Genomic DNA, 69,861 nt, shown 5'->3' on the forward strand with positions numbered 1-69,861 from the left:
GACAATAAGCATGCGTGAATCTTCCATACGTACAATTAAAAGTCAAAACAAAAAGATATCCGTAAAAGTTCAGAACTTAGTTTCAGTATTGAATCTTGCAGAGTACTGTCTAAGCAATGCAAATATGTATTATGAAAATTGTAGCTGCTCTTGTACTGTGGATTAAAGAGATCAGGAAAAGAGGCTGTTGCATAAATGGAAACGTTATAAAGGAAAAGGCGAAGCAAATGTATTTAAAAATGTATTAGAAAAGAATTACGATCTGATAAATCATCACCATCTTATTTTTTTCATCTCATGAATATTATTCCTGTACCTACTGTACAGTACTATTATAGTGCAGCTTTTAGTATTACTACATAATGTGCGTGCCGCATTGTTTTATTTTATGTCTCCTCCCTCCCATTGATCATTCATTTTGTGCATCTTTAAATATTTTATGTTGAATAAAACGGCTTTTTTTATTTTTTAAAAACAGTAAAAGTTCAGCTCTTTAAGTAAGAAATTGTAATGTTTAGTTGAGAAATGCTTTAAAGCAGTTTAAGGGCTGCTTAACAGTGTCTAAAAGAATTCGGTATGTAGCTAAAAAACGTATACGTACATTTTTCTGCAACGCGAAATTTCGACTTACGCGAGGAGTCTTGGAACGCATTCATCGCGTAAGTCGGGACTCGACTGTACAACAAAAATTTGGTCTACGTAGTTCTCCAGTACGAAGATTGAAGAAGCACTAAAAATTATAAGCAAGCCGCTTTTCGTCAATTTAAAGAAACTGGTCAGAGTAAGGCCCCTATATAGCGGCTCTAGGTCAGAGTGCAGATAGGCTCCAGTATTGTAAGAAAAGGGGTACTGTTTTAAGTGTTTATTACGGATTCAGAAAGAGAATTGGAGCAAAGACTAGCACAACAGATAAAATTGAATCCTAAGAAATATTTTGCTTACTTTAATTTTGGGAAAGTTCGAAATAATCAAATTGGACCACTGGTCAATAAGCATGGAAATTTAATTCAAAGCGATAGGGATGTTGCAAATGTTCTAAATAACTTTTTTTCCCAGTCTTTACACGAACAGCGTCTCAACAGTTGACACTAGCAAGACACAAGTTATTATACAGCTTGATTATTTTGTGTTTTCCAAGGAGGAGGTTTATTTAATTTGAAAAAAAAAAATAAAGCTACGGCACTCGATTATATTTATTCAAAAACTTTAGTTGAATGTGCAGAGGAATTAGTGAATGTTATTTTCAATATTTTCAATGCTTCTTACTCTTAATGTCTTACTACTCAGAGACAGTGCCACAGGACTGGAAGCAGGCTAACATAACACCGCTCTTCAAGAAAGGGTCCAAAGGAAATGCTGGGAATTATAGACCTGTATAAGTCTGACTTTAGTGGTTTGTAAAGTTTTTGAAACTTCGACCAAAATCAAGATTATGAGTTTCTTAGAGATTAATAGGTTGTCGACTAGTTTCAGTATGGCTTCAGGAAAGGTAAATCGTGTGCTACTAATTTATTGCATTTCTATGACAACCAGGGACTGATTTACGGCAGGGCATTCGGGGCCCGGGCCCGGTGCATCAAAAGAAAGGGGGCACCAAACTTCTGTCATCCATTTTTTTAAGGACCAGTGTTCAGGGCCTCTATAACTAAAGGAAACAAAAAAATTTTTGTCATTTGACAATTTTTTTTATTAAATGAAAGCATATTAGCCAATTGTTGCGGAGAACGATCATTTTCGCTATTGAAGAGTCCTTTTAATTAAGTGTCCTTTGCGTGCTCTCATTTCTGATGGTAAATTATCTTTATTAGCTCTGTTATCAATAGAAGTAAGTTTGACCTAAAACTTGATTATGAGGACATTATAGATGAATTTACTACAAGAAAACAAAGGAGAAAATATATAAAGAATCATTGATGCGCAGAAAGCACATTAAGATTTACCTTTACCATTTGTATCATAGTTTTTCCATCTGCGACTGTAAAAAAATTTCTAACATGAAAACCATAAAATTATTTTAGATTTATATTAAATGATTTCTTTGCAAAACATCTTAATATTAACTTTTTTCGTATGAAATCGATAGTTTAAAGTTTTCTTTCTATAAAAATAATGTCCAACACACTTACCTTCATATTTTTTGTGGGGGGAGGGAGGGGGCACCACATCTGTCAGTGCCCTGGGCACCCAGGTGAGTAATTCGGTCCCTCATGACAACTTATGGCTTTAGATAACAAAAAGTGTGGAGATGCTGTTTACATTGATTTTCAAAAAGCTTTCGATAAGGTACCGAATGTTGCTCTTCTCCACAAACTAGCTGATATAGGAATAGGAGGGAACACTTTACTTTGGGTCTGACTGGAAGGAAACAGAGAGCAGTTGTAAGGGGAAATCTTTCTAAATGGAATGAGTGCGGTTCCGCAGAGATCAGTTTTATGACCTCTTTTGAATGTATATTCATGAAAAAATTTCTGGAAACATGAATTGCTTTGCCGATGATGTCAAGGTTATGGGGATTGTAGAAAATGAAGAACAAAGAGAACAGTTTCAAGACAATTTTGATCATGTCAATAAGAGAGGAATGGTAGTTAATTTTGGGAAATGCCAAGTGCTCCATTTAGGTTGTAGAAATAAGCATTCAAGTTCAGGGGCAGAGGGGGGCCATGGCCTCTCCCGAAACCTTGTGAGTGTAGGAATTGTTTTGAGGGAAAAAAAGATAATATTGCGAGAGAATAACTAAATTTGACACATGTATTTTTCTTTAAAAAAAATTAGGTTATAATAATTGGGAGAGAAAATATATCCATTTCCACAAAAAAAGAGCTATTTTATTTTTTAAGTTTTGTTCCAACGTTTACATCATTTCTTGATGCCAGCTTCAGAACCTTTGACGATCTATAAATGCTGCTGGCCTCTGAGAAAACCTATTGCTCACAAGACCAGAAACGGGTTAAATTTTCGTTTTTACGGGATTAATTTCAAAGCTTTTCTAGAGTCGCCTTACCTTTGCACAAATGCCACGAAAGATAACTAAAAATTGCATTTTAGTACTTTTATTTGGAAATTTTTCCTGCGGAGAGTAACTCACCGAGGCTTTTTCCCTTAACTTGCATAAAAGTGGCTTAAAATGGCCTTTTGGGGCTTCAATTACTACAAACGATTTCCGGCAGAAGCCCCCTCCACGGCTGATTTTGTGATGACAGCTGTAAAAGGAGATTTTAGGAGAAAGAGCTTCACTGATCTCAATAGCCAATGATCTCCCAAATCTTCCATCTTTTTCTCTAACATGTCCAAAAGTAGCTTAAAATTGTTTTTTAGAGCCTTAATGGTAAGACATTTTCAGGAAAGGGTGGTTCCTCACCCTCTCATTCTCCTTTTAATGTCAGAAAATATTGCCTAAAGGTGAATTTTTAGACTTGACAGCATAAGAGGTAGAAGAGCACCCATCCCTACCACCATTTTCAACAAATAACACCAGAATATTTCGGTTTTAAAATTTTGTTTCCAATAAACATAGTGCAGGCAGCACTCAAACCCTTACTTTTCTTATAACGTCATCAAAAATAGTCTAAAATAGAAGGAATAAATAATAGCCTAAAATAGGACTCCAATTTTGAACAATTTCTCAGAGGTTTCAGTTTTGTAACATTTTTGAGTGAGATTCCCAAATCCATCCCGCTCCCCTAACGTCGTCAAACAAAGCATAAAATTGAGTTTTTAAAGACCTAGTTTCAAAAAATTTCTGGGGAAGGGTCCCCTCACCTTTCCGTCCCAAGACAACCTGTTTTAAGGATGTCATTTCAAAATATTTCAGAACTAGAGTTGACTGATTTCACTTTTGGTGACATTAGGGCATCCCTTAATGAAACCAAAAATAGCCAACAATCACGTTTTCTAGACTTTAATATCAAAAAATCTCTGGAAAAAATCTCTAAACTTTCTAATTTCTTTAAGATAGCTAAAATCGGTGTAAAATCTTAGGGACAGTAAAACCTTCATGCCTTCATTTTTGTAAAGCCCTGGAGGGAACACTAACACCCTTTTCCCTCAAAAATTACCAAAATTGCGATTTTTTACTTCAATTTAGAAAAAAATATTATCGATCCTCTTTTCCTTGCCATCAAAACTCTAAAACTACATTTAAGACTTGCATTTCAAAAAATTTTCGATGTAAATCTCCACCTTCATCCTTTCACTGACGTAACTAAAGACAGCTTAAACTTGAAAATTAAAGAACTTTAATTACAATTAAATTTTCTTCAAAGCAATAAATTACACATAAATAAATTTTTGATATTAACCTTATCTTCAGTTTTCTAAATTCATCCTATTTCTGTTGTTTTTAAATTCAGACTTGGTGTAAAAACTTGGCAATGGGGAGAGAGGTGGTTTTTCGGAAAAATCTATGATCCGGCACTGTTTAAGAGATGACCATTCAAAAACATTCCAAACAAATTTGTCAAAAAAAAAATCGAATGACCCCTCCCAAAATTATTGGCTAGATCCGACACTGTTCTAGTTATTATTTACAGGGTTTAGTCATTAGTGAGAAAGAAAATGTTATTGATCTGGGTGTCTCAGTAAATAAAGACTGCAAGTTTAGTCAACAGTGCAGCATTGAAAATAACAAAGTCAACAGAATGCTTGGGTTATCAATTGATCTATTTCAAACAAATCTAATAAGTGAAATACACCGCCAGCTCAGTCAATTCCAGCCGAGGACTGCAGTTTCGTGCTTATTAGCACTCATCAGCCCAGCTTAGGGAGCGACTGAGATGGAGGGGGAATCTTCTTAAGGGGTTTTCCTTAACCGAACCATTGCTTTGGTCACTCATCTGGTCTCTGCTAATTTTATATTAGCTACTACTTTGTTTGGTACTCTTGGCTTCCTTAAGAGGTTTTCCCGCTCCATCTCAGTCGCTTCCTAAGCCGGGCTGATGAGTGCTAATAAGCACGAAACTGCAGTCCTCGGCAGGAATTGACTGAGCTGGCTCTGTATTTCACGTATTTCTGCCTTAGCCCTGGCTATAGGGCGGTAACTTACTGAAATCTAATAAGGTTCTTCTACCTTTATATAGAATTTTCGTAAGATCTCATTTGGAGTATGCTGTTCAGTTTTTGTCTCATCTCAAAAAAGATATTTCTTTTTAGGAAAGGGTTCAAAGAAGGGTTCCAAGGCTAGTGAGGAGACTTTCTGATTTAGATTATGATGCTAGACTTTAAAAAGTCTTAATATGTATAGCCTGGAACAAAAGAAAGTCAGAGGGAATATGATTCAGTTGTTTAAATTTATGAAAAAGGAAGATGTTAATGGGTTAGCTTTTTGCACAGAAAGCAGGTGAGGGGTCATTGTTTTAAGCTATTTAAGTCTCAGGTTAATCTGGAAATTAGGAAAAAATACTACTTTCGAAGAGTTGTGGGCACTTGGAACAACTTACCGGAAGAGGCTGCAATGAGTAAAGGGGTAGATAGCTTTAAGAAGGCCATTGATATCTAATAAGACTACACTCTGAGACCAGAATTGCTGGACCCAGAGCCTGCTGCTGGTCATCACATTTGTATTTGTATTCATATAAAAGAAATTACGAATGTGAATTACAAAACCAAACAATGGCATCAAAAACTTAAAGCAAATTAAAAACAAATATTCACAAATTCCGCATTACTACATGAGATAAAAAAAATCAATACTAAGTGGGGGGGGGGGGTATCAGGGACTTCCGTACAAAATGCTAAATATGACAAAAATGTTTTTTATCAGAAATATCAAGACAACTACAAAGTCTGCTGTATATGCATTCTTAAAATAATCAATAATTACACAGAATTTGGATTAAGGTATTTATTGCAAGATATGGATAAACAGTTTTTTTTTTCTGTTTAATGCATCAAAACTACATAAAAATGAGCCAAAAATATCATTTCTTTTTACATAATAGAAAACAAAACATATTTTTGATCATATTACAATTTTACAAGGGTGATTGTGATTTAAGTGTTAAAAACCCTGAACATACTCAGAGTTATAATGAAAAATCCTACTAATCATCAAGGCAAAAAAAAAAAAATTTCTTTGTCTTTATGAAAATTATTGCAAAACAAATGACAATAAAGATCAGTTTAAAATACATAGAATGAACCTTAAAATTTAATAAAATTTAAGAACTAAGTTGTTAAATAATCTGCAGTTGTGTCAAAAATGGGCTAACAATGTCAAACTATGCATTGAAATTAACTTTGCTATAGATACATTATGAACTTCTCAATTAGAAATCTTACATTCGCTCTTTTCATGGTAAAACATTGTGAAAATCCACATTAGCACTGGAGTATAATCAGTTCTTTTTTTTAGATATTGTGTGTGTACGTATATAATATGGATATATGAAATCACCGTTCATGGATGAAAAGTTAAATGTTTTGCTAAACAAAAATGTATAAAAGGAGAAAAACATACTTTAGCTTGCAAAAAAAAAAAAAATTACTGCAAAAATTTTTATCATTTTAAACTTTTTTGCTGTATCTTAATTAAAACTTAAAGGTTTCTAACATTAAAAGTTTAAAAAAAAAAAAGAAATCAAAAGTCATTTTTAAGTGAAAGTTTGTTTTGTTAAGTTTACATGAAAAGAGCATGCATGTAATTCTTTTTAATTTCAATTCCTAGTTTAGATAGTTCATTGTAAAGTGGAAGGTTTTTAACCAAAAAGGGGGACCAGAAGGTAATGTGGTTTTTTTCAAAGAAATACATTTTAAAAAGATTTTTATTCTAATCAACAACACAATAATCCATTCTATCAATTACGTTTTGCAATGTAGTGCACAAAGTTTCAATCCCGGCTAGATAGAAATTAATCGATTTTTGAGCAAAATAACTAGTGAAGATATTTTGGATATGGGACAAATTTTCAAGTTTTTTGTCACATATAGATCAGAATAAAGAGAAATTAGAAGGTGCAATGTCAGGTGAGAATGGTGGGTGAAGCAGCTCACCACAGCTCATTAAAATTTTTAAGGGCTTGCCTTAAGCAGTGTGGTTTTGCATTCTCACCAGTGGCATACATAGTATCTTGCAACCACTGCAGCACAGGAAGAGGGGGGGGGCGTAAGAGGTGTGAGGGCGCACGCTCTGAAAAACTAAAGCTGTGTTAAAATTATTTTTAAAAAGATTCTCATGGGGGATGCACTTATAAACCTTGATGGGGGGAGGGGGGCACACTGAATTCTATACACGCAACTGATTATCACGTTTAAGGATCAGTCACAATAGCGGAAATATTCCCACCATAAACACACCATCTAATTTCCCTTCCTTCGACTACTAAAACACTTTGTGAGACAAAACTAAAAAACTTGACTTGTACCTATGATATTTTCAGGTATTTTGCTCCAAAAATCAATAGTCTTTCCATCTATTTGGGATTGAAAATTTGCATACTAGATGGCAAAAGACTGTTGATAGCGAGGGTAATAATTACCCTGGGCCCCCAACAAAATAATGAAATTGTTGGTTGAAAATAAAAACTTTAAAAAAATTGTTTGAAAAAACATTACTTTACGGTTCCCTTTAAAATAACGAGATGAACAGGCAGTTCTGGAATTACACAATATTTTTAAAGACAGGACTTTTTTGTAAAAGTTAATGCAGGGGCAGAAAAACAAAGTTGACAAAGAATTCATAGAAAAGATTAATAAATAACACATTATGTTCCTACATTGTAGATGTTGACCACTGCAATAGTAATTGTGAAGATTGATAATTTATGGTAAATGCAGGATATTCATTAAGCATTATGGGGGGGGGGGGTGTAATAAATTGATAACAAACTCTTCACAATGCTTAAATGAGGGCCTTCTAAAACCTCTCAGACTCAATTGGGTTCCCCTAAGGCAAATTAAAATCCTGGATCCATGCCTTTTCATACATATATATATAAATATATATATCCTGAGTGGTTATGAAATATAAGTATTTCCATTTGGAGTGTTCTGTAGCTTGATGGGTTCAGCTAAATGAAACAAAACTTGGTACCCTTACTAATTAGGAAGGGGGAAGACGAATGGAATAATAACTAACAACAATTCATGACAGATGGCGCTTTTGAACACAAAATGAGTAATACAAGAACAAAGAATTATAAAATAAAACCAGATGGCATACCTAAGTTACTGAAAAATGTTACAGTTAGATTAAACTTGCACATGGCAATGCCAATCAAGTACAGGTTTCACATGTCCATTCAGCTGGAGGACACAATCCAGGCAGTGCACAGCATGCTCAACAGTGGAATGTATGCATCAGGAGTGATGTTTCTCAACTGTACTATGTGATTTTTTTGGGTCATTGAGGTTTGGAACATTTCCATGCTACATAACAAATTTATGTACCTCCAGAGCCAAAAACCTCAGAGTGTCATATCAGGTTATTGAGGTCCCACCATATTAAAATACTGGTTTATTACATTGACAGGGGCCCGTCCCGAACTTGTTTGGGTTTAAAAAATTATCTGTTTTAAATAAATATTCTGCAGATGTTTTTGTTTTAAAATATCTTGGTTATGGTATGCTTGTACATACACTTTTTGATTCGTTTTTATGAGGTTTTGAAAGAAATTGATTCACTTCATTTCCTAATCAAGAGAGACCAACATTTACTTCTCTGTGAACAATATAATCTTTCCATATGTAACATTGTACGTATGACCTTCAGTTTTGATGATGGTGATGGCATAAGAAATTTTCATTGGAAATTGCAATTATATATATTAGAAATGGAAATGTGCAAGGACCATGGGATTTCGAGAAATATTTCTGACTGACCTGCTGTTGATCCAGTAAGAATAATACGGTAAATCATATTAGTTCATATTGATTTTACTTGGGGTCCAGTTCCATTGCATTAAAGTTTTGCAACGAAGTTATTGGAATACCACCTTTAATTTTAATAGAATGAATATGGGCTCTTAAAAATATTCTTAAAATACAGAAATCGTAGAATCCTAAAAAGGAAACGACTTTAAACAGGCTTAAAGTATATCTGCACACGTTTATCAAGAGAACCACAGGAATGGTTTAGTAAGAATCACTGGCAAATGCAAAGATGACAGATCTCTCAACGTTGTCTTAATCTTTCAGTTAGTTTAGAATCCACGGCTTCTATATACAAACAGTGGCTCAGCGAACATCCATAATACATTATGCGGCAGACCTTTTGAAGACGCTATCCAAATGGCCCATTTTTTTCTTATGAAACGTACGGAGTCTTTCTGGAAGGAGCCATTTAAAGTAGTTTAAAAATCTGGAATGGTCAGTTTTTCGACCACTAAGAAAAATTGCTGCAATTAAGTTTTAAAAAAAACTACAAACACATCTTCAGTCTGCCTGTTGATTTTGGTTAAATGTATTAAACTTTTTTCTGTTTCACTGGGTATGCCAATAAACATTAATTTGCATTCTGGTATCATAGGCGAGTTGCTGATCGATTACTAATATAATTGCCTGATTGAAAGCATACTCATTCTGTAGGTTTTAGTCATGTATTAATCTTATCCGGAACATATAAACATACAAAATAAACCCTCTTTCTTTATAATATTAATATAGATAAAAAACCTCAAAGGTTAGCCCGAAATGCATGTAAAATCACAGCTTTTAGAATTACAGATTAATACATCTCTCTGCACTACTTGAATTCAAAGATTAATTTGCTCGAAGCGAATCCCAGTTTTAATTCATTCGAATATATTTTGATGCATTAACATTCTGCGAGTCTGAATGTTTCGCGATGTCCAAGGCTAAAAGAATGCTATGTACCTTATGCTCTGCAGCCTCAAACACATGTATAGGTTATGGCGGTTCTTACGCCATCGTCATTATTTTTTTCACCTGTTTCTATTCCATAGCATTCCAGCTCATAGGGAACCTTCAACTATTTCATCAATACAAGTGTGAGACAATCAGCGTATGCGTTTACGTATATAACAATAGATCTGTACAAAACATAAACTGGCAGTGAAGACAAACTATTGGTTTAAAAAATTAGTATAAGTACATATATGCATAATTTATAGTCTATGTCACTCAGTAAGAATGCACCTTTCATATGGTGAATGAATTTTTCAAATATATAGCTGCAGTGGTTCCAGAGATTACCTCGAACATATAAACACACAAAAATCTGCCCTCCCTCTTTATAACATTAGTATAGATTATTAGTAAAATGTTGCCATAACAATTCGTACATTATTCTCTCTCCCAGTATGAGGTGGGGCTCCATCTTGCATAAAAAATCTCAGAAGGACACCGTCTTTGCTGCATATGAGGAACTATGAATGTTTGCAACGAGTGCAGAAATCATTGTGTAATAACCGAACAGGTTACAAATCCTGTTAACCCATAACTCCTCAAAATAAGAACCAAGAATGAAATTGAGAAATAAAGACCAAGAAAAAAAAGACTGTTTCTTGATTTTGCCAATGATTAAAAGTTTTTGAACTAGCAGCACAATCTGTTGTAGATTGCAGTGCCCCCTGTTGGAGATCGTAGATACAACTTTCTCATTATGATTCCATTCTTCTTTCCCCTTCTTAACCAATTTTTGTTTCATTAGGATTATTCCTTCAAGCTACAGCCAGCTCCAAATAGAGATACTTATTTTATAATCATCGATTGGACTCTTTAAATATTGTCCTTTAACAAAAGTAAGCTTGCCTTTAGCCACAACTACATTTAGTTTTGATTCAATTTTTGTCAGTTTTTTTTCATGTTAATTTCTGAACTTGATTTTCTTATGTCGGCATTCTTATAAAATATCAACAGAATTTGAATTTTGCTGGGAATAGGCCTCTTTGATTCAGATTTCAGACATTTTTTGATTAGATGAGCTTTTCACAATTAACTGCAGAACTTTTGCTTTTAAGCCATATTATCAACCATCATTAGTAGTAGTATGTATACATGGAAAAAATCGTTCCCCCTCCCCCCAAGGAAAAAAACTTGACAGGGCTAGTGATTACAGCAATCTATTAACTGAAATAATTATGAATAAATAATCTTTCTTCAGTAATATTTAAACATTAAATATAATGCAAAAGAAATTTTTTATTATGCTTTCTATAGTTGTGTTTAGTGTGCCAAATTCATACATATATTGACACTTTTTTAAACATACAATGTCATTGTTGAGCAGTTCAATTACATTAATTATTGAAATGCAGAAGCAATCTAACATAAAAACACATTTTAAAAAAAAAAAAAATACAAAAAGATGTTAGTTAACTTAAATTCAATTTGAAAACACAAATTTCATTTTAAAAAAGTATGAACTGGTTTATATAAAATGAGATTTCTAAGATGCGAAGAAAAAAAATTAAAAATTACAAAATACATAACGTTTTACTCATACATAACATTTAATTAGCATAGTTACAAAAAGGGAAAATATAGATATGGGAAGATCTCTACAGCTTTTAATTAATTAATTTCGTTAGTCAATTTCTTTCTTTTGGCACAAAAGTATATTCTTTTGAATTTTTGAACATAATAAAAATTAGAAATGCACCGAATATTTAGTTGATATTTGGTATACTGTACATTCGGCAGAAAAACCGAATATTCAGCCACCAAATAGTAAACAATGGTCAATAATTGGTAAAAAAATATATATGTTTTCAGATAATGAATAAAAGTTAATATATAATACCATAACACGAAATTAAATCAAATTGTTTCTAACTAATTTTATCATATTCGAAGTAATTTTAATATAAGAGAAAGCAATCAGAAGGAACATTTAAATATTGTTGCTTTTCAATTTTTTATAAATTTTATGACATATTACATGAACCTCATTATTACTAATTAATTTAGATGTGACACAGTAACTAGAAAGAAAAAACTCAAAATGTTAAGTAGTAATAAATATATAGTCAATGTATTACTACTCAATGTTAAATGCAAATTTTACATATAAAATATGGAGCTTTAAAAAAATGAAAACACTAGGATATTAAATTTTGCAGCATTTTAATTTCTTAAGTCACCAGGGTTTCCCAACTGGCAGCCTGCAAGCTCAATTTCTGCAGCCCGCAAAGCCTTTTGGTAAAATAATTTGTAGAGTAAAATTTCATATTTGTAAGCAAGAAAAATTGATTTTGACAAAATCCATACTGATTACAAATACTGTCCACTAATGAATGCCATTTATGGACTATTAGATGAAATTCCAAAATTCAATTGCATTTTATATGCAAAATCGTTGAGATTCTGAGTGACAGAGCTTTAGGTGGACATTGTTTTCAATGGTTGCAAGTTGACAATCTGTTTTTCTAATGAACTTTTTTTTTTTTAATTGTATTCTTCTCCCCATTCATTTGGTAATATATATCATTATGATGTCTCGTATCCCCTCCCTCCTCGAAAAGCATTTTGGTTATGGCTATAGTTATGTTGCGGCCCACCACGGAGTTTTTGTTTTTAACAGTGGTTCTCAAATGCTTACAAGTTGGAAACCCCTGTTTTACACCATATGAAATTTTGTTTGAATAATTACAATTAGTTTTAATTGTAACATTTAAAAAGTTTAATAATAATAATCCTTCTCACATAAAGACAAAAATTAAAATATCTGACTATGTTTGAATTTTATTCTTCAATTTTAATGAAATAACTATTTATCAGTTACTGAAGAGACTAAAATAGCAAAAAGTCCTTTGAAAAATTATAACTTGTAATGATATTTTAAGCAATTTGTGTTTTTTTCTGTCAGGTTGCATGAAATATTCTTTATTTATGACATTTTTTTCTTTTGGAATGATTTATTTTATTTTTTATTTATTTTAAATAAATAGCCATGCTTGATGTAGATAAATTTAAAATGTTAAATGAAAATTTATTTATGTTTCACAAAAGAGAAAAACATTTTGTGTTTTAAATTGGTATAAAACTCAAATATTACAATTTAAAAAATTTTAACTAAATATTCGGTATTTGGTAAAATATGGTATTTAGTGCATCTCTAGAAAATAAATTACAAGGATAATAAAAATTAGAGGAAGCAGATCAAGGTTGTAAAATCATACTCAATATGAGGAAGAAAATAATTATAAGTTGATATATGTAATACCAAATTTAATGTTGTACATTTTGAAGGAATTCCTAATAATCATTCTGAAATTCATAATAAATACATAGTTTCATAGATTTGCCATTATTTTATAAAGTTCATGGCTCCATTTAATTTTCAGTATCAATTTCAAAGAAATCTACCTTGTTTCAAATGCTTTAAGGCTCATTACCAAAAGGTAGATTGGTAGGTTGCCTTCATTATCTGAGCAATAATATTAATAGTTCTTTTTTATAACTATCAGGTTCAACAGAGAGATTGAACTCATCTGTGACTTCTTTGCAGATACGAATGCATAGAATATAAAAACTAAAGTTTATTTTACAATTTAGAAGACTTTCTTGGAACTAGCTGTCAAGGACACTTCCTATATATTCTGCTAAATTTACTGTTTCTCTTTCTGAGCGAAGAACAAACGGATGCTCCTAAAACAAAAAGAAAATTATTAAGTCTCGTAAAGCAAACAGTAAGTTATCAATGGCTTGTAGACTAAAATATAACCAAAAGGAGAAAAAATAAACAATTGAAGCAGTAAATTTGTTGCAATTGACACCTGTCCAGAAATGAAATAAATTTAAACTTCAGGTAATTATAATTTTTAGCAGTACAATTGTGATTAGCTCCTGAAAATTGCTCTTTATAATACAAATATTTCATATTTCTTATTAGGTTATAATTTCTTTGATTACATTTTGTTTGCAGCACTAGTAAGTACCATCTTTGTTTAATTTTAAAGAAACATAATCCGTTTGGAAAATTCACAAAGCTGACAAAAATAATAACCAGTTTTTGTTTCTGGGAACAAAAAAGGTCTTTGTCTGAAAGAATGTAAAGAACTATCGATTTATATATTAAAACCATAAATGTTTATGAACTGAGGGTTCATAAAGTATGTATATTTTGTAGACTAATTAATGACATGGAGACTATACTGCCCTCCTAAGCCTAATGGGTGTATCTCAAGAGAGAGTAATTTTCAGCAAATCGACAACTAATAAAATTGAATTTCGCACACACTTTTAAGGTATAACTTTAACTAAGGAACTATATGCTAAGGAAATTGACTGCTTTTTAGCTTAGGAAATAATAATATTTTTGAGATACGTCAAATTGTGTTAGTGATTTTTTACAGTTTATAATTGAGATACAGCCTTGAGGTGAAGGAAAAATATGGGTTACCTCTCGAACATTCCTTAGCAATGAAAAAATGCAATTGCAAAAAAAGTTGAGATATGCCATTAGGCTTTAGGAGGGCAGTACAGTGCATTTTGCAGTCTGCTTTATCATAGTTTTTATCTATTTTATTTGTTGTCATTTCATAAATCAATGCTGACATTTTGAGAGTTCTTGTACATTTAAAATGCTCTTCCCACTACTGAAACTTTCCGAAAAACAGATCTGCAGTTATGTCAAGATTTTTCGCACGGTTGAAAAATTTATTCAACTGCATTTAGGCATTGCTGCTTTTTTGCTTTGGCACGTGTTTATGTTTCACTGAATTTACATGAATGAATAAACAATAAAACAAAAAAAGGTTATATTTTTCTATGAAACAAAAAAACCTCTACGTGTGTGCCCCCCCCCTCCCAATTCATGTGTAAAAATAAATCATATACCTTCCCTTTTCTTCAAAGTAAACCATACCAGTACATTAGAAATAGATACTTGCACCCTGTGACTGTAGCTTACCAATTATTTTTGGTATTCCTGAAATGCTGCAAGGATCAGCATACAGGGAACTTTTTATGTTCCTTTTTTCTGTAAATGACTTTCAAAAGCTACATTTTTATCCGCAAAAAACTTTCAAAAAATGTTATATGTGTAAACATATACAATGTGAAAATTTGCTTCTTCCCCCTTTCCCCCGTAAAAGCTTGTATGTTTGGCCTTCAAGTACCCAGAGAACTCAGGTTACCATAATTTAATCCGTTAATCTTATTTTACTACTCCTTGAATTGAAAACCATTTTATAAAGGTGAAAGTGATCAGGAAAAATTTCCCATTGTACTAAGTACAAAGTATTGATTTTTCCCTCCAGTACTTTTTCATGACAAATTTTGAACCAGACAACTTCACTTATAGTAACAAGATTAAACATTCTTTATGAGCTGTCATTTTAGAAAATGCATTGTTTTGAAAGTGCAAAAATTATTTTTTTTTAATAATAAAGTGCAATGAACTAATTTAAGACGAAAGCAATAATTGTAATACTCATATATGAGAGACTTCTTTTTTTTTTCAAATGCAATGTTTGACTAGTATTGTTTAAGTGATTGCAACTCTGGTGAAGTTTGCTTTCCTGATTGCTACTTTTGCTAATCAATGCTTTTATTTTGGAATAATAACACTAAAGTTGCTACCTGCTTATCTGTATTAAATTAACTGTTTTTGAATAAGTTTAAAGTTTAACATGCTTGACTATCCAAAAAAATTAGGCATCAAGAGAATGTTGTTTCCCACTTTCTGGTTCGTCAAGCTTTAAAGGTAACTACTAATGCTGTATGCTGTAACTAAATACAGTCGGACCTTGATATAAGGTCACATCTTAGGACTTCACGAAACTGACCTTATAAGCCGGATTACCTTATAACTGATTCATGTATATTTATTGATAAATAAACATGTACATTCATTAATTCTTTTTTTAATTTAATACGTTCAAAAATATCAGAAATTAGGTTATAATAGTTTAGAAGATTTGAACCAATTAAAACTTTTGGAATCGATAAGAAATTTCGAAAAAATATTTTTTTAGAACTTTTATTTAGAGTAAAGCTGCAGAGAATTGATGTGCAACTTATCTCACTTAAAACTATCATTAACACTGGACAAATTGGTTTTTTCTTTAATTTAAGCCCAATGGTTTCTAATTGTTTGCTGAAATTTTTCCTCCGCTTCTCATGACTGGTAAAAAGTGTGATATGTACACTCTGAGTGCCCTCGTTATTTCTTCATATTTTAGTGTCACTGTTGTAATAGTCACTTTCTACTGCATTCAGTGCACTGCATACTATGTTAATAAAAATACAACTTTTCACTTTTTTTAGGAATGTATATCGCAAAAAATTCTTGGAAGTAATCAATTAAGCACTGAAATCATTTAAAGAAATCAGACAGAAGTGACCTTATAAGCGATTAATGTATTTTGACCTGACAATATATCCGATAAGACATAACATAGAATTTCTATTCAGTGAGCCAGGACTTCAGAAAAGTGACATTATATGCAGGGTGACCTTATAAACGAGTGACCTTATATCAAGGTCTGACTGACTATCCTTCATTCAAATAGCAATCAAGTTCTCTTTCTATGTACCACAAGAATGTTTGAACAGATTAGGGTACATTTTCAAAAACATAAATAAAAATACTCACCAAAAGTTTTTTATATTTTGGCCGGTGCTGTTCTTCTTTGATTAAACTAAAATAGAGAGAAAAAAAAGTTTTTTAGAGAGGTTTTTTTTTTTGTGATTTTATTTAGCATCATATTTTTCTCACTAGGAGCACTAACTGTAGAAGTGCTAAGGTGTTTAATTTCCTTTGAAATCGTTTCTGGGGGTGCTGTGCATATCCACATTTTCTGCTTCCACTCATTCATTTTCGCAGAAAAAAGTAACTTATAACATAAATCAGTATTTGAAAAATGTCATAGTATTTCTCATTTAAAAAAAAAATAACTAAAGCAACTATGCATTAAATTCTGAAGTTTTTACTCTTTTTCTGACACTTTCTTTGCATTTGTACTTGAGAATTAACTGGTTTTCAGAAGTCATCCCAACTGTCTCCCACCATTGCAGTTATGTAATGTAAAAACACACAAGTTAATACTTTTATTACACAAGCAGTTAAAACTCTTAAGAGCATAAACAACTTGTTTTTTAACTTTTTGTATCTTCAACAGCTAAAACAATGAAGAAAAGAAAAACTTTATGTAATTTAATTGTTTCTGAAAAAAAAAGTAGTAATTACATATTCTTAAAAAGGAAGACATTAAGAGCATAAACTCTGTGGTTGAAGAATGAAATACAATACAGACAAGGCAGAACAAATTTGGAGAAAAAGATTGTTTTTTAATGTTCCCTTCTCATGGGTAATTTTAACATATTCATGCAGGAAAAGTTTTTTAGCAAAAAAGAAAAAGAATGAACAACAAAAATATTACTTTGCACCCCCCCCCCCCCACACACACACACAATTTTAATATGACAGGGTTGATAACCATTTTAAAAAGGGCAAAAGGATCAGAAAATTTTTCCCATTGCACTAAGTACAATGCATTGATTTTTCCCTCCTGTACTTTTTCGTGACAATGATCGTTATGCTGATATGGTGCTTCAAAAATCTTGTACATTTTCAGTATGAATTTTTTTTTTTAAGCACTTTTACTATATTTGGCCTGATTGTCACGGAGTAATCTGAGGCCGGCTTTTGCTTATATTTCAGCAACTGGATCACTTAGAGACTTCTGAATTTCACTAAATAATTTGCTTAATCTTAAAGTACAACTTAACGCTGAAAAATTAAAATTCTGAAATAAAATTATTATTTTGGTTAGGATGGAAAATAGCAAATTTCATGTAATTTCCCCATTAAATGTTTAAATCTAAACGCCACTGTTACAAATTTTGTTGCCTTGCAAATGTAATGCTAATAATAATCATAATGAAAATTTTGAATCAAGGCTTCTCTGGAGCAAAAATGAAATTTATTCACTGACATTTCTTTCTTTTGGTTTTTAGCCTCATCTATGCTAATAATCGATAACGGAGCAAAGTAAAGAGACATACTAGGATCTTCATCACAAATAACTTATATGCTGTGAACCATTCTTTTGCGTACATCTCAGTAACTAGACCACTAAGAGACTTTGGAATTTCTCTAAATGATTTGTTTACTCTTAAGGTACAACTTAACGTTAAAAGCAATGCAAATCTAAAATAAAATTTTGTTTGAAAATGAAAAACTTTAAAATAATGGAATTTTAAAAAATATATATTAAGCACTTATCATAATGCACTCAAAAGGATAAAATAACTTTGTTGGATCAGAAAGGACAATTTAAGTATTCCTGTAGTTTTCAATTATTCCAAGAAAAAGACTTGACGAATGAAGAAAAGTGTGCTCAAGTCATTTCAAACTGAACTTTCCCGTTAAGATGAATATGCATGCTTCAACACTCAAATTTATAATTGGAAGCTAGATAATGATAAAACATTCTCTACATGACTTGTGCAGCACTTTTCTTCGTTTGTGAAGTCTTTTTCTTAGAATAATTGAAAACTACAGGAATACTTAAATTGTTCTTTCTGATCCAGAAAAGTTGTTTTATCCTTTTGAGTGCCTTATGATAAGTGCTTAGTATTTTTTAAAAAGTTCTGTCATTTTAAATTTCAGGAGAAAATGAAAAACAAAATAACATAAATGTCATTAAATAAAACATAAAACTGATACATTTTCTTCATATACATACTACAATAGAATACTTTCAAACTGCCAGTTCAAATAATGCCATTCTCTATAAACTGCTCAACTTTTCAGAAGTAAACAATAAGCTGTGTAGTAAAAAAGCTCTATTTCTGCATTTTAAACACATCAGCAAATTAAATTTTCAAATTGTTTTCCATCTTGCATTCCCATTGCATTTAAAAGCACACCAGTTTTGTGCCCCCTCGCCACATCGTGCTTAAACTTTCACGGCTTCACTCGATCGCGTTTTTTTTTTTTTTTTCCCCTTCAAATTATATTGGTGGAGAGCTTTTTCTTTTAATTATATTAAAGTGTTAAATGTCTTAAAAACTAAAATTTAAAAAATGTAAATCTTACCATGTATTGACAAAATTTACAAATTCCAATGTAAATCTATTTCCATTTTCATTAGGACTTATTTGAGGTGGATCACCTTGAACAACCTGTGTTAGCTGCTCAAAAACACTGTTCCATTTAGGATAAGGAAACCTACCAGTGGACACTTCAAACTAAAATTTAAAAAAAAAAAAAATTGTGTTATTCCAATATAACTGTGACAAAGGATAAAAAAGACAAAATCTCAATTGAAAGATACATGCAATAAATGGCTTTTTCCTGGAAAAAGATTAAACTTCCTAAAACTAACATAAAAATATAACATGTGACTTTTTAAAATATGTATTGGCACCATGCTAAACTAATAAAGGTGAAAAATCTCGTTTTTCAAATTCAATAGTTTGCCAACGTACTCAAAAAAGGCTAGCTGTTGGTTATAACTACTTTGAAAACTAGTTTTACACATAAAAATATCTATAAAAATTATAAAACATTGAAAATAACTAATCCTGTCTCAATTTAAACATTTAAAAGTTTCTTTAAAGCTTAAAATGAAAAATTTTCAGGTTACTTTAAAGTTATGATGATATATCCTATTTTATCCATGCAATTTCCCAACTCTGGAAAACTAAATTAGCATGTAATATTGGAAAAAATAATAATGTTTCTAGTTTGTTTTTAAGAACTTGCCAGTGTTATTCCCAAGCTCCACACATCAGATCGCACATCATATCCTCTAGCTCTACCTGGATCAATTCTTTCAGGCTGTAAGAAAATTAAAAATCATTAATTTTTTTCTATATTATAAAAGTAATCAAACAATTTTATTGGGAAACTTTTGTTTCAATACACAAAAAATAAAAACCTAGAGAGAAGAAAAAATATATATTTCATTGGTAACGTTATCTACCTAGGAAACACTTCTCACTATTCTTGAAACTTTAACAATACCAAGTAACTTTTTGGTTTGAATATGTATGTTACAGCAAACAATATTACGGAAGCAAGCATTAATTTTGACAGTAACTGATATATAAAGCATTATAAATAAAATAAATAAAACCTAAAAGTTTTTGCTATGAACGAAGAATTTAAAAATATTTTTTTTGTATTAAAGAGAAAACTTACAACAGTACTTTTAAGTCACAGTTTAAAGTAATACCCTGGTTGGAAAATAATTTTATAATATTACATAAATCAAAAGTAGAAAATATTTTTTGCTTTTTTTTTTTTTCAATACAAATTCAAGTTTTTAATATTCAAACATCAAATTTCAAAGCAAACCTACTTGACAGAAAGTTTAGACAAATTGAAATTATAGTACAGTAAAAATAGGGGTCGGACCCAAACATCCAAAAAAAAAAAAAGCTAAACCTGGTGCAAATTGTTTATTACCCTCCCAATAAGAACAGGTAAAAAGTCCGACCCCATTGTGCGTCGGGTTTTTGAATGGGGGGCATCTAAAAATTGCTGTTTTGGGTATTTTTCCAGAATTTTTAGAGTAAATTTAAAGTGAGAATATTATGTCACACTAAATTTAAAAGCATGAAATTAAAGGTGTTTGACCCCCAAGAGGGATGACATAACCCACCAATGCTACAGAGCCCCCCTATCCCCGTAAAACGAAGCAGTACCCCCGAACCCCCCTCCATACATTTCATATGGAAACATTATTTTATGCTAAGTTAAAGTTAGAAATCGAGTGTGTCCATCTTCCAAGATCGATGGTGCACCTCTTCTCAAAGATACAGCACCCCCCTCCGCCAAATAAAATAAATCCTCACCCCCCCCCCTCTTTTATTTCAAGTAGAAGTATTATTTCATGCAAATCAAAAATGCATTAAATCAGGACTGTCCACCTCATAAGAACAGTAGCTCAACTCCCAAAACGAAATTACATACTAAAATATTATCCTTCCCCCCCTCTAATGGTGCACATTTGATTAAATGGCCAGAAAAATTACGCTGAACTGTTTTTTGCTTTCAAATGATTTCTCCTATGTAACAAAAAGTATTCGTTATCAAGATGTTTTTTGGAATCTAGATCCTCAGCAAAATCGTTATTGCTGCAGCTATGTCTAACACAGTTTGTGCATATAATTGAGCACTTCAGTCCATTTTCAGACTTTTCAAACATTCACTATATCCAATGAACTCCTCAGAGCAAGCACAAGATTTGAGACACAGAAAGTCTTCTAGAGCAGAAGGCTTGGCTGTTGTAATAGGACGCAGATTATATTTCTGTGGTGCTTTCTTTACACCCATCAAAAATGACACTAGCTTTCCCATGCTTACAAATTACCTGTACACTGCATTGCTGGCATATTTCCTTGAAGCTTACAGATCATTACCAAAAATATGATCAAGCAGGTATCTTCCATCTATTACATACGAGGCAGTTAGAAGCAAAGGAATGCAAGTGGCAAAATTAAAAATTTGGAGATAACCAGTACAAATGGTTGGTGAACCTCTCCTCTATCTTGAGGCAAGAGATGGTACTAGTAGATCTGGTAGTTTCTTCTATACAGCATAATTTAGAAAAGAAAATCAATGAAAGCCTATCTAGGATCTTACCTTTAAACGCGTTTTATTCAAAACCTGAAAATGTCCACTTACATCCCTTTGTTTCTCACTGCCTCATATATGACACCAACTGTTCGTTCTGTGATGGTGGATGAACCTTTTGCTTCAGATAATAGCACTTTAACAATACAAGATTTATTTCCTTCTGAAACCAGATTCATCGAATACTGATGGAGGATCAGCGCATAACTGGTACCAGAAGTTTTTAACAATTTGTTATTCCATCTTTACTGTTCATACCATTCGGTGTAAAAGATGTTCTGGGCTTACACATCTTTACAGATAGTAACTACTCTCGTAACAGAAGCTAAAAACATAACTGTTTACCTCCTTTACAAAGAAATGCCACAAAATTGTTTGCCTCCAATATCCTTTGATGTTACTACCTGAACGTTATAAAGGTCTCATCCAACTCACCGTATCATCAGCGAGCATCTGGGGGCTTTAGAAACGGATTGTGATTTTCAAACTGGGAGAAAAAAAGGTATAAATATTTAGCATTCTATTGTTGTATTGCTCATTGCTCTCATTAAGACTTGTTCTATCGTTGAATCACTACAGGTTCTAGACCACCTGAATTTGTCACTGCGTTAAATCGTTGGATAGCTGATGTTTTAGCTGATGTTTGATGTGATCAAATTTTTTTTATCGCATAATGTACTCAAAAGTTTGAGATAGTGTTGCAAGTATATGTTCGCATATTTAGCATAATTCGCATAACCAGCTGCGTAAAAGAGAGGTAGCTCGTTGTTTGCAAATGAGAACCCCCACCGACTTAAAGGGTGCAGAATTGCAGCATTGCCCGTCTCACTATTGGCAATTTCGGTTTGTCCTCCCTTACGGTGATGGCAAAAGATTGTAGAATAGTTGAAGTTTGTTAATCAAGAAGAAGTAGGGAAACTTCGGTCAATTCGGACTTTTTTTATGCTGCACAGGAATTTTGTTTTATAGCGCTCTAAACAGTTTAATAACTCCAGTCACAAATAATTTGGTTACTGAGCTCGCTTAGATCTTTTAGAATAATTATTCTGACATTACCATATCATTGTGTAGCATTTTGTACTTCGGAAAAGTTTAAATCAGGGGAAATTTTTCGTGAACTTCACTGCAATAGTTGATTTTAGAATGTAAATTCACGGTCCCCCCCCCCCAAAAAAAAGCAATGGCGCACCCCTTAAGTGTGACGGAGTATCCATCCAGAATAAAAGCCCTCAAAAAAGAAAGAAAAACCCTTGAAAAAACTGCCTTAAAAATTCCAATGACGCAAAGCTGCTCCATGAACCTCCTCCCCCCATTCCCCCCCCCCGCCTGTGCACCTCTGTTAATTAGAATTTTTTTATGTGAGAGTTTATTATTTTACTACTATAGAGTGGTTTCTGCGAGGTTTGAGAATTTTTTTTAAGTAATAGAAATTATTTTTATTTAAATAGAGGATTATTTTGTCCCCCCCCCCTTCCCCCCAAAACCCGACGCACAAAGTGCTGGGACTTTTTACCCCTTCTTGCTGGAAGGGTAAGAAGTAATTTGCAACAGGTTTCACCTTCTTTTTTTTTTTTTGGATGTTTGGGTTTGGCCATTTTTTGGCCTAATTTTACTGTACTATTAGAGAAACAATAAAAACCACACCCAAATTTATATGACAAACATTAAAAATCTCAAGGCTAGGAGGGGGATTGGGGGGCAACTACTCTCTTGACCTCTTAAATGATATGCCTGTTCATATACCAAATATATTTTAATCAATTTAAAATACATTTTTTATCCTCATTTTTACCTATATACTTTTGGAATATTATTAAATGCAAAGATACAGTATCTAAGAATGATTAATGTATATTTCAACAAAATTTCACATCAAAAAAAATTGATATGAAATCACTCAGAATATATTTTCATTCTTCCTGTACATATTTAGAATATTTTTTGACACTTAGTACACTTAAATATGGTAACTACAAATATTCTTCAAATCAATTACTTCAAATCATTACAAACTTAAGAATTTCTAAAATTTTTAAATAAACTTATTTGGTATGTTTTTAATTTTTAGTCGACTTCAAATTAAATAAGGGCTTTTTTCTTTCTTTTTTTTATATTTCAACTTTTAACAGTATTTTTTATTTAATATTACAAAAGTTGCATGATTAATTCATTTTGTGATGATTGTTTCAGGTATTATGTTATAACTTTGTAAGATACAGTAAAACCCCTTTAATGCAGATACTAACGGGACAATTTTTTTGTCTGCAATAGAGCGGTATCCACAGGACAGGGGTTTAATAATGTTATTTGCCTTAGAATCAGGGTTGGCAAAAACCCGGGTTTTAAAACAGTTAGGGCAAAGTTACTTCTTGAGCGATAAAATCCATTGTTCATTTTTAATTACTGCATTTTTTTTTTTTTTTTTTTTTGCATTTAACTTTATTGTATTTCATTTTGTCATGCAAAACTGCTGTAAAACCTCAAGTAGTTTAAATCCCTTTTTACTGAATTCCAGTTTAATCAAGACATTTCTTTGAATTTTATGTTGCCTGTTTTTCTATTTCTGTGTACAGAGTAAGAAATATTAAACTTTTTCGTAAGATAATGAAAACACTGTACATCCTATTCTGTTTTCTGTCCGACCGTTTGTAAAACCTGTTAATTTCTAAAAAATATACCTTGTTTATTCGAGATTTGTGACGTGTTGGTTTGCAGAAAATAATTCACATGAAAGCGTTATAGCTAGAGTAGTTTCCTCTGTACAATCTACAAATATTGAGAAAACCAGACGTGACATAACTTAGTCATGATAATTTGAGTTATTTATTGACCAGTTGAAGAAAAAAAGTTAAATACATGTTTATTTAAAATCTTTGAAATATTTTTTAATGCCGATAAGATTAAAGTTCAAAATTCATTTTTTATGTCCATTGTCTGTGGTAAGAACAAATAAAAAAGTTTAAATTGTAAAAGTATTTAAATTAATTAATTTTTAAAAAACTTCTATGAAAATTTTAAAAACCCAAAAGTGGGCTAAATAATGGGTTTTTTTAAATGGGTTTTTTTCAAAAAAACCCATTGGGTCCAACCCAATTGGGTCCAATCCGGCCAACCCTGCTTAGAATCGAGGAATTAAAAATTGTCAGCACAAGAGGGGTGTCCATTAGGAGGGATTTTACTGTATTATAATTTATAGGAGTTCTTTTCATACGACATTTAATTTATTATGATTAAAAAATCTGAAAAGATAGTCTGAAATTTGTGTAAACCTATAATATCAAGAAACAAGTAGTAATCAATTATAAACAAAGCATAGAACTTCAAAGGGGGGGGGGAAGCTTTTTAAATCCCGACGGCAAATCTTGATACAAAAATTTGAATTTGTCAGAAACAAATTGATTTTTTTTTCTTGTTTTTTCTTGTATAAATCTTTTCTTTCCTCAATCAGAAAACATCAATTCCATACATGCTTTAATCGCACTTCAATTTGAGTATGAAAATAAGGCATAAGTGCTTATTACATATTGCAAGCATACAATTATTTCACAGATGGGAAAAAAGGAGGTCTCCGGTTAAAAAATAAACTTACAGCCATGTACGGTCGACATCCAGCATCTCTCGTTTTAGCAATTGAATCTACCAGCTGACCACTGATACCAAAATCACATAACTTTATATTTCCTCTTCTATCCAAGAGAATGTTGCTAGGTTTGACATCTGAAAATTGACAACAAATTTAGGTTTTAAATTGTGAAAACAAGAAATTCAAAGGTGCAAAATAAATCAAATTTTTCTTGAAACTTAATGATAATATTTAATATGTAGAGATATGTAACATATTTTCTGAAGATAAGCTGCAGCTTACACCTGTTTAAAAGTAGAGTTCCATCTCCTGTGGCTAATTTGATGCAAAAGTAATATTTTGACCTTTTTTATATTCATACCATATATTACCTAAAATAAATCAAGTCTGGACAATTATTTATTTATTCATGTCCAGATTTGTGCAAACATTCTGACTGAACAACTCAACTTCTACGATGTCACATACGATACAAGTGGCAAAAATTCAGTTCACTTCACATGCATGCTTCAGGCTGGCTTTTCAACGCCTGTTCATACAGATATGCACACTGCTTTTGTACATTTGATAAAATGTTTTTCAAATAAAACATTACTTGCTCGTTATAGAAATATTTATTTAAAAAAATGTGAGAAAAAATATGGAGTATGGGTTGCTAATAAATTCGGAGGGAAATTCCCTATGTTTCCCCAATCTTATTATACCATTCCATCACAGTAAGATAAATGCATATCTATATACAGTAGACCATCGTTTTACAAGGGGTGTTACGTTTTACAAGGGGTGTTACACTCCACGGAAATGCTGCGTAAATTAAAACTTAATAGTAGTCTGAAAATACGGGTAAGGTTCCATAGATAAAAAAATTACTTAATTATAGAGATGACTAAAGTTTAATGTGTACTTATATCGATACATATGCACAGCATGCATAGAGAAAACATTAATTTACTTAGCGTTTATAAAAAGGAGCTGATTGTGATAGTCTTTTGGCAGTTATTAAAAAATTTTCTCTGAAGTTATTTGCAGAGCATTGACGCATTCGTGGTCACTCGCCCCACTTCTTATTGCGAGATCTTCTTTCACTAACAAATCAGAAAAATCATTTACCAATGTCAAGGAATGGCTGAAAATTTTCAATGAGAATGGTTTTGTCTTCCTTTGTTACTTCTAAAAGCTCTTTCTCCAGTTAGTTCTGAATTGGGTGAGTTCAACAACTTTACTTCAGGAGAGAGCTCTGGAACCATTCGCATAAAATGTCTCTAGTAGCCCAAGCTTGATTAGTAGAACGCCAAAATGCAGTTTATTACGTGTAATCTGCAATCTCAGGAATTGGATTTTGAAAGTGGGGAAAATTTTATCTGTTTGTATTGCCGCATCCACGCAAAATCAAAACTCATCCACGTAAAATAAAATTAAGGTGCAAATTTTAAACTGCGTAAGATAAACCCGCGTAAAATGAGTCTGCTGTAAATAATAATTTTAAATACTATGGAAATTAGCAAGTACAGTCAAGGGGAAAAAAGAAACTCATGTGAGAAGAGAACTTAGACACTTAAAGACTAAGGTGTCAAAGCTCATCATTTCTTACAAAAATTCATCACTTGCAACATAAAATAAAAATTGAATGAAAAATGCATCATACATCAACATCATACACAGAAACTGCAATAATTTCAACTGCCACAAAAATGTTTTCAGTGTGTCACTTATTCCATCCAGAATCATTTTGGAATCTATGGCCACCAGTAATCTTGTTTCGAAAGATTTTACTCCCATTCAGCTGTTTAACTTGCAAACACTATCTGCTACAGGCATTGTGAAGATGACAAGTAAAATAATAAGAGCCTTTGAATGGAATGATAACTCACTGATACATATGCTAACTCAGTAAATGTAGAGACAATACACACAGAAATTGGAAGAAAATTGTAGTAACAAATTAAAATTTAAAATGTCTTACCTCTATGGATTATATTTAGCTTTTCCTTTAAGTAATTTAATGCTTTCAATGTCTAAAAATAGTAAATGAATAAAAATTAACACATTTTAAGCATAAAAAGAAAATTAAAGTAGCAATGCTAGTAATTGGTGAGTAACATAATCAAGAAAATCAAAATAATTAAAATTTGCTTTGTGACATTATTATTCAAAAAATATAATGAAAAATGGTATTTAAAACTGGTAAGTATAGCAACTTATAAAGGTAAGAAATTTTAGTTTTTGAGTGCAATCAAAAATTTCTAATTTTAAAAATTCATTCAGTAAGAAAATTAAAATAGCAATGCTAGTAATTGCTGCATCTTGCAGAGTAACATAATCAAGAATATCAAAATAATTAAAATTTGCTTTGTGACATTATTATTCAAAAAATATTTTAAGTTAAAAATTATCCTGTTCAAAAAAATTAGCTAAAAGTACCAGATTTAATTTTAAACTTATCATGAAATTTCACAGAAAAATTGTGAATAAATTATATTAATATTCAAACAAATTTAAAAAACATTTCTTCCTCTCTCTCTCTCTCTCTCTCTGGTGGTGCTTGGAAATATTTTTACAGTTGTCAGAATTTATTTTATGGGCACACCAAGCAAAAATATAGGTTTAAAAAGAGAAAATATTAAATAAGAGGTTTACGTGAAATTCAAAATTTTGTAATTTGAGATACTAAATCTTGCCGTTTGAAGAAACTGGAGGGAGCGGGGGGCTACTTTATCAGTTAAAATAGAAAAAAGCTTCTTTCAAATGCAGTTTTCATCAAGGACAACTATTTATCATTGTTTCAAAAATGGAAAACACTATATTACAAGACAGACATATGCAACAGCTATGCAACCTTTAAATTACTATCCTAGTTTTGAATTAATAAAAAAAAACTAAAACGGGACAAAAGCAAAATTCTAGTATTTAATGGAACACAATCACCCATGTATAAGTCTGCAACAACTTAATTTTTAAAATCTTATATAATTAAAAACTGAGCGTATGTACGTATGTATCAATGTATGTCCAAGCTTCTTTTCCCGAACGACAGTGAACTGACCATCGAACAAGGTATCGATGATTTTGTAAACTTCCCATCTTCATGTTTGGCTATTTAACATAATCCTCCGATAATAATTAGTGGAGATATCAATTAAAAACTATCAATTAGGACACTTAAATTTCGACAAAATCCCTATTTTTAGATTGCTTTCCTCCATTTAAATTATTTTTCAGTGCTTCATCTCAACTTTCCGCAACAGTGCTTTTATTAAAATTTATAGCGTGAAGAAAATCATTCAGACGAAAAGATATGTTGCCATTTTCTTTCTCGAATATGAAGAAGTAAAATTCTTGATTTTGTTTTGAAGGCTTTTCCTGAAATCGGGGGATTTAAAATGTTTACTTTTTGGTTATTTTTCCGCAAACTGCCGCAAAGCTTTACTGATTTTTTCTTTTCTTTTTGTTCAAGCCTGAGTTTTGAACAGGCATCACTTGACATAACTTTTATTTTCCAGGTATACCTTGGGCGACGCAGCTAATTGTAAAATAAATGATGAAAACTTTTTGTATGTGACATAAAACATAAAAAGATGTTAGAGAAATACTCACAGCCATAGTTACTTTACCAAGGAAGGATTCGGGTATGCTCTGATTGAGCTTTTCATGAACTATCTTGTAGAATTTATCTAAAGACGTATCCATCAATTCCATACAAATCCAACAATCACCCTGCCAAATTCAATTTGAAAATCAAATATTGCAGTTAAAAAAGGATAAAACAAACAGTATTGAGAAAAACAACAAAAAAAATCAAATTTCACTCAGAGTTTGTCAATTTAAATCAGCTTAATTTGGATGAAGCTTAGAACATGCAAGGCATATGTGGAGCACTAAGTATTGCATAAAGCTTTGATAGATATATTTTGTATTTTATTCCGATTAAATTTAAATCTGTGAAAAATATTTAAAAAAAGAAAATTATCTGCAAAGAAATGGCAAAATCTGACAGAACCATAAAACAGAACATAAAAATTTCACATGTCAACCTACTACTCTATTTTGTGCACCCAGAGAAAGCATAGATAGTTATTATCACATTTAATTAACTAGAACTAAATGCTAACTACGGTTTATCACTCAGTATAGTTGCAAATGTTAGTTTAAGTACATAATTAATAACAGCGCAGATTCAAATATTTTAATATCCAAAAATAAATAAACAATAGATATTGAACTAAAAACTGACATTAAATGAAAATTGATTGGCAAGCCTTCGAATAGACCTGAAAATAATCACTCGCCACTAGGCACTCAATGGCATAATTTTGCGTCGAGTACTAAAGTACTCAATAGCCACTGTTCTAAACCCAACCGGCCAATTGCCAAAGAATAAGAAAAGTCATTATTTGTTTCACTCTCCAACTCTACTTCCTCAAAAAGTAGCATTAGCAAGCTCTCAAGCAGGTCAAGTGTCATGGGATTTGAACGTACCTTGGGGAGAGGGGGGGGGGGGAGAAATGCAAATAAATGAAATTACACTTAGTAAAAGTAAAAAACCTCGATAAATTGATTGGATAAAAAAGTCCTACTAAACAAAAAGTGACTACCACCACTGGTGATCAACTAAAAATTTGAAACTTTCAGGTTATCTCGGACACTTTTATATTATGCCCAACTGTCCATGACATCATCAAAACCTAAAAAAAATTATACTCAGCTCTACTGCAAATGATTTAGGATAAAATAGCATATTTAAAGTGTACTTTGATTATATGTTATGGATTTCGACATACTTTTTGGCATTATTTGTGTTGCGTTTATGTGTTCTTTGGATGATTATATATTAATTTTTTTATTATTATCTTACGTTATAAACAGGCTTTAAATATAGTTTCTTTCTGAATGGTGGGAGCTAGTCAGGCTATTGCTATAGACTTTGCTCTCATCTATTCAGTCATGGAGTTTCAAATAGACCGGGCAAAATATACTGATGTTTGTACTTTCTTTTTTTTTTTTGTGTGAAATGAAATTTTGTAAAAAATAATCCCTTGACTGAAATGAATTAAATTGAAAACATCATGCTTACATAATTTTAATTGATATTTACTCACTTCTTTAAATATTGCACCGAAAAATTGAACTATGTATATACAGTCATTACTCTTCATTACTACTTCTAAATCCATCAATAGTTGTTTCTGCTCTTTTTCATCAACAGTTGACCTAATCCTCTGAAAATAATGCTATTGGTTAATAAATTTTAATAGGACAAAATATATGTAACATATAACATAGAAAATAAAATCCATGCACCTTAACAGCCATTATTGTTCCACTCATCTTATGTATCATTTTGTTAACTGTTCCAAAAGCTCCTCGGCCTATTTCACCAAGATCTTTTAAGTCATCAGCTGTGAAATCATACGTCTGAAAAAGAAAGTTGAAATAAACAAATACATGAAAATTAAAGTAAAGATAAATTGCAAAATGTAACCAAAGAAACAAAGTAATGAAAAAAATTTCTATACTTATTGTAAAATATAGTTTAAAAAATAACAAAATTAAAAATAGTCTTATTTAATAAGTTTCAAAAAGTATGTAATTATGTGGGGGAAGGAGGCAATCATCAGAATGAATTATTTTCTTCTCTCTCTCTCTCTTTTTTTTTTTTTTTTTTTTTTTTTTTTTTTTTTTTTGCTGTTTACTACTTAATACTTGGGGGAAAGGAAAGTAAAGTCATTTTTTTCAAAACAAATAAAATTTTAACAAGTTTTTTTTAAATTCAATATGCAATTACTCTCACTATCAACAACCTTTTGCCATTAAGTACAATTTTTCAATTTCAAGATAGATAAAAATTAATTGATTCTTGAGAAAAATGTGCAATTAGAACAAAAGAAAATCAGATGGAGCAATGTCAGTGACTATATTCCAGCAATTGTCAGCACAAAAGGCATGGTTCTAAAACATCAACTTTTTCTTTCAAAAATTGTAATTAACTACAGGAATGTTGGATTTAAAACTGAATTTAAAACAAAAACTATTCTGCACACCCAGTATAATCAATTTCATATGTTAACCACCGCAGGGGTGCCCATCACCCCCAAGCTCAATGGCGCAAATTCCCCCTCCTCCCCAAAATTTTCTCGCCTTCGAATCAGGTTAAACATAAGTTTTTAAAGTGCTTAATTTCCTGTCGAATTCACGGGAGGAGGGGGGGGAGAGAGCTAACAAATACCATTTGAACTTAAATATTGTTGGATTGTTCCGCCTCGCCTTCCCAAAATTTACAACGTGGACCTTGAGTAACAAGTTTTTTTAGATCCCTGAGTTTTGCTGTATCTTTTTTTTTTTTCAAAAGTATGAATAATTACAGGGAGAGTGGATTCAACTGTCTGTTTAGGGATGGAGTCATTACTAGAAATATGCAATATGAACCTTGAAACGGAAATATAATAGCCACCTAGGTAGGGGGTCCGGAGGTGTCTCCCCCGGAAAATTTTCGAAATTGTAGTTTTAAAACCAGTTTTAGACAATCTCTGGTGATGTTGGGGGGGGGGGGGATAAAAGGTTCGATGGCCTCTTAAAAGTAATTTTTCAATATTGAAACTTCAAAAACGCAATTGTAGATAGATTACCGTTTATTAGGGAAAGGTGCGGGTTCGGGGGCTCTCCTTCGATAAGTTTTCAAAATTGTAGTTCTAAAATGCAGTTTTTGACTATCTTTGGTAATGTTAGGGAAAAAAGAGATTCAGGGGCTCACCCCCAGAAAAATTTCGCGATAAAAGTCTTAAAAACCCTATTTTAGGCTATCTATGGTTAGGGGACAGGCAGTTTTCTGAAATTGATCCTCTAAAATTACAATTGTAGCCGACCTTTGTGATGTTAAGAAAAAGAGTTTCTCTCCCGGAATTTTCTCGAAATTGAAGCCCTGAAAATGAAATTTGAGACGATCTTCAATGATGTTTACGAGAGTGGGGGAAGGGAGAGTGGCGCTCCAATTAAATTTTCGAACTTGTAGCTTTATGTAAAAACGCAGTTTTGATAGATCGTGATCAGGGCCATTGCTAGGTCAAAAAACTGGGGGAGGGGGATGTACGCATTTGGCGGCCCCTTAATTGTTTCAAACGCATGTTCTAATGTGCAGAGAGAGATTTAGCTTCTGGTTTAGCAGGGATACTCATTTTACTGAAGCTTAGTACTAGCAATATAAATGTAATTGTAAGGAGAATATTCAATCAGAAATAGGGGGTGTCGGAGGGCTCTCTCCTGACATTTTTTCGAAATTGAAGACATAAAAACGCAGTTTTGGACTATATTTTAAGTTGGAGAGGAAGTATATCCCTCCAATATATCCTCTCCCGATAATTTTTACCCAAATTTAGGTTCCCAAAACACAATCGTACGTTATATTTGATTATGAAAGGGGGGGGGGGGTCCGAGGGCTCTCCCCTCGCAAATTTTCAAGATTGTTAGTTGAAAAACTTGGATTTAGACGATCTATGGTGATGTTACAGGAGGAAGAGATTTGGAGTCATCCCCTGATAAATTTTCAAACTTCTTCAAACTCCAAGTATGCAATTGTGAATTATTTCTGATTGTGTCAGAGGTAAAGAGGGATCCCGGGGCTCTCCCCTGAGAAAATTTGAAAATTGTAGTTTGAAAAATGCAGTTTTATATGATTTATAGTGATATTAAGGAGAATAGAGATGCGAACGTCATCCCTCCAAAAGTTTTTGAAAATGAAAGCTTTAAAATGTGATTGTTGACTTTTCCAAAATTTAAGTTACATGATGAAAAAAGATGGGTAGCACACAGATACACTGTGACAGATATTCTTCGGAAATCCTTAGAAATGGATTCAGCTATTCAGCACACATGGAAAATCAGAACTGGAGAATTTTAACGAATCAAATATCCTTCTATGCATATCAGATACCTTCTATGCTTCCATCAGCAAAAACCAACATCACTGAAAGTTTTAATAAAAATCATCTAATGAGAAATTGAACCAATCAGTTTAAAAATGGTAGAGAAGATGATAGTAAAGTGAAATGATAAATTTTACATAAACTTCAGCTAGTTTATGAAAAAACTATGGTAATTGTCGATTAGAAGGATTAAAAATATGTTATTCGTTAACTTCAAAACTAGTTCTTAACGACTGTCAAGGTGCAAATGAATCATTGAACAACTAGTGCATAGTGGTCAGAATTATTACAAACAATAAATTAAGGAGAGGGGAATACTTTTTATTTTAGTCATTTTTGATCTCTTTCCCTCTCATCACTGTCACACGTATTCATCACATCATGCAGAATTGTGTTACTTCCGGAAGATTTATAATAAAGTAAATAGAAATCAAATCGTCTGATCAAGTTTTGAAACAGGCACCAACTCCATCCCGTCTCTGATGTTCCCTTTATTGAAAAGAGACACGGGTATTAAATTTTGGAAAGAGTACGTGAAAAAAGTATTACTTATGCATCTATTTCTTGTTGAATAAGTTTAAATATTTTTTCCGTTCAAAAATCAAAAATTTCATGTTCTAAATTAAATCAAAACTTCTGAAAAAAAAATCCCCCCCAAAAGTTTTGATGGCGCAACTTGCGCCATAATCCCCCCCCCCCCCCTGTGGGCACCCCTGAACCACCGCAATATGTTGAACAGTTGATTACAGTTCCTTAGGTGGAAAACTTACCGAGGTTCTACTGTAGTTAAAACAGTTAAAGGAAAATTACGCCAATTTTAAATTGAAGTCAAACATAATAAAATACTATTTTGTGAAAACGGCTGAAGTGAGAGAGTTTTAACATATGAGACTTTTAGCTATGAAGGTTTTTGGCAACATTCTGAATCTTGACAGGCTTCTGACGCAGTGTGATGAAATCTTTATGTAATGTGTAACAAAATATGTGTTTTTTATTCTGAAGGGAAATTCACTAGAGCATTGATATACTGAATTACCGTATTTTCGGGATTAAGCGCCGCGGCGCATACAAGAAAAAAAGTTTCAAAAATGTGGATGCGGCGCATATAATGGGAGCGGCGGGTATAGTGTTTTTTTTTTTTTTCCCCGATCAAGTTTTAAAAAAAATCCGAGTTTGCAAAAAAGTTGAACATTTTACCAATAGATGGCGCCACACTTTTCCCTTTCGTTTTGCGAAATGAGCGACAAGCAAAGCAAAGAGGGGTAGCCATGAGGGGAGGTGAGTCAGCGATTGCTGGTGTTGCACCATAGAGAGAAACGCTAAACCACGTGAGCGCTGAATGACGTGAGCGGCGAGGAAGCCTCATCGAAGCGAAGGGGGACGGAGGGTCAAGGAAAGGAGCTTGTTAGCAAGACTAGCAGGGGAGGGGGGTGGAACTTCCAGTTTTCTAAAGGGGAATCACCCCTTTCAACAAAGTGGGTTGCTCGGGGTGGTCAAGTGACCTACTAATTGAAAACTTGTTTCTCCGTCTCCCATCCCCAATTTTATTCACTCACATCGTCGCTTTTGCTGTCGTTCGTGCGTTCTTTTCTTTCTTAAAGTTTTTACATCGAGTTTCATCTGAAATGGCTCCTACTAAACGACTTAAGAGTTACACTGCAGCTTTCAAGTTGGAAGTTATCGCTAAGGCTGAAGCGATCGGAAATCGTCCTGCTGCCCGGGAATTCGGAATTGATGAAAGATGTGTTCGGCGTTGGAGGTCCGAAAAATCAACGATCGAAGCGATGCCGAAGACAAAACGTGCCCGACGAGGAAGATCAGCTCACTGGCCGGATTTAGAACGGGACCTGAAGAAGTGGGTAGTGGAGCAGAGAGCTAAAGGAATTTCCGTTTCGACTGTCCGGATTCGAATAGAAGCCAGGTGCATCGCTGCTAATTTGAATATTTCCAACTTCAAAGGCAACGCGAATTGGTGCTTCAGATTCATGAAGCGGAATCATTTGTCCGTCAGGCAGCGAACAACTGTGGGGCAGAGTCTTCCAGCTGATTGGATGGAGCAGAAAAAAAAGTTTTTAGACTACGTCGAGAAGCTGAAGAAAGAAAACAACTTTCAGCCTCATCAGCTTATCAACATGGACGAAGTCCCTTTGACTTTCGACTGCCCTCCCAACAGGACTGTCACATCTACCGGTGAGAAGAGCGTCGCCATTACAACCACGGGGCATGAAAAAACATCATTCACGTGTGTTTTGGCTTGCACGGCTAGCGGAGAGAAGCTGAAGCCTATGCTGATTTTTAAGCGGAAAACGGTCCCGAAGGAGTCTTTCCCGTCCACCGTTGTCATCCGCTGCAACGAGAAGGGGTGGATGAATGAGGCCCTGATGTCAGACTGGTTTAACGAAGTTTGGAGAAAAAGGAAAGGCGCTTTTTTCCAACCAAGTGGAATGTTGATTATGGACTCCATGGCGGCGCACAAGACCGACCCTGTGAAGGAAGCGGCGCGGCAATGTTTGGCGTCCCTGGCCATCATACCAGGTGGGCTTACAAAAAAGTTGCAGCCCTTGGATTTGGCCCCCAATCACAGTTTTAAGAGCCACATGCGTCAACAATGGGAGTCCTGGATGGTGAACGGACTGCACGAATACACGAAAGGCGGCAACCTGAAGAAAGCGTCGTTCGCGGAAGTGGCGAAGTGGGTAGCTGCAGCTTGGAATGCGGTAAAGCCGAGCACCATAATTTCCGGCTTCACCGAGGCGGAGATCATTCCCCGAGTCCCGGATGTTGCTGCGGAGGACGATGGCTCCGATGACGAGGAAAACAGCCCGGAGCTCGATGCAGACTTTCTAGGACTATTTGCGTCCGACAGCGAGGACAGCGATTTCGAAGGATTTTGAATCGCCGATCCATAGTGGATGCGACCCACTGAAAAAAGCGTGCTTATAGTGGCGCCGACCACTTAAAAAAACGTGGAGCGCCATGAGGAGAAGGGTCCGCGTCCCGCGCTCTGGATAACCAACCAATGTCTCCTCCCAAAGTACGAAAATTTTAATTATAGTAATAATAATATAGTTATGTTAATTATATTCTTTTAAATTTTATTTTCATTTTATTGCAAGTTTCTGAACGTCTAAATTGCGCTTTTAAGTTGCGTTAAGTTGGATGCGGCGCTTATAGCGGGCGCGGCGCTTATAATGGGTGCGGCGCGTACATTAATTTTTTTTTTCCGGCGACGATAATTTTCGATGCGGCGCTTATACTGGGTGCGGCGCTTAATCCCGAAAATACGGTAGCTCAACTAGCAAAAATAATTTCAACGAGGCTTTCAACTTTTCATGATACCTAAATAAATACATGAGCACGAAATAATATTCACAAAATGTGTATTGAAACTGTGTAAAAATAATCACAACAACCGCCGGAAAAACTTACAACTTCCGGAGATATCTTCAGTTTTCCAGAACTCTGAATGCTATGAGTAACCCAACCTCTTTCTCTGAAAAAAAAAAAAAAAAAAAGAATAAAAATTTTATAGAGAAGTTGAGTAGCAAATTAAATAAAAATTTCAGTTACATAGGGTGCTAATTAAAACTATAAACAAATAAGATTCTACGTTTTGCTTCCAATTTATTACAAAACTAGTGGTACATGGACGGCTTTGCCCATAGTAGAAAATTAAAAGGTCATTTGGTTCGGCTGTATATTTACAAATAATGGATGGTAAATTTCTCGTCAATTTGCTATATTCATTTGCTTGCCCATGTTATGGTTCCACATTATGATAATTTCGTAATTTACTCACCCACGTTGTGATAATTTGCTCGGTAAAATTTTCTTAAAATTGGAATAGAAAAAGAACAAAATCGAATTTTCGAAAAATCGCTTCGAGGTGCACAACTTCATGCTATAAATTAATTCTATGCCAAATTTCTTGAAAATTGGCCTAACGGTCTAGACGCTATGCACGTCACAGAGATCCTGACAGAGAGACTTTCAGCTTTATTATTAGTAACTAAAAATATCTATAATTACTTTATTTTATGAAAAATGCTCACACTTCTGTAATTGAGTCAGTGAGAAGCAAAGGAATGTAGGGGACTTTTCAATGCCTTGAAAAGTCGATAGGCTTCCATTGATATTTTTTTTACATCATGCTATATAGCAGCACCAACTCATACCATTTATACTAGCAAAAAGCATAATGCATAAAAACACAAGATGTTATTCATTTTGTCTTTCCTGATTAATTATGTTAAGTCTAAAAAATCAAAAATTAGTAAAAAGATTTCAAATGTTTGACGTTTTTTCACACACAATATATATACACCCTTATGCAAAGTAATTGAAACTAATTTGAAAAATTGAGAAAACTAAGAAGAAATGGTATTTTATTTAAATTTATATAAAATGAAAAGTTTTTAGTGCATAATATGATGTTCAGAACTTGACACAGTAAAACCTGTAAAGTTGACCGCTTTTTTCAGGCACAGAATTAGCCCTTATCATATAAATCAACCTCTGTAAGTTGACCACCTGTTTAAGTTGACCACTAAAGTAGTGCACCGCTGGTGGTCAACTTACACAGGTTTTACTGTATTAGCATTTGAACACGAATTGGAATGGAATCCACCAATTTTTTTACAATCATTTATAAAATTTGGGTCCTTGTACCAGACATGAATTAGAGCAGTTATTGGCTTCTCTATAGTTGAACAGTTTGTATGCAATATACGATTCTTGCATATAGCCCAAAGATTCTCAATTGGTTTGATATCAGAAAAGTTTTCAGGCCATTCAAATGTCTCAATTTGGTTTTTAGATATGAATTTCTTCACCATTGAAGCGAAACTTGTGGTTTCTTTTTATTGAATGATTTGATTTGCTTTCCTTTTATTTTTTGTATTACGTCATTTTAAGCCACTCCCCTTTGAAGTCAGTTGTATATTTGCTTTGGAAGTGAAAACATCGTCTGTGTTCGTTGAGGCGTATGCCTAACCCTTTTTGCTTTGATATGTTTCGATATTAATTAGCTTTAGACTTCATTAATAAACTCTTTTTTATATAATGGCTTGACTTCATCACCCATTTGAACCACATTCGTTATTATGGTGCATCGGCCAAAAATTGAAAGTTCCTTCGTTAATTTGAACACGAAAGTCGAATATTATTGTTAAAGGCTTCTTAGAAAAAATAAACATTGTTGCGATTTTCATCAAGTTTGTGAAATAGAATATAAGTTCTTCAAGAAAACAGAACTATGAACATTCTAAATGCTTTGGAATGCCGTGGATTATTTTGTGGATTTCGAACAAAGTGAGACATAATGGCGCCTAAGACTCTCCATGCATATTCATCCATTCTTCTTGGTAACGGATATCGTTTTTTCCCCTTTTCTTTTTTTTTTTTTTGTTGTTATTGAAGATTTTAGGTAAGTGAAGAATTTTATTTCTCTTTGATATGAAAATGTCTGATAATGAACAGTGTGATAAACTTGAAAAGTATAAGAAAAACAGAACTGTTTTGAGGGGATCCTGTACTAGATTAAGTAATCAAATTGATAGCTGTTTGAAGAGTGAAAATATAGATTTCGATACTTTAAAAGAAAACATTGATCAGCTGAACATTAAATATGAATCTTTAATGAAGATTGACGATAAAATTCAACCGTTGGTAAAAGCTGAAGAGTATGATTCCGAAGTGTCTTCTGTTTATGAATATCGTGATAAAATTACTTTGATGCTTTTTCGCGGTTGTAAAAAGTTAAAAGATAACGAAAAGAAAAGTACATCGTTTAGCAATGATAGTAGTAGTAATATTTCAGAACGATCTTCGCTTTCTTATTCCAAATCAGAACCTGTTCCTGAAAATAAATTTGTCAAACTACGTAAACCTTACTATTCCGAAATATTTTGGTCAAATTACTCAGTATTTAAATTTTTGGAATACTTTTAAAGCGTTGATTCATGATAATCCTGGTCTTTCAAAAATTCAAAAATTTAATTATCTTCAAAGTTATTTAAGGGGACCAGCCACTATGGCAATAGAAGGATTTGAGATTACCGATGACAATTATGACGCAGCATTGAAAATTCTCGAGGAGCGTTTTGGATCGAAAGATCTTATAATTCAAGAACATTTTCACAAACTGTTAAATTTGACTCCTGTGTACAAATTGAATGATATTTCCAAATTAAAAAAACTGCACAATGTAATAGAAACAAATGTTAGATGTCTATCATCTTTGGGAATTAAAGCGGAAACATATAGTCCAATGCTTACTGCAGTTATACTTTAAAATATTCCTAGTGTTCTGACTTTGGAATTTAATCGAAAAAATGTGAATAATTCGAATACTGATATTTTTGAATTGCTAGATTTCATTCAAACTGAAATCAAAGTTCGAGAGCGTAGTTTTTTTTTTTCATAATAGCTGATTTAAAGAACCAGATTTTTCTGAAAATAAACCCTTTTGGAAAAACCCGAAGTCAGTTCCCTCCACACATGAATTTATCGCAGTTGCAGAAGAAATATCGAAACCGAATAGAGAGTGCATTTTTTGTAATTCGTTTCATGATTCGTCCGTCCTTTTGTCATGCTTTAAGTGTTGAGGATAAAAGGGATATTTTGAAGGATCAAAATAGATGTTATCTTTGTTTAGGGCTAAAACATTAAATCAAAGACTGTAGATTTGCAAAGTCAGTTTGTACAATTTGCAAAGGGAAACACAATGAAAATATTTGCTTTGGGTCTAAATCGTCTCACTCTCGCACTGAACCACCAAATCACGATGCAGCCGAATTAAATTCGAATATAAATGAGACTGATCAAGACATAATAACAGCGGTTTCCCACAATCGAAGTAATCGAATTCTTTTACAAACAGGTTGTGCAAAAATTAAGTCGGAAAATCATGAGATGCTAACTCGAATTTTGTTTGATACTGGCTCTATGTTGACCCTTTTTGAGTAAAAAGACTGCTGATTTATTGAAATTAAAAACGATCAGAAAGGAAAAACTTTCGGTTTATACATTTGGAAATAAAACTCCCTTAGAAAGGAATTTGATGTTGTTTCGTTAGATAATAGAAAGTAGACACGCCCCATTTTTGAAAATAAAAATTGAAGCTCTGATAACGAGCGACATAACCGGTTCGCACATTCCATCCCGGAATCTCAAGAAATATCTAGAATTAAAACTTTAGAAAGTCTTACACTTGCTGATTATCCTGATTGTAAAGAGCCTGTATCATTGTTGGTAGGTGCTGATTATTACTATAACATGATAACAGGGCAAATCAAACATTTAAGTAAAACTCTTGTAGCTGTTGAGAGTGTCTTTGGATGGTGTCTTCAGAGTTGTAACGCTGGCAACAAAACGACTTTGACACTTCACACTATTGTTGAGAAAATTTCAATTTCTGATTGTATTAAAAAAATGTATGATTTAGAAACTTTTGGATTGATAGATGAGAAAAAGGATACCGATTTTTCCGAAAATGAGGTATTAAAGCAATGTGAATCGGATGTTAGTCGTGAAAATAAACAGTATGAAGTCAAATTACCTTGGAAATCTAAAGCGCAAGAATTAAACAACAACAGGAAAATTGCTGAAACCAGATTCGATAGACTTAAAAAAATTTTGGTAAAAAGCACCGTTCAAAACTTCGTTTCCAGAGAAAGAATCACTTGGAAGAACATTATTGAGAGATCCCCATGGTGGGGAGGCTTTTACGAGGGTTTTGTTCGATCTGTTAAGGAGTGCTTGCATAAAATACTTTCTAAAAAATTCTCTCTTTTGAAAAGAAAGAGATATCAACAGTTATTCTTGAAACAGCAGTGGAATAGATGGAAAAAGCAGTACTTATTGGATCTACAAACTGCTCATTTTGTAAAGGACCCGAACACACACATTGGATTCAAAGCAGAGGATGTTGTGTTAAACGAAGAAAACGCCATAAATGAGCTTCTATGGACGCTAGGTATAGATGAAAGAGTGCTTCCTGATCGTGACAAAAAAAAATCGTTGTTTTTAACTTTAAACCAGCAGTGGACCATTGAAGCGTACCGTTCAGCATTTATGTCCATTTGAACTATATTCAAGAACTGTACTTTTGAACTTTGATCATTGAAACAGAACTTTAAAATTTGAACTTTTAATTATTTTATGATTGCTTTTTTAACTGAAAACTTCAAAAACTTTTGCATTTTATTTTTCATGATTGCTTTAATTTTTTTTTCGATCACATGACTTCATTGAATTTTTGAAATGTTATACTTTAATTGGTGTATCAATTTAGTAATGTCTTGTATAACAATGAAATAAATAGTAACATTTGTTAGTGAACTCGTTAAAGAGTTCAGGTGGGGAGTGTGAAGCGAAACTTGTGGTTTCTTTTTATTGAATGATTTGATTTGCTTTCCTTTTATTTTTTGTATTACGTCATTTTAAGCCACTCCCCTTTGAAGTCAGTTGTATATTTGCTTTGGAAGTGAAAACATTGTCTGTGTTCGTTGAGACGTATGCCTAACCCTTTTTGCTTTGATATGTTTCGATATTAATTAGCTTTAGACTTCATTAATAAACTCTTTTTATATAATGGCTTGACTTCATTGCCCATTTGAACCACATTCGTTATCACCATTTTGGATGTATGGAAACGGTCAAAATCCTGCTGGAAAATCCCCGTTCCATCTGGATGTTGATTTTTAATTCTGGTAAAACCTTTTTTTTCCCAGAGTAGTAATATATTGCTTAGAACGCACCATGCCCTCAGCAGGCTGCAAAGAACCGACCCCATTGTAACTGAAACAACCCCAAAACATATTCTTTTGAGGGTGTTTAAACAAAGTGGTTCATGTTCTGTCGCCTGGAGACCTCCGCAAGAGTTAGAGTTCTTTGGTCCAGGACAATGAAATTACTTTTGTCACTATAAAAATAGTATTTTCCTCCAATGTTCAACAGTTCATTTATTATATTTTAACGCTCAAAAGTAGCATTTTCCCTTCATTTGTTGGGTCAGAAGCAGTTTCTCCATAGGCCTATAGGTTGGCAATAAGGTGCCCCTGAAGAGTAGATGAGTTAATATTTAATCCATTTTCTTTTTAGTCTCTATTAAATGTTACACAAGTCTTTCAATGGTATTTTTTTCCTTTGCATAAGTAGAAAAGAGTCATATCTTGTTGTTGTACTCAATTTTTGGCGACATTCCCCTCCGCTTTGGAGATATGAATCCTGTTTCTATTTTGTTTTTTTAATATGGCTCACAGTTGCAATACTAACCTCAACTACCTTTTCGTGGTGTCACAGCCATCGCTGACGACTGTGAAATCTCAACTGACATGATCATAGCTTCAGCTTTCATTCCTGCACAAACGCTCTCAGAACCCCTCTGATTGGTGTAAAATGATGATAGGGAAAGGATTTGTTCATCCCATCCATATTTTTACAAATTTTAGTTTGATTGGTGAAGAATACTTGGAATGATTTTAAAATTACTGGAAAAAATATTTTGTTTCAATGAATTTGCACAAGAGTGTTATACATTATTGCAATGTCATTACACACAAATGCAGGTATTTTGGGCGAATAGCATTGACTGGAAAATAAATGCTCATTTTGGGTATTTTCCCGGACATATTCCCTTCTATTGTTCTCCCCTAAAAAATAAATACCAGGTATTTTACATCACTGTTTATATAAAACTTTTATGCAAAATGACCAGAATTTTCAAACTAAAATTCAGGCAGTATCACTAATGGTGGGAGGGGGAAAAAAAATTTCAGATGCTCAATATGTCACTAAATTGAAGATTTTCAAACCTCACATGAAAAAGAATTTTTAATCAAGCCTCCCCCCCCCCCTTTCTCCTTTGTATACAGATTTTATGAAATTGTGATAATTGTTCTTAAATTTTAAAATAAGAGCATAACTAATAAATGAGAAGTAATTCAATACATTTATAAAACACTTTTGTTTGAACTCAATATGGTGTCGATAACAGAAGCTTACAGCACATTTATACCTATAAAGTTGCAGTCATATTTATTGTAGGAAGCACAATTTTCATTTGCAAATTTGCAACATCTCACAAAAATTTAAAAAACTCCTTGAGTTAATACAAAAAGGGTATTTTGTTCAAAAGAAGTTTTAAAAATGAATGTGCACTAAGTGTTGAAACATCTAGTTTATTTATATTTCCTCCCATTTGGTGGATCTTGGTCAGAAAAGAGGGACTTTAAGGAAAAAGTGGGGTATTTTAGCAGGATATTCAGCCAGCGGGACTGAGAGACAAAAGCGGGATTGTTCCACCAAAATCGTGGTGTCTGGTCACTTGATATAAATCATGTCAATTTACCAATAGAGTGAAACATTTTAATACTTGATAATAAAAAAATTATGTCAATAAATTTTTTATTATCAAGGATTTTTTTGTGTATACATCTAATAACAAAATCAAAATGAAAAGCAGTTTGATTTTATTATTAGATTAAAAAAAAAACATCAATTTGTACAGTAAATAAAGGTTTAAAGCAATGTTTCATGATTTAAGCATTTAAGGCATCTATACTTACATTGGAGGTGGATGGCAACTAGAAAAATTTGACAGAGATGAACTTTTTCTGCTGCAAGAGCTGGCAAAACTCAATTTTAAACGTTCTCTTTTTTCTAGAAAACATTTATAAGAATACACATTAATATTCAATACAAGACATATTTTAATAAAATGTTACAAATTGTTTTATATATATATATATATACAGTACAACCTCGATATCTCCAATCTCTCGGGAAGGAAAAAAATTTTGAGATATAGAGGTTTTGAGTTATTAAGGTTTTGAAAAAAATAACAAATAATTCTCACAATGACATGTAGATGTATCACACTGCATAAACGACAAAGATTAATAATTCCTTTTACCACTTTACTAAGTTTTAAATACATTTACAGACCTGTTTTAATATGATGACAATAGCTGGGAAATCTAATTTACAGGGAAAGAAAAGAAAAACAAATTATTAAAAGAAAAAGTCCTTAATCGAAGTCTGCCTTCTAACAGAGTCCTTTTGAATCTGCACAGTTTTTTCTAATGCAACAATTGCACCAAATGATTCTGCTCCAATATTGTCTGTTGTTTCAAGAAATCGCCGCAGCAATTGCACTGCGTTCTCTGCTTCTCTTATGGAGACTTTCTCAAACTCTTGTGGTTGCTCCATTTCTTCGCTTTCTTCGTCAGAAACTTCTGCAGTTAAACTTGAAACAATTTCTGCATCTGTTAGTATGCCACACGTTTGAAGTTCATTGTCTACATTTAAAAAATCCTTGAATGAAAGGTCAGTCTCGTATTCTTTTTGTACTGACGCCCATTCATCTGGATTTAAATTTTCCACTTCAATTGTTTGATTGGCGGAATCCATACTCTTCTTTTCACTAGCAGGAAAACCTGCTTTGATAAAACAGTTTCTTATGGTGGTCTCCGTAACATTTCTCCATGCAAAATCAGCCATTCTCATAGCTTGCAAAATGTTAATTGAAAAATTGTATGTTTTATCTTCAGCAACGCTATCCAGAAGACTCCTCACGAGTTGCGCTCTATAACCGACTTGAAGCTACGGATAATTCCCTGGTCGAGTGGCTGCAATTTTGAAGTCGTATTTGGAGACAAAAACTTCACAGTAATGTTTTTCAGAGTTGGAAGATTAACGTGAGCATTGCAATTATCGATGAAAAGGAGAATGTGTCTTTTTTCTTTTAACATTTTTTTATCAATCTCCTTCAGCCAGTCGGAGAATACTTCGCTGGTCATCCAAGCTTTTGCATTAGCTTTATAGGCCATTGGAAAAGACTTCGCTTTCGCAAAGCACCTGGGCTTCTACGAACGTCCTATCATAAGAGGGAGCTTTTCTTTTCCACTTGGATTTGCAGCCAGGAGCACAGTAACACGAAGCTTACTTTGCTTGCCCCCTCTGCTTTCTTCTCCTTTGAATACAGCGGTTTTGTTAGGCAAGCACTGAAAGAACAATCTAGTTTTGTCAGCATTATACGCATCATCTGATTTGTAGTCTTTTAGAAGAGAAGGCAGTTCTGCGAGCCACTTTTCACAGGTTTGGGAATCGACGGAAGCACTTTCACCGCAAAGTTTCCGAAAAATGATGTTGGGTCTCTTTTTAAAGTTTTCCAACTAACCGTTGCTGGCTTTAAATTCATTTTCTGCACCCAGTTCTTTTGCAAAATCTGCTTTCTGCTGCAACATGTGTCCACTCACAGGAATGTTCTGATCGCGGCATTGAATGAACCATTTTTGCACACATTCCTCTACTTCAGGATAAGCTGATTTTCTAATTTTCATTTTTTTACAATTTCCTTGATCATAGTTTTTTTTGATAGCTAGACGGTTTTTTATTATTGATGACAGTGTACTGGTAGGGATTTTAAATTTAGTAGCAATTTCAATTTTCTTTATCAGCATGTTTTCATCAACAAACTTCAAGACTTTAATTTTATCCTCACTTGATAACACATTCAATTTACGCTTTACACTAGCCATTTTGCAGGAGTTAAAAATAAGACTGCAAAAGTCAAGAAGAACGCGTTTTCGCTGGAAAACTAGTCAACTACAAAAATTCGACCCCCTGTTGTCAAAGTGAGCACGTGTTCCAAACCGGAAGAGAAGAGAAAGAATCTAACCTTCAGAGAAAACAAACAAAAGACCTCAGCACCCCCCTCATACCAACGCTTCCCTCTTCTCTTACCCCAGTCCTTTATTCTCATACTTTCCAGGAAAAAGGGGTGGAGAGCTACATACAGATGTCTCCATAACTGGTTCTGCTACAAAATTTTCCAAGGGGAAAGCATCAATAAAACCTTGCTTCTGCGGCAAAAATTTCGACATAGCGAGGGTTTCGAAAAATTATTTTCGAGATAAGTATAGAAAATACTTAAGAGTTTTATGCAAAGTGCAGGGGAATTTTTTTTTTTTCGAGATATCAAGGGTTTCGAGATAAGGAGTTTCGAGATATATCAAGGTTTGACTGTATATATATATATATATATATTACGTCCGCCATAATCTTTTCAGACATGAGGCATCTTGCAGTCCAGTACAGAATTGAAATGGTTCCAGAGGGAGTGAGGGCTCAAAAGTCATTACTGGAATGAATGTCAAAAAAAGGACAACTAAAGAGATGCTCTCCAGTCAAGGACGGATACAAGGGAGAGGCAATGGATGCGATCACCCCCTCCTTGAGCCGAAATATAAGAACCCTCCCTCGCCATATTTTTCATACTGAAGTTCCCAAAACAAAACTTTAGACGATCTTCAATAATGCTAAGGAAAAGAGGGCTCGGCTCTCCTTCGGATTTTTTTTTTCATTTAACTCATTGGAACTTTGTACAGGAAGTTTTTTGAAGTTCTAAAAATTCAATTTTAACGATCTTAGATGATATTAGTTTCGATTTGAGGGCTCTCCCCTAAATATTTTTTTTCATTGAAGTCTAAAAAAAAAGAAAGAAATAATAAGACACCTTTGATGACTTTAAAGTAAAAAATGGGGTTCTGTACACTCCTCAGGAAGTTTTTGGCAATGAGAGTTCCAAAAAAAAACCCCTTACTTGAGATGAACTTTCATGATGCTTGGAGGCGGAGGTTTGGGAATTTATAAAAGAGTAAGTACCTGAAATTGATCGCCCCCTCCTTGATACTTTCTGGACCCGCCCTTGTCTCCAGTCATAGGAGAGGTGTTACAAAGCACACACAAAGAGGTGAATCGGCCATATTGATTTTATGTAAATGGGCCTGCAGATAGTCATGTCCATTAATTGTTCTAAAACAAGCGACTCCCTCAGCTCTGGGAAGGATAGAAAGACAAGAGCACTGCTGTCCATCAAAAAGGAAAGCCCAGGATTTTCCACGAGCCATGTTCCATGGCTTTTTATTGTACCATGCATGATTTTGCTTGTAAGAAGTTTCCTGGCATCTCAAAGAGGAACTGAATGGAAAGATGGTTGCAAAGCCTTTTGGCTAAATTGTCCGCTCGTTCATTCCCACAGATTCCACAATGGATGTTACAGATTGTAGACCTTTCTTGTCATCACAGCTTACATGAATTTAAAAGGCAATGTTGAGCTATTTAAAGGCAGTACCAATTAAATCAGCTACCAAGAGTTTAGTTGCATCAAGCTATTAAACTTCCGACACTGCTCTTGCTGTCCTGTATTCTGAAGGCTAAATGAAGATTCGCTTCTGATAATTTGCCCCTACTTTATACTGTTGGATGCTGATTGCAAAAATGCTCAACTTTCTTTTTTTTTACCATGTCTGGATTTTTCAGATATACAAAACTCAAAACTTGGAAAAAATCAAAAAAGTACAACTTTAAAAGGCCTAAATATATATATATATATTTTTTTTAATTTATATGATTTACAGTGGATGTTCAAAAATCCACAGATATAGTTGTGGAGATTTTAGGATTTTGCACATATTAGGCAGTAAGGAAACTTACTGTAAGCTGTATCTTAATATTGGAGAGAAAAAAACAACATAAAACTTTAAAATATTCATTCATTATCTCATAAGACGATTACATATTTAAAAAAATTTACAATAAAACAAATTCTTTCAGTTGTTACTAAAAAAGCATTTGAATCTAAAAGTAATAATAATTGTTATTGGAGTATATGTTTCGGACAAAACATTGATAGAGGGCGCTGAAGTCAACTAGCGCGTAAGAGAGACTATAAACTTTCAGTCATGTGTTCTCTGATTTCTGTGTGAGCACGCTGAGACCGCTTGGTCTTGATATAAATCGAATCATGTAGTCTTAAGTCTCCAATTAAACTCGAAAGAAATTAAATTCGTGTAATCATTCTCGAAGTCCATTCGATGTGCCAAATACTTCCTTTCCAGGCCGGTACAGGATGTCTCAAACAGGAATAAATTCAGGTAAGCGCAAATCTTGGTTCAATCTCATATCAATCAGTTGCTTTGATCTGAATAATTCTTTAATTCGAATCTTACAGTATGAACCATGAGGACCTATAAACATATCATTTTGAAGGGCATCATTTTGAAAAATAAAGGCATCATTTTGAAAAAAACTTTGTTTTTACATTCAATAGTTAAGGCATTTGTTTCCTAATTCAAATGTCTGAAATCATTCACATTTGGCATTTTCGTACTTATGGCTTACATTTGTGTTCCATTGATGCCCCGTGTCACTCTTAATTAGTGTTTTCTGTAACTCTGCAGCAATCTTTTAGCATCTATTTTCGGTTTACGATATTTCTTATTATTTCTTCTCTAGTACGCAATAAAAAGCATAGTGAGCAAAAATACAAAAACATTTTTTGGATTAAACATGTTTTTATTTGGTTGCATTGCTCAGCATCCAAAGAGCTGCTTTCCCAAAAATTGTCCCTTTGCTGAACTTCCATTCTTTATTAATTCTAACTTGTGGACAACATTCACTCAGACAGAAGTGTTTGCTTCAATTACAGTTCAATTCATGTCCTATTCACTGCACAATCAAATAAATGAAAATCAGTTTGATTTGACTTAGCTCAATTTAAAAATGTCGACTACTTAGCCCCCCACAAATACGACTACTGTTGCGTTCTATACAAAATGGTGAAAATTTTCTAATTTCATGTAATCCTCTGCCCTGGAAAGAAACACTTTAGTTTGAATGTTATATATCATTTTAATTATTTAGCTCTACAGCAATCAGATTTTTTTTTTTTTTTTTTTCACTTTTCATAGTAATACTTAAAAACCAAAAAAATTACTGAAATAATTCAAGTATGTCATATTATAGGATTTTCAGTTAATATTTTTTAACTATAATGTTAATTTGTAAAGAAATAAAATGGCTGAATCTTATATTTCATTTAGAAAGTTTTAAAAAACATTTTAAATGTTGTCACACTCATCACAATGATCTTGTCACACCAGTCAAAAACTTTTGTCACACCAAAATTTTTCTAGAGAATAAACATTTTATCAAACTTAAACATTGTAATTTTATTCAGACTTGCAAACGTTAGACTTGATCCAAGTTTCATGTTTTTCCATGGAAGAATGCATTTGTTATGGTAATTTAAGCATCTTTTTTGTGACGGGTGTGACAACGAGAGCTTATAACTTTATAGTGGACAAATGTCACAAATAGTAATATACACGAATACAATTTAAAATGCTCCTAGGTGAATAAACATACTATGTTTTTTCTAAATACAAGTTTGTTTATATTATGTTAACTTTAGGCTAGAAAAACTAATAAAAAGGAAACTTTTATGAAACTTTTCTTCACAATTTCAAACATCATGTTATTAGCTTTAATTTGATACATTATGAGAAGCAATAAAACAATTTTTAAATTTCAACCCTCATGTCCACTTTTTCATGGAATTGCCTCTAAAATTGTGCTTTAGAAATTCAATTTTGTTATGATTCCAGGGAAACATTTCGAAATCTTCTCCCCCTAATGTCATCAAAGGTCATCTAAAATTGCGCTTTTTGGAACTTCAGTTTTAAAAAATTACCGGACGAAAGTCATTGAACTCATTTCACTCTTCTTCTAACATTACCTGAGATGCCTACAATCTCGTCTTTCAAATAAATTTTTCAAAATCCCCGAGGGAAGGTTTCATACTCCTCCTCTTAACATCACCAAAGATTGTCAAAAAAAGCATTATTGAAACTTCAATCTCAAAAAGTTTCGGGGAGGGGAATTCAAACCTCATTTCCTTTCTTTAACGTCATGACAAATGGCCTTAAGCTTTCGTATTGAACTTGCTGAAACGGGATCTCTCAAGGAGGGGGGGGGGGGCGATCGCCCCAATCCGTCTTTGGCTTGTATTGTCTTTGGCTTTTTGTAAAACAAGAAAATGTCCACATGAGTTCTCCTCTCCGCAGAATGTAAAACAAAAATTTAGTTTCAACTAATCAGTTTTCTGTGACTTTGGAAGGTGTGATGTTACTGGAAAAGATATGTGAAGAAAGAAACAGGAATGTCTAAAAAATAATTTTGCATTTATTAAGTAAAAATGGGAGCATTTTTTTAGTAAATGTTCAGGAGGAAGGGGAATGCATGAAAGTGTTAAAGACTGGATAAACTGCAAAAGATGAGAATTTTTCCTGCAGATAATCGGGAGTTGACCATATGGTTTCCTATATATGAGAAATGAGCATGCTTTATTCCAGTTAACAAACAGAATTTTCAAACTCTGAAAAAACAAAATGTCATTCACATGTTACCTAACAAAACTTAATACACTGTACTCCCAATTATCTGTGTGTGGATCATCTGATTTGCAGATTATCGCAGCAGCCAAAATTTTAAATTTAAAAATAGGGCGATTCCATGGTGTCGGACGTAAAAAACGAAGAAAAATTTCTCAGTTTTAATTCTATTTACCAAATATAAACTGTTCCAAAATGATCAAATTTATTTACAAGATACTAACTACATCCCACCGAATAAAAAATCATGTTAGTTTTTCAAAATAGATCCCTAAAGTATAATTTAAAAAAATTTAAAGAGTTGGTGTCGGACGTAAACACACAAATAGTAAAAGTGATGGTTCACTTAAAGATTATTAAAAGTCTGTGAATTGACTTACATTTTAATTTTAAAAACAGCATAATTCTAAAGTATACTTATGATTGAAGCATATTTCACAGTTTTCAAATGATATTATAAAGAATAAAATAATTTTAAAAATATTTTTAGTTTGGTGTCGGGCGTAAATTTTTGGTGTCGGACGTAAATTGTTCACATTGGACATAAACTATTGCTCTTAAATGTAAATACATAACAATGATTACAGTTATAAATATGTAAATTATTGGTTACATATACTGAAACAAAATTTACCACGTAAATTCAAAAGTAGGGTTGATTGGGGGAAGTGGGATACTGGGGTAAGTGGGTCACCCCCCAAAACTGAAATAGCCATATGGTTTTTATACTATTTTTACATTGATCATGGCACGGTTCATCAGTGATTAGTTTTGCATATATTTGGGTTACGTGGAATTTTTTTTCTAGGTCAGAGAACTTAGCCAAAAAAAAATCTGAAAAATATTTTTTGGCGAGTTTAAGCAGCATTTTTCAAAGAAGTGTTTCCCGGTTAGCATTAATTTTTTTATGATCATTAAAAATTCATGTACAGTCAGGCTGAGGACTGCTGATGGCCATTGAAAAAAGTGAGAAAGGTGACAAATTTGAAAACAAAGGTGACTAAAAGGTGACAAAAAAGTAACTAAAAGGTGACCAAAAGCAATTTGTTAAGGACTCGAAAAACAGAAAAGAATTATCCCTTTTTATTAACTTTTACCCAAATAGCCTATTTACTTTTTTGGTAAGTACTTTAATTGTAAAGATTTCTTTACAATTTCGGAAATGAATATTATAGGGGCTAGAAGTAGTAAAATAAAAATTTTAAGACATTTTCAAAAAACTTTCAGTGTAAACTCTATGTAACCTTAATATATATATATTTATTTATTTAATCAACATAATAAAACTTGAAATTGTGAAGTAAAGAGCAAGATGATGCATTTATTGAACATATAATTTATATTATTCAATCACATTTTTAGTGTTTTTTTTTTTTTTCTCTTTTTTTAGCTTGTTGAAAAATTATCAGTATTCTTTCTTTTTTCTTAGTAAATACACAGCATAAATATTAAATCGAAAGTCAATAACTTTTCAATAGAGAATAACTGAGAAAACCAATATAAAAAATCAGACTTTAACAAAATAATAATTGTACTTATAATGTAAAAATAAATTGTTGAAGTATGAAACTGAAAATATCATTTCATATGCCTGAAAATGTTCATAATTTTTTCTTTCTGGTTTTTATTTATTTTTTTTTTTTTTTTTTTAGCAAGCTCTGAAAATATTCCATGACATGTCCAATGGAGGTAAAAAATGTAGTGTTAAATCAAGTTATTAAAAATGCTTCAATGCTTTTTGCAAAAATTATGAAAATAATTTTTTTCTACTTTTAAAATATTACTTAGAATTTTTTTATATTTTTTCTGAAATCCTCATACTTTCATAATTATTACTGTAAATTTTCATAAAAATTGGCTGAAAAATAAATGAAATGCAAATTATTTTCAATCAACGAACAGAATCGTCATAGTTTGGAAAATACTAAGCATTCAAAATTTCGACTGGCTCTAAAATGAAAACTAAACCAGATTAAGAAGAAAAAATTGATGTGGATACTTTTCTACATTAAAGGACTAAACTCACGAAGTTTTATCAAAATCCGTGTCGGTGGGTGTCAGAATGCCATTTTATTGGTTGAATTGACCCTGCTTTAATCAAATCAATACAAATACAAATGTGACGACCAGCAACAGGCTCTGGGCCCAGCTAGGCTGGTCCTAGTCAATTAATTAGTCCCCAATGAAGATCAATGGCCCTCTTAAAGCTATCCACTCCCTTGCTCATTACCGCCTCTTCCGGTAAGCTATTCCAAGTGCCCACGACCCTGCTAAAGTAGTAGTTTTTCCTGATTTCCAAGTTAGCCTGAGATTTAAATAGCTTAAAACAATGACCCCTTGTCCTGCTTTTCCCGCAAAAATTTAATCCATTTACATCGTTCATTTTGATAAATTTAAATAACTGAATCATGTCCCCTCTGACTCTCCTTTGCTCCAGGCTATACATGTTAAGCCTATTAAGTCTGGTATCATAATCTAAATCTGAGAGTCCCCTTACTAATTTAGTTACCCTTCTTTGAACCCTTTCCAATACAAAAATATCTTTCTTCAGATAAGGTGACCAAAACTGAACAGCATACTCCAAATGAGGTCTTACTAAACTCCTATATAAAGGCAGAAGAACTTTCTTAGATTTGTTTGAAATAGATCTATTGATGAACCCAAGCATTTTGTTGGCTTTGTTACTAGCAATACTGCACTGTTGACTAAACTTGAAGTCCTGATTTATAAAGACACCCAGATCCATAACATTTTCTGCCTGATTTATGACTGAACCCTGTAAACGATATCTCATTCGCTTATTTCCATGACCTAAGTGTAGCACTTGACATTTCCCTACATTAACTGCCATACCCCATTTATCTGCCCACTGAGTAATATGATCTAAATCCTCTTGCAGCTGTTTTACTTGTTCTTCATTTTTGACAATCCCCATAACTTTTACATCGTCAGCAAAACAATTCATACTTCCAGAAATATTTTCATTGATGTCATTCATAAATATAATAAACAAAAGAGGCCCTAAAACTGATCCCTGAGGAACCCCACTTAAAACATCGCTCCAATTAGAATGATTTCCTCTCACAACTACTCTTTGCTTCCTACCAGTAAGCCAATTTCTAACCCAAAGTAAAGTTTTTCCTCCTATTCCAATGTCAGCTAACTTGCTGAGAAGAGCTACATGCGGTACCTTGTCAAAAGCTTTTTGAAAATCAATATAAACAACATCCACACTTTTTTTGTTATCTAAAGCTGAGGTAACCTTGTCGTAGAAATGCAATAAATTAGTAGTACAGGATTTACCTTTCCTGAAACCATACTGCAAACTAGTCAACAGACTATTAGTCTCTAAGAACATCATGATCTTAATTTTGATCAAAGTTTCGAAAATCTTACAAATCACTGAAGTCAAACTTACAGGTCTATAATTCCCAGCAATACCTTTAGACCCCTTCTTGAAGAGTGGCGTTATGTTAGCCAGCTTCCAGTCCTCTGGCACCGTCCCCGAGTTATAAGAAGCATTGAAAATATTCAAAATAACATCCACTAATTCCTCTGCACATTCAACTAAAATTTTTGGATAATTATTATCTGGTCCCGGAGCTTTAGTTGCTTTAATCTTTTTCAAATGAAATAAAACCTCCTCCCTGGAAAATACAAAATCCTCAAGCTGTATAATAGCTTGTGTCTTGTTAGTGTCAACTGTTGAGATACAGTTATCGTTAAACACACTGGAAAAAAAGTTATTTAGAACATTTGCAATATCCCTATCGTTTTGGATTAAATTTCCATACTCATCAACCAAAGGCCCAATTTGACTGTTTCGAGCTTTCCCAGAATTAGCGTAAGCAAAAAACCTCTTAGGGTTCCCATCAATGTCATCTGCCAGCCTTTGCTCCAATTCCCTTTTCTGAATCCGTACCAAATACTTAAAATTTCGCCTTGCCTTACCATACTGGAGCCTCTCCGCACTCTGACCAGTTTCCTTAAACTTACGAAAAGTGGCTTGCTTATAATTAAGAGCTTCTTTAGTCTCCCTGGAGAACCACATGGGCCAAATTTTGGTACTAACACCTTTTCTCCTAAATGGAACATAGTCCCCAACGGTTTTAGCAAGTTTATCCTTAAATTCCGTCCACTGCTGATCTACGTCGCTATTTTCCAACCCTGACGAAAAAACCTCTTTCAAGCTCTGCCTAAGTGCAACAAAATCAGTGTTTCTGAAATTGGGCACAAACCTAAAATTATCATCTTTGCACACTTCAAATTTAACCTGGAACCTAATGCTGTTATGATCACTATCTCCAATATGCTCCCCTACACTCAATCCCTGGACAAAACTACCTATGTCACAAAAAACTAGATCCAAAATCGCCTCCTCTCGAGTTCCCTGAGTTACAACTTGATCTAAGAAACAGTCACCAATTACTTTTAAAAATTCCTCTTCTTTGCCATTACCAGGGTAAAAATTATTCCAATCAATACCCGGAAAATTGAAATCCCCCATTATGATAACGGATCCCTTACTGGATATGTCACTAATAATACGGTACATCTGTTCATCTTGTCCCTGGTTTGAATTAGGTGGCCTATAAATGTTTCCAAAGCGTAGCTTTTTGCCCTTACTGCTTATCAACTCCAGCCAAACCATATCAATATCAGTAGGCTTATCATTTATGACCAATTCATTGCAAATAAAATTGTCTCTAACATAAAATAAAACCCCACCACCTCTTTTACCTACTCTATCCTGTCTGAACAAATTATACCCAGCAATATGTAATAACTCTGCATCAGATTCGGTAGCCCATGTCTCTGTAATTCCAATAACATCCAACTTCTCATCCATAACTATGCTTTTCAATTCATCCATCTTGTTCCTAATACTGCGAGCATTGGTATAGAAAACTTTAAGCATGCCTAAGTTGCTTTTATTTAACACCCTGAAATTTCCTAAATTACAATTGTTAACATTACTACTCTTGTTCGTCACTTTATTTCCATTTCTAGCAATACCCAAAAAAATTTCATTCTCTCGATACCTGATGCTTGAACCATGCCCCCCATTCCAACTTAGTTTTTTGACTCCGAAGCCCTTAAAATTAATCCACTAACCATTTTGACCCCTGTAGAGCTCAGATGCAGGCCATCCCTAGCAATCCAATCCCGTTTACAATGACTCCATACATCAATGAACCTGATACTGCGCTTTTCGCAAATTGACTTCAGTAGCAAGTTCATACACCTCGCACGTTGATTTAGCCAGCTCCTATGCACTCCATACCTGGGAAGCAAACCAACCACTTGGACATTCGTCGAAAAGCTGGTTGCTTTATCCAACTGGGATTCCCATTCCCTAGAAAACTCCTCATTTTTACTGTGGCCTACATCATTTGTTCCCACCCACAAAGTAACCATGTCCTCCTTATTCAATACTCCCTTCTTTTCAGCAACCATATTAACGTCTTTTACCCGAGCCCCTGGTAAACAACACCTAGCCACCTTACGCTTTACTCTCCCAACTGTGTTACCCACCTCCCTTACCATAGAGTCCCCCAAAATTACACCCTTAGTTTCCCAATCTAACTCCTCATTTGAAACTTCCCCCTGAATCTCTGGAACATTTATACCCTCTACAATCTCGCCATTACATAAAATAAAGTTTTTGGAAAGCATCTGCATCTAAAAGCTTTATTTTTTCTGAAACTAGCCATAATAAGGGTTGAAACCTAATAAAAAAGACTTTCGGAGATTCTCTGAAACGCACCAAAAAAGGAAATGTTTAGAAATGTTTACACAGACCAAGTTCACTTCGCCTTTGCACAGCAAAAATAGAACCCAAACTAACCATTTCTGTACAAACACAAAGTGAAACTATAAATGCAAATCAAAACTTTTCACTATTCCGCACTCAAAGAAGACATTGAGGCACGCCTCCTTAACCCATCACCCCTTTTTCAAATCGAACCGCCTGTGGCTGCGTAGTCGCGGCTTTCGAGGTCAGTAAAAGTAAAACAAGCAAGTAACGCACCTGGCTAGAGATGAGCGTGAGATTCAAAGACTCCAGATGATGTTACTTGATAAACACAGAAGACAACTTGCATTTGATGACCGCTCACTCAACAAAGTGTGCAGAAAGGAATTGTGCAGCTGAACTTTAGTCGAACAACGCTCTATGGCCAGAAATATGATAGGAAACAAAATGGCGTTTAGACGAGACTTGCAGAAAATGCATCTGATGGTCGAAGGGGGATAGAAAGACTGGTTCTGCTCATAGGGTGCAATTGCAGGCAATAAAAAAAATTCCTTGATTTCCCGGTAGCATAGCTATTTTTCTTAAACAACAACAAGGTGGGCGGGGGGGGGGGGATATTTAATGCGACTTTTTTAATTAATTTCACTGTTAAAGCTATCATTCAGATATTTTTCAAGGATTTAATTATTTTAAAAAAATCCTACGACACATTTCAAGAAAGGTGAGAAAGGTGACAAAAGGTGACTAAAAGTAACCAAATTTTCAAAAGGTGACTAAAGGTGAGAAAGGTGACTGACTCCTCGGCCTGTACAGTTTAACTTACTGCAATCAGAATTTTTGAGTAAAATATTATTACAAACTGTTTTAGAGGAGGGGTCCCACTTATCCCGTTAAATTTCGCTATAAGAGGTCCCTACACTATGGGGTAAGTGGTTCCCCCCATAACAGTGAGGATTTGAAAATCAAAAGCAACTCTGATGAAATATTTGTATTAGTGAAATACAGGACAACTATGATGACTTAGTAGGAATTGACAGTTCAGCTACAAAAGCTGGTGATTAATTATTTGTGAAACTTACCTGATGATAACCAACAAGATTTATATGGGTTGAATGTTGATAATGATTCTTCCTTAGCCAACTTTAAATAGACGCAGTCATTTAGTGTTTCCAATTTCTTTTTCCACAAAAAGTTTTGGCAAATTTGCTAAAATTAATCTTAATCAACTGTATCACATTCATTCAACACAACTTTTCTCAAAAGGGGTCCTACTTACCCATATCAACCCTAAATGTATATACAATAAATTCACTAAGTTGTTTTTTATGCATGTTTCACTTTAACATTGAAATTAAAGGCAAAAAAAAAACAGTTGAAAACATATGCTGTTTAAAGGAATGTAACAGTGTCGGACGTAAATGGTGTCGAACGCAAAAAAATTTTAGGTTACATCAATGAGATTGAAAATCTTACTTTGTACCCAAAAATACATGTATGTAGCTTTAAAATTATTGGCTCAGCATAATTAACTGCACATTTTGCTGTCGGACATAAAACAATTAATGTACATCAGAAGAATTCTTTTACAAATCAAAATGAATTATATTTTGACACATTTTTGCAACATCACCAGCAACACATTGTTTCTTTAAATGGTTATTCATCTCAATTCATAATATTAGTATGTATTCTTTGGAAAAAACAGAATTTCTTTGAGAGTCACCAAATATGGTTTGAAAATACTCAAGATATTAACCGTAGTTTAACCTCCTGTAACTTATTTATAACTGAAGTGATCAAATTTTAGACAGGCATTTCAAAATATACAACTCTTTACCTTTAAAATGACACCTCATTTGTTTAGAAATTTTAATTTTGAAAATTTGATCATCTGGTTGACCTTATCATGAAATTGCCCAATAGCTGAAAATCATGCCAAATTTTATTACATATTTCATCACTAGTACTAATGTATTACTTTTTGTATTAGCAGAGTCTCGTAATTAAACCCGAAGTATTTTAAGTACCACCGTGTACTTTACTTATTGCCTCCAAATACACACTTTTCTACGTGCTTCGTCATTTTCAGATTATCCGTGTAGCATTATTTAGCATGGATAATCAGGAGTAGAGTATATGTGAATAACTGTTACGTTAAAAACAAATATTTTATCAAGAGCAGTCAAAAATAACTCTACACAATTATAAATCCTTCACACTAACTAAGCAATTATATCTACACAACTCAGAAACATTAATTAGAAATATCAGATAACTTAAAACGGTGCACCAGCCAAAATACAAAGACTAACTTTGCAATTTATAACAAAACTATAAAACAAGAAACTTAGCACATTGTAAAAAAATAAATGAATAAAACATTCTTACTTATAACCTATTCTTAACATAACTCGTATAGATTAAAAGGTCCAAAACAGTGTAATAGAAGCACTGAAAATTGTTTAGTAAATTTCATTGCGTCCGCAGCGTTGTTGATTTGTAAGTCAAAACAAGAAATTAAAAATTTGGTACCAAACAACCATTACAACTTTATTTTGCTTAATCAAAGATGTTCTACGACATTTTTACTAATTGATTGCTCAATTTTCAATGGAGAATGGAATGAATTTGATTTTCTCGAGAAAATCAACAGCCAAAGGTTACGTGAAAAAGCAACAAAATGAGTTTTATTTACCTTGGCTCCGAGAATTACTGTGTCTGTGGCTATGATTGTGATCCGCCATTATAAAATATTAGAGTTCAAAAAGCAATATTAAACAAATTCCGGCGGAAAAAAACACTTAAAGAAACTCGATAATAACAGGAGAAAACGTAAAACTTCACAGGCCTTTGGAATTTCACTATTAGTTACCTATACATCACGCACAACGATACCAAACACTTATTATGAATCCCATTTTGTTTGTGTCGAAGTGTTGTTGATCATGGCCAGATTCCCAAGCGAACTTTCATGAGGCTCAAATAGAAATTTAAAAAAGAGGGAGGTATTGCAATGATATCCCATTCTGCAAACAAAATTTAATACTATTTACTATTAGCTTTGATTTAGCATTATTTTCAATATAAGTTACAACGCAAAGCTTGGTATATCTGACAGATGACAGGCATCCAAACGCATAAATATAGGCCGACGTTCTAACTATATCGAATTCAGCATTGCACAATATAGAATAATGCTGTTTCTTATATTCATATGTCACAATATTGAAAAAAAAAAAAAAAGAAAAACCGCTGCGGTTCGTGTGTTTTTTTTTTTTTTTTTTTTTTTTTTTTTTTTTTTTTTTTTTTTTTTTTTTTTGAAGCAATCACGATTGCTTATTGCTTTCATTTGACTGTTTTTGGCGTGCTATGATTTTTCCCACCGGCGCGGCGCCACCCTCTGCCAGCACCACCCGTCGCGTCGGCTGGCCTCACGATGCTGCTCCTCTAGCGAAAAACGTCTCCAGGTTGCGTCCATATCCTACACACACACGCATGCATACAGACACTTACACATACACACAACTGCCCACACATTCATGCCTGCACACAGACACAAACACATTTGCTTACACACACACACATACACATGCCCCGCCCCCACGCACACAAACACTCATACACACAACTACCCACACACTTGCACACTGACACAAACACACATGCCTACACACATACACATACCCCCCCCCCACACACACACATACAAACACACACTCGTGATTGCGAAAACATAATTTGAATTCAAGATGACAAAATTCAAATTATTATTTTTTTTTTTTTTTTTTTTTTGAGCAATTACGATTGCTTATTGCTTTCATTTCACCGTTCTTGATGTTGTGGTTTCTTTTTCAGCTCGGACCAGGGACACCAGCACCACCGCCCACTGGCGGCGGCGCGGTTATCCTCTGGACCTGAGCACTGTACCCCGGAATCCACTTCTGCTGGGTGGTGGCGTTCATGTCCCACACACGCATGCTCATACACACTCGCCTACCGTGCGCGCCTTTACACACATACACATGCCTACGTGCACACACGTAAGCCTACACACACACAACTATACACACGTAACCACCCAGGAGGAGGGACATGCTTGGGGGGGAGCCTTTTCTAGAAACAATAACTCTAATCAGTAGGGTCTTGTCGCAACCCGTGATTGCGAAAAACATGATTTGAATTCAAAGTTTCGGAATTCAAATTAGAGTTAATTGAAGAAAATGGGTAACAGTTTTTTTTTTTTTTTTTTTAGCAATCACATTGTTTATTGTTCTCACTTGACGGTTTTGATTTTCCTATGATTTTATTTTCCATCCGCATCCCTCTGCAGCACCACCGTCGACCGGCCCCTCTCAGTATGCTGCTCCTCCAGCGAAAACAGTATTTAGGTTGCGTCCATATCCTACACGCGCATACATACACACCTCAGGCACGTAGCTAGAACTTTGATAAGGGGGGATCCAAGGTTGCACGAACTTCAAAAGAGGAGGCATACTGAAGCAGAATTAGTAGCTGATAATTACACAAGACTAAGATAAATCCAATTAAAACTGATCATTAAAATATGATAATTAACTAAAATTAATTAAATAATTGAAATTAATAGAGTCATTAGTTAAAATTAGTTAACAAAAAGTTTATGTTAAGTGGTAAATTAATTATTGTCAGCTTGTAAATTAACATTAAACTCAAAGTTATCACATACAAAGTTTCCAAATATGGGTGAACCTCTCTCCTCCTGAAAATAAGTGATATATTTTCTATTAATAAAAAGGGCACAATAAAAGAAAAACGGAAAACGAAAACTGCCCTAGAAATTACTTGGAAAATGCATGCGATAATTTAATAAAACATTAAAGCTTTGTAATATATTTCAACAAAATATGTACATTTGTACTTATGCCATTTTATTTGAAAACTAGAAAGTCACCCGTCAAGGCATGACGGGTGAAAATTTCTTCAACTCTTCTTCATTTGAACGAAGCAATTGCCTGTTTGGTGATATTTTGATAGTTGAAATTTTAACTCTAACACCAGTGGATTAACCCTAAACTCAAGTAGATAGCGTTCATTATTTTCGTTTCCTCATTCCTCTGAGATGACACAGTCTTACCAGTAAAACTGTTAAGTTACCGGATCGAGTTCAGCATTGTCACAATCAGTGGCGGATCATGCGATTTTGAGGCCCCAGGCGCAACTTGATCCGGAGGCCCTCTAATTGACACGACAAAAATGATAGTTTTTTACTATTAACAATGCAGAAAATCAGAAAATCATAACTTTCTTTTATTTTTGAATCAAGCAGCAATGGGGGGGGGGGCTAACATCCTTATTTAATAGGAGAAAAACGACATTTCCGACAAAAAAAAACTTTACAGCGAAAAAATTTTGTTTTCTCTATTTTTTTGTAATTTAGTTAATGCAGGGGTGTATATCCGACCCCGATTTGTGGCATCTTCTGGCAAAATCCCAGAATTACCCAGTTTTTCCAACGGGGGACGGGGGAGGGGGTAGTTGGCAAAAAGAGAGGGGGATAACCTCTAATCGGATAAGGAAGGGGGGTCCCGGGGGTTACCCCCGGGAAAAATTTGAAACTTGTAGTTTTAAAAAGCGATTTTAGACTTCGCTGATGTTAGGGGGCAAAAGGTGCAAGGGCGTCAGCGGAAAGCTGTTGAAATAGATGCCTTAAAAATGCGATTATAGGCCAATTTATTGACGTTAGGGTAAAGAATGGAGCTCAGGGAACTGCCTCCAATCGATTGTTTTTTTTTTTTTTTTAATAGCTCGAAATCAATTACTCCTAGCTCCTTCCCGATTTTAGAAACTGAAGTTTCAAAAACGCAATTGTAGACAACATTACGGGATAAACAATTTTACAGAAAAGAGGTTCTGGAGCCTCTCCCCCTGAACATTTGTTTCAAAATTATGATCCTAAAAACTTAAGCATTTATATTCAGGGGCTATTCCACTTAAACTGTTTCTAAGTGTAATTTTAAAAACTTATTTTTTTATGATATTAGAGGAAGGTGGTTCAGCGACCATTGCTCGAATATTTTCCGAAATCCAAGTCTTAAAAACGCGATTGTTAAGACCATATTTTGCAACATTAGGGCCAGTAATTTTTTGAAATTAAAGTTCCAAAAACGCAGTTTTAAGCGATTTTCGATCTTGTTTGGGGGCTTACCCCTGGAACTTTTGTGAAATTGAAGATCTTCAAAAATGGTATTTCAGAGTCTCGCTCTTCTCTCCATAATGCTTTCGGTGTGTGTGTGTGTGTGTGAAGGGGGGACTTTAGAGAAGTGTCCATTTTAAAACTTAAGAGGGAGAGATAAGAACGAAATAGGAATGGGGTGACAATAAGAACAGTAAGCCATACTGTTGAATTTTTTATTTCAGATATTTCTTTTAAAGAGAAATTTAGATTTTTCCCATCATTATTATTTTTTTCTTTTACCAATCACTGTGTTTTCCCAAGACCTGTTCTTTTCTTCGCTTCAATAATAAAGAATAGTTTAAAAAAATTCAACTCAGCATTATGAGGGGGAGGCCGTGATCCCCCCTCCCCCCTCTGATTGCGCCACTAGTGTAATTATGTATAAATATCAAAAATTGGTATTTTAAAATTGACATACGCACTCCTTAATATTTTACGTCGTCGAAAAGAGCTTTTCTTCTGTAGAAGATGAAGTTTGTTACAATTTGCTCAGTTAATATTAGACAGATACAAGTGTTTCTAATTTTGCGCACATCATAGTCTAAATTAAAGCTCAGCTGGAGATCGAAATGTAACTGGAGACTACAAATTTGATAAATAATTTCTGAAACGTTACGTAACGGTCATTTTGATATGCTTAGGTGCCCCCTTAGCAATTACAGTCCTGATTTTTTTTTTCAACGGGAGGGGGAATCTTAATTTATTTACACCTTTAGGACATCAAATATAAGATTTTAATGCGATCCTTAGTGATGATTATCAGTCATTATTCCAAGAATTTCCAAACTATATTAAATATTTCATACTACTTTAAAAAATGCACTGCTACTGCTGGTTATCTTCTCGGCTGTTTTGAAGGCTTTTTTTTTATTTTATAATTTTTTTCCCACTCTCCAAATAATTTATTATTATTATAATATCACTTAATCAAAATTCAATAATGTACAAGTTTTGTTGGTACAAAAAATGATGTGTGGCGTCTTAAATGTCGCAATCGTGAAAGAGATACCAATGACATGAAGCCCTTTAATTGGCTCACAAATTAGAACATGAAATAGTAATATGAACCACCAATCACTTTTCCTGAGCTTTGAAGGTCAGGAGCACCTAAATTATTGTTTATAAGAGAGGAGCAGATCCAGAAGTATTTTTAATATTTTGAAAAACTGACATTGGGTTTGATATCTCATTTTAGACGCAATTTCAAAAGACATTTTTTTAACGCAATTTCAGGCTATATTTGGTAAAAACACAAGGAAAAGGGTTTGTTTTGTGAAGGCTCCCCTGGAAATTTTTGAACCCTAAAAACGCATTTGGGGCTGACCCCGGGAAATTTTGTTATTGTAGTTTAAAAAACGCAATTTTGGGATGCATGTGGACATGTTAGGGGGAGAGGTGGTTGCTTTAACTCGGAAAGTTTTTGAAATTATAAGGTCTGCGATTGATGATGCTGGTGGAGAAGAGAAGAGGTTTGAGAGGATTTCAAGTTATATACAATAAAACTTTAAAAACGCCATTACAAATCTTCTTTGGGAGAGTTTACGGGAAGGAGATTTAAATTAAGGAGTTTTCCCTTCTTAAAACACATTCTAAAGTTCTCTTTGGTAACCGCATAAGAGGTGGGTAAGTAGCTGCTGTCCTCTCGCAAATTTTCGAAATCAAAATTCTGAAAATGGACTTTTAAGTGACTTTTGGGAGGATAACAGGGATTGGGGACTCTGAGTCGAAAATTTTCCAAAATTACGATCGTAAAAACCTAATTTTCGACTGTCTTTGATCTTGTCAAAAGGGTTAAAACCCTCTTTTGGATCAGTGGTAAGTGTCAGAAGTTGCTGTCGCGGCATGATCCGACTTTCAGGGCGATTCCGAAGTCAAATAAAAAGTAATAGGAGGTGTATGAAAATGCAGGTCTCTTCTTTTATGTCATAAGTGTTTTTAATGCAGCGGCTTCTGCCCCAGTAAGTTTAAGGATTTGTAGTCTTGAAAATTCTTTTTTGACGATCTTTTGTAATGTTAGAAGCAGAAGAGGTATGAAGATAATTGTAAAACCGCAGTATTGTTACATCTCTAAATTATGTTAATGAAAGGGCTTTTCGGGAGCTCGCCAACTAATTTTTTTTTCAATTATAGCTCTAAAAACGCAGTTTTAGAAGACATATTTGGTGATGTTATGGGGAAGAGAGATTCCAGGGCCCGACCTCGCAAATTTTCATTATTTGTAGTTTTAAAAATGCATTTTAGACAACTTTTGATAATGTAAATAGAGGTTCAGAGGCGCTCCCCCGGTCCTTTTTGAAATTGTATCCTTTAAAACTGTCGATTATCACCTATTATGCTACGAGAAAGGGGGTTCGGCGGCTCTCCCCCGAAAATTTCCGAAATTATAGTTGCAAAAACGGAGTTTTAAACGATATTTGGTAATGTTAGGGAGGAGAGAGATTTGGTGTCAATCTCCGGGATTTTTTTTTTTTTTTTTTGAAACTGAAATCTTTAGAATACGATTGAAAGATCATCTTCGGTAACGTAAAGTGGATTGGCCATCTTTCCCAATTGAAGCTCCGAAAATGTAATTTTGGTTGACTTTCAATGCTGTTAGGGGAAAAAGGAGTTTTCGGATGCTCTCCTCTGAAAATTTTTTGAAATTTAAGCCATGAAAAATAAATTAAAGATAATCTTTAATGATTTCAATGGGGGAGGGAGCAGAGAGATATTAATGCAAAAAATTTTGAAGTCAGCTTTAAAACGCATGTTTTAGAACATCTTCGGTAACGATAGTGGGAGGAGAGGTTTGTGGGCCCTTTTTCGCTGATTTTCGGGGGCGCTTCAACGGAGATTTTTTTGGAATTGAAGCCTTTAAAACGGAAGTTTAGACGATCTTCGGTGATATTGCGGGGGGGGGGGGGGGAGAGATCTTTAATTTTTTCGAGTTGAAGTGCGAAACATTTTTGACAGCGTTTTTATAGCATGCAAGATTTTGAAAATTTCGAGATTGGCCTGACACCCTGACCTCCCCCCTCTGGCTACGGCCTTGGGGAGGAGCTGCTTAAAACAATGTATTACGTAGAACATGTCCACGAGAATCAGTAATGTACAATAATTATATCAATTTCTCTAGAATAGTGGTCAAAGAATAGCAGTAATTAGTGTGGTACCGGGTACTCGGTACGCACTTGGTACTCTGTCCACTTATCCCGTTATTTAAGACTGATAAGAAATTAAAATACATAACGTTATTCACTGTAAATAATCTTTATGATAAGTATACTTACTGGTGGATATCGGCTATAAATTCTTCATTTGTATTACCGCAATCTAATCACTATTTCTTTTTTGTGGAAATACCTCGTGTTACCAATTCTAGAAAACCACCAGTCATAATATGACGGGTGCAAATTTCTTGATCATTCCATTTTATTTGTAAAAACAAGAAACCCAACGAGTAGGGTCTTATTGCAGTTCCTGATTTCTAAAAAATAATTTGAATTCAAGACGTCGAAATTCAAATGTGACTGATAGATGCTTTTTTTTTGGGGGGGGGGGCATTTCTAAGCATTTCTGGTAAAAGGAAATAAACCTTAAAATTTATAAGTCTTAAGTATTACACGGTATCAACTTGGTCTGCGCACGTGCCTTATATTCAAGGAACAGAAATCTTGGTTTAATATGATATAATTACTTAACCACCCTAGGCGAGACCCGACAGTTGAATGCAAATTATAAAAATTTACTTTTGTGAGCGAAAAAAAAAAAAGAAAAGGAAAAGAAAAAGAAAGAAAAAAAATTGATACTCATATTGTAATATTTTGCTGTAAGTCAAAAATTATTTTTGTTATTATTAGATGATAAAGTTCTTAGAATTAATGTTTTAAATATTAATTGAGATCTACTAATATTCGGCAAAGTATTTGTTTAATATTAAGCTTCTTATTTGTTGTTTTAAATAATTTGTACAATTATTCAAGTGCATGTGGGGCAAAGTGAAACAGCTCCATTTAGTTTACTTCTTCAATACTTTATAAAATCACTTGCGTATTTATTTATTAATTATTTCATTTACATTCTTTTATTTAATAGTTACCTTATTTATTCATTCATTCATTTTCTTATTCATTCACTATTGAGCAATCACGATTGCTTATTGTTCTCATTTGACTGTCCTTGACGTTACTGTGATTTTATTTTCCTCCCGATTTCCTCTGCAGCACTACCGCCCACCGTCCTCTGCTGGTCCTGAGCATTGTCCCCCGGAATCTGCTTCTTCTGGTAGGTGGCGTCGATGTCCTGCACACACGCACGCTCATACACATACACACACGCCTACGTGCATACACATTGGTTTACACACACAACTAAGCACACGTAACTTCCCAGGAGCAGGGGTGCCCACAGGGGGGGATTATGGCGCAAGTTGCGCCATCAAAATTTTTGGGGGGGATTTTTTTTCCAGAAGATTTTTTTCTTTAGAACATGAAATTTTTGAATTTTGGAAGCAAAAAATATTTAAACTCATTCAACAAGAAATAGATGCATTAATAATACTTTTTTTACGTACTCTTCAGGGCCGTCGCCGTAGCACCCCCTCCCCCAGTTTTTCAGAAGTGGGGCCGCCAATTTAATTTTATCGGTGCGACTAACGATGAAAAAGGGAAACGCTTCGTTGTTTTTCAAAATTAAAGTAGTTATTATAAATGAACAATTGAAATAATAGTGACAAAAAGTATTTTTTCTGTAAAATTTGAAAAGAAAATGTAATCTTAAACTGCAATTTAGGAACATCCATGATTCTCTTTTATTAAGGGTATGTAAGTAAGGGCCGCAGAAATTTACGCTTCAAGCATTTTCATGAACGCAAAAAAAAAAAAAAGGATTCAGTACTGTACACTTTTCACTAGGTTGCAGAGTGGGTATGTCTGCCTAGTCGGAAACTATGGGCTCGGCTCATATTAAGAGTACTAAGTAGTTAAGAGTAGTTGCATAGAGTAAAATTAACATAATGGGAGGGAGGACCGGCGACAAAACTAACGTGGTGCACGCCTTGCCTCTCGACGGCCCTGGTTATTCAAAACCATATTTCATGGTTCTTCAGTTAAATAAATAAATAACAAAAATAAAACATAAATAGGAAAGCCCATAGGATAGGGGTCGCCGAAACATTCCCATACGTTTTTTTTTTTTGATGAAAAATGTTTTCCTAAAAATCATTGCTAAGTGGAGAAAAATGAATGGGTCGCCGAAATATATTTGAAATAGAAAGAGAAAAAAAAAAACAGTTAAATTCAAAGAAAGATTCAAAGTATCGCGTGTAATGAATACTCACACCAAAAGTTCTAAATGTTTGAATGAAAAATCGTAAGCAAATCAAAGCTTGATCAAGAGATGCAGGTGGCATATTTAAAATAAAGGTATCGCAGAAAATTACCACATCCGTTCAAAATGTTAAAAGTCCTTTTTCTAAGTCCGCAAACGCCTGTATTGCAAGAAGAAAAAAAATATTAGGCGGGAAATTGAAAACTTTTCTATGGAAAATCCAAGCAAATATTTGGAAGAAAATATTACCACAATATGTTTATCAATGATTAAAATTTACAATGAAGATAGGAGGGACGTAGCCAAACTGAAAGGGAAAGGAAGAGTGGGGAACTCCAATACCTTCTTTTTACGTCCCCAAAGCTGGCCTGGAAGTGAGTTTTTAAAACTTAGGCTTAAAAAAAAAAAAAAAAACCGGGAAAACGTTCTCAAACCAGACCCTTCACCCTAAAGTCATTAAAGATGGCCTACACCTGAGTATTTAGGACTGCAATTTCGAAAAAACGTGAGAGTGTTTGCTCTCAACGTAACATCCGAGAAACGCCCTCTCAATTAATCATTCATGATTAATTGAGACCGAATAAATTTCGTCTTTTGCACTTTAATTTAAAAAAAATTCCCTGAGGTGTCCCGAAACTGTCGTCCTTCAAATATTACCGAAGATCCTTAAAAATTTCATTGTTAAGGCTTCAATTCAGAAAATTTTTCATAGCAGATCTCCAAAACCTTCTACCCCTCTAACAATATTTAAAATCGTCTACGGTTGCGTTAATTGAATTTCAATTTTGAAAATTTTCCAGAGGAGGACTCTAAATTTCTCCACCCATTAACATTACCAAGAATATTCTAAAATTGCGGTTTCAACAGATCGAAATTTTTTCGAGAGAATGCCCCCCCCCCCTCCCCTCTCTCGCCAACATCATCGCAAAATGTTCTAAATCTTGCTTTTAGTGCTTCAATTACGAAACATTTCTAAATGCGAGTCCCTTCAAAACTCCCCCCCCCCCCTTTCATCGATGGTTGACTTAAATTACGTTTTCGAGCTTTAATTTCAAGAAACTGGCGGTGCACTAAATTTTGACAAAAAAAAGTCTACAATCGCGTTTTTAAGGCTTCAAAATTTAAAAAAAAAGTTCGGGGGGGGGGCATCTCTCTTCTCCTTAATATCACCATAGATCGCCTAAATCTTCATTTTTCGAACTACAATTTTCAAATTTTTTCCGGGGGAGAGCACAACGGACCCCCCTTTACTTGTCACAATCAGAAATAATTCACAATTGGGAATGCGTGCTTGAAGTTTACATTTTGAAAAATTAAGAACGATGACCCCGAGTATCTTCCTCCCTTAACATCACCATAGATCGCCTAAAACTGTGTTTTTCAAATAACAATCTTGAAAATGACAGCCCCCGGACCCCCTCTCCTGAACATAATTAAATATAACGTACGATTGTGTTGGGAACTTAAAGTTGGAAAAAATATCAGGAGAGGCTATCCTGGACCTCCTGTCCCCTTCCTCCCAAACTTAAAATATAGTCTAAAACTGCGTTTTTATGTCTTCAACTTCAAAATAATGCAAGAAGGTAGCCCTCCGACACTCCCTAATTCTGACTGAATATTATCCTTACGATTAAATTTATTTTGCTAGTACTAAAAAGTCTAGTAATATGACTATCTCTCCTAAACCAGAAGCCAAATCTTCTCTGTCTGAATATTGGAACATGCGTTTGTAGCAATTAAGGGGCCGCCAAAAGCGTACTCCTCTCCCTCCCCCAGTTTTTTTTGACCTAGCGACGGCTCTGGTACTCCTTTCCAAAATTTAATGACCGTGTCTCTTTTTCAACGAGGGGAACGTCACAGACGGCATGGAGTTGGTGTCCGTTTCAAAGCTGAATCAGACAATTTGATTTCTTTTCAATTTTTTATAAATTTTCTCTAAATAGCACAATTTTGCATGATGAATACGTGTGACAGTGATGAGAGGGAGAGAGGTCAAAAATGTTTTATTGTTTGTAATAATTTTGACCAGTATGCCCTAGTCTTTCATTGATTCATTTACACCTTGACAATCGATAAGAACTAGTTGTAAAGTTTGAGAATAACATATTTTATCCTCCTTTCAATCGACAATTAGTGTATTTTCTTTATTAACTAGCTTAAGCTTATGAAGAATTTTTAATTTCACTTTACTCCCATCTTCTCTACCATTTTTAAACGAATTGTTTCGATTTATCATTAGATGATTTTTATTAAATCTTTCAGTGATGTTGGTTTTCGCTGATGGAAGTAGAACAGTCTGTTCTTAAGGTGTTTAAATTTTTTTCGTAAATCATATTTACTTTCTTCTATATCTGATATGTGTAGT

At 33.7% G+C, this 69,861-nt stretch overlaps 1 protein-coding gene across 1 annotated transcript; it reads right to left on the bottom strand.

Annotated features, from left to right (window-relative positions):
* Positions 1-13,404: 13,404 nt before the first annotated feature.
* On the bottom strand, positions 13,405-58,901 carry LOC129227034 (dual specificity mitogen-activated protein kinase kinase 4-like). The gene is made up of 12 exons (XM_054861669.1): positions 58,671-58,901; positions 43,552-43,645; positions 36,413-36,476; positions 30,366-30,479; positions 30,164-30,283; positions 28,662-28,781; positions 27,031-27,082; positions 25,074-25,201; positions 19,610-19,684; positions 18,941-19,092; positions 16,493-16,538; positions 13,405-13,542 (listed from the first exon to the last, which is right to left on the bottom strand). The coding sequence occupies exons 1-12, from the start codon at positions 58,717-58,719 to the stop codon at positions 13,465-13,467; spliced, it is 1,092 nt and encodes a 363-aa protein (XP_054717644.1). The 5' UTR covers positions 58,720-58,901; the 3' UTR covers positions 13,405-13,464.
* Positions 58,902-69,861: the final 10,960 nt, after the last annotated feature.

Source organism: Uloborus diversus, chromosome 7 (genome assembly GCF_026930045.1).
Source record: "Uloborus diversus isolate 005 chromosome 7, Udiv.v.3.1, whole genome shotgun sequence".
NCBI classification, from domain to species: Eukaryota; Metazoa; Arthropoda; class Arachnida; order Araneae; family Uloboridae; genus Uloborus; species Uloborus diversus.

What these genes read in the sequence shown, in the direction of transcription:
- LOC129227034 (XM_054861669.1), bottom strand. Translation starts at nt 58,719, where the DNA reads ATGGCGGATCACAATCATAGCCACAGACACAGTAATTCTCGGAGCCAA. An exon ending in TTGGTAAAGTAACTATGGCT is followed by an intron (nt 27,083 to 28,661) that starts GTGAGTATTTCT and finishes TACTATTTTTAG; the next exon opens with ACATTGAAAGCATTAAATTA. An exon ending in GGAGCTTGGGAATAACACTG is followed by an intron (nt 19,093 to 19,609) that starts GCAAGTTCTTAA and finishes TTTAAATTTTAG; the next exon opens with TTTGAAGTGTCCACTGGTAG.